Genomic DNA, 72,089 nt, shown 5'->3' on the forward strand with positions numbered 1-72,089 from the left:
TAAATTGTATATATCTGTACGTGGGCCCGAGGCCTTATTACCGAATAAACTGATTGATTGAATTGATTGAATCAGAATTTCTGATCGGATTGGCAAAGTCAAAACAAGGTAACTTGGCCCAGAAGTTTAACTTAAGCTTCAGGTATATCGATTATCTGATATCGTTCAATAACAAATAGCTAATTCCCTTCCACTGATTTACCAACCTGAACTAGAAATAAAGGATATGCTCACATTTTCGCTAAAACCTGGTATCATTGATAGTGATTCATAAACACATGCTCTGATATAGTCGATATCTATTGGATATGGAAAGGGTTTTGTCGCTTTATTTATAGAGGTAAACGCAATTAATATTTTTCATCCTATAATTCAGTACTTTTAGTGTGTGCATTCGGGAACCAATTAAAGTTTTATTGACAAAGGCCATCAACAGAGTGTGGAAACTATAGTCATGCACCGGCTCAATATGTTAGCTTGTTGATATAGCAAAGGATATCGATGTGCTGAGCCTGATAATATGTCTTGGCTTCTGCCACATTCTCATGTTTAACTCAAGTGTGCATATTTATAAGGAAAATCATTAGAGTTGTCCTATCGTGGAGGAAGGATGTTCCTACTGAATACGGTCTTACTTCTCGCCCATGCAACATTCGTATCAGGTCAGTACATGAAAGGACATATTTTACCAAATACCATTTTTTGTGAAAGCGTATACGTTTTCGTTTTCTTAATAATAACATATTCTTCAGCGGCATATCATTTTATATTATGATTTCTTACTGGGACAAGACCTCTCTATGTTCTATGTAAATATGTGTTTGGTAAAGGTTGATTTGTGTTATGGAAATTCATATCACCATATTTTACTTGAACGGATCTTTGATCTATATGTCTATTGCCGTTATGTCATAGTACTATGTCCTTATGAGACATGTCCCCTTTACGTCAGATGTCCATTTCCACTTGGGAAATCCATTAGCGTTGTGTTTTATGATTAGATGTTAACACGATTTACTCGAACGGGACCTTTTTTGTGAGATGCCCATTGATGTTATAGTATTATATTGTACTGGGTCAAGACCCCTCCATGTCATATGAGAGGACGAAAATTCATTAGTACTACGTTATGTTACCATATTTAACTCGGACAAATTTCTCTGATCTTATTTGTCCATTCAGGAAAAAACACAAGTATTATGTTACAGGAGACCCGTGAAGATCCGGGGTAGAATAGATCCTCGGCAACCCATGCTTGCCGTAAAGGCGACTATGCTTGTCGTAAAAGGCGACTAACGGGATCAGGTGGTCAGGCTCGCTGACTTGGTTGATGCATGCCATCAATCCCATTTGCGTGGATCGATGTTCATGATATTAATCACTGGATTGTCTGGTCCAAACTCGATTATTTACAGACCGCCGTCATATAGCTGGAATATTGCTGAGTGCGGCGTTAAACAACAAACCAACCAACCAATATCAAGGAAGGGCACTTTGTGTCATATGCTTGTTTCATAGTGATAATATTAAATAGAGACAGCTTTATCTGGGAGAAAGTCCCGCCGTGACGCAGTCCTTTGGCGTTGACCGCGAATCTGGAATTCGAGCACACGATCATAGGTTTTGGGCACACCTTAGGGACAGCTCTGTACAACGAATTGCAGCGCCACTGATGTAATGTTATTTTCAATATTTTACTGGGACGAGTCCTCCTCATGTTATATGCCTATGTTCGGTTGGGAAATCAATTGGTGAGACGTTATATTACCCTACTGTACACAGATAGATGTCGTTGCATAACATATCCATGTCACGTGTTTCATTTCAATTCCATACACGATGTATTTGAGTGACCGTGAGTTAAAATTTTACATTATCGCGATGAGAACAAGGTAATTATTATTAAATACCCGTCGATGAAGGACAGTAAAACAGTAAGGTAAAAATCACAGTTCAGATGTAAAACAAACCAGGTTTAAATTGAAACAAATAATGAATCAGTTGAATAGGTAATATAAATTAGAACCAGGCTATAAACCACTAGCATCCAAAGCTAGACCACCTTACCGGGGACCATGGGGACTTACTGTGCTTTTGCTTCCTGCATGATTTATGCAATCACTCTGGTCGCCAGTGGTTGTTTGTAATGCAAACCAATATTTTTAAAAAACAAAAAAACAAGAAAATAAAACCCTAGTCAAAATTATACACTTCAATATGGATGGACTCACGTGCCACTGTTGGGGGACAATACAATTACACTACTTTAACTCCCTGTTAGGCACCGCCTTTAATATTAATGTCTGTTGATGATAGTATTACACTATTCTAAAATAATTCAAAATTTATCCAATAATTCAATGTTTCTTAAAAGGCAAGAATTAAACGAACATTGACATTAGTAAAAATAGCCTTTAATTAAGTTGAATGATACAATGTATCCCTCGCGAAAGAAAGGTCTTCACAGTCAAGTAGGATGTGCTTGACTGAAACAAGGGAAATAGAATGAAGGATCTTCGCCCTTCAATATATATTCGTGTGTAAAAAGTGTATGGCCAATGCGATATCGTCTGAAAATGACTTCGTCATGTCTACAATAACAACCTAAGTAGGTGTAACCTAATTTGGGCTTAAATTCATGAAGTTTATTTGTACCCCTGGATCATGAAACTAACTTAAGACCATATTTTGTCTTGAATCGGGGATCACGAAGCTCAATCTATGAGAACATCTTAAGTGGATTAAGACAAAATTTGTTGCAAGAAACATGGCGGAGGCTATTCGGCTCCTGCGTCGCCTCGGCGCTAAAAAGGAAATAATACCAATTCAGCGGACGCTTCGAGACTGCTTCAATTCTGTTGATATGAACAACGACGAAGAGCTCTTTGAAAGATTTCGTCGGCCTACGATTTTTTTTATCGTTGGTCTAACCGGTGATGAACTGGCATAGATTCTACCCCACTCAGCGTTCCCACAGTCTACCACCTATTATTCAAGTTTTGATATTCCTTCAGTTTGTTGCCACTGAGGCTTTTCACCTTTAAATTGCTCAGTCGTTTTGTGTCAGCCATATTGGATAGGGTTCACAAAATCACGTAAATTTCAAAATCAGCTGCGATACCTACATCCTTGAATTCCTCATACACTTTAGAATCAAATTCCAAATGGTCTTTGTCGCCAATACAAATTGTCTAGATGTAATGAAGCAAAATAAATGAGGTGTGAAAACGAAGGCTGAAAAAACTGCACTTGTTGGAAATGTAAACAAAGCCATTCGTCTAACCGTTTAACACATTGGCTCAGCATTTTCAGAATATACACGGGAAGAGAATCGTAGGAAGAATTAGGGAATTTAAAATATAAACATTGCAATGATTGGATATTTTCAACAGAACTTGTCGAAGTTCCCGTCCTGTGTGACCCCATGGCTGACGCAAAATCACGCACAACGACAACAGTATTTGTCGGAATTTCTGACTATTTCCGTTGGTTTCATTGAAAAATATAACAACAAATAACAGAACACAGATTGTCAGAATGTTTCTGAATACTTACATGTCACATTTATGTATATACAAACCCTGAATCAACGAAAGTCCCCTCGTAAAATCCCGCGCACTTTGACAGTCAACACGCCGTTTTGTAAAATTCGGTCACCGGTAGTGATGTCAAACTTCAACATATTTGTTGTACATATTTGGTAATTTCTGTGAGGTGAAGGTCCTTGAATGAAGTTCATATAAATAGTGTCCATGAATAGCCGTTTCATTTTATTAACTAAAACTGACGATTTAACTTAATCAAAATAGATATTATTTTTCATTAAATTATATGCACACATTCGATTCCTAGAAGAATTGGCTTGGTCATGGAATTCTTTTATGCCGTTTGATATACAGAACAGTGATATCCTAGGATTCGCCAGGTGCGCGTTAGTCACAAACAATTTACGAATTATTCCTCTCGTTTTGCATTATATTATCAATGGGTTCGTCCTTTTTTTAATATTGTGACCACAGGATATTAAACTGTTAACTTTATTTCTTCAAGAATTGTAAAAAGTTTAAAAATATAAGATGACAAGATGATGAGAAATAATTACATAATAATAGAACAAATACATACGCTTGTCCATTTAAGATACACTGTAAACTATCGAATTGTTTATCTATTCAAGATATTGTTTACAGTGTAAACGCAGTTTTTTTATTTTGAGTCGAAAACGCGTCAAATTCCGTTTTACACTCTTTTTCCATACAATGATCGAAAATTAGGGGAGATGTGTATGAATCAAAATACCAGTGTCGTCTTTCTCCGACATTGTCAAATACATAAAAGCAGCCATGACGTCAAATAGAATGGTGTCATTTTTAAGAAATGCATTACATTTGATTACATTACATTAGTGCTCCATTAATTATGGTGCAACATTAGTCAAATTACACTTGCACAATCAGGAGAATATTGGAATCTAAGGACTAATTTATGGGTTAGAAGATCCATCAATTTCGCTAATAATTATCTTTTATGAGTACAATTTCGTCATTTCTAATGGGTCTTTTATGCCTAATCGTATACAGTTTCAATATAGATATTTGTGTTAGAATAGTTTGGTTCCTCGTGAACAAATCACCACGAAAATGTATTGTCCTTACCCACAGCTAGTTCTCACCAAGAGACCTTAGTTACAATAAATTAGTGCTAAACATAACAGAGTAATGCCCCCTTTTCTTTGGACGCGTGTAACCTCTCAGTCGCCTTTTGACGCCTTTTGACGTTTTCGTCATTTACGGCAGGCTATTTTTTGCATTCAATTTATGTCGTTATACACACGCATATAACTCCATTTGATATGTAGTTATGTCTTTCAAATATTTAGCGGTATTTTGTTCTCTCACAGTTTCGGTAAAACTGCTAAATAAAAAAAATCGTCGCCCAGTACTTTTATCGGTGTTCGCTAACACGAGGAGAATTTTCCTGTTTTTCAACGCAGAATAAATTCTCGGACAAAATTTAGCAGTGTCTTTTTTTCAAACTGGTTTAATATTTACAGTCAGATTTACACCATCAGATAGGAAATTTAATATTCTACATCTCTGCGTAATTTTATATTTTTGAGCGCAATTCTCGCACAACCTTCACTTTTCCGATCTTATAATTAGGTATATGTACGTCAGAAAAAAAACCCTCGGCATCCAATGATTACCGTAGTACGGTTTAACGTGCGCCCGTCCCTATGGCGACGACGCCGCCTCCGTGGTCTTGTGGTAGAGCGTCCGCCCGGAGAGCGGAAGGTCCGGGGTTCGATCCCCGGCCGCGTCATACCAAAAGACGTTAAAAGATGGTACTTGTTGTTACCCTGTCTGGCGCTCGACATTAAGGGGCTAAAACAAGGACTGGTCGGCTCGGAGTCAGTATACTGTGTCTGAGTGGGGTATTCATGTTAAACTGCGGCATGGTATCTCAGTGAGCTAGCACTATAAATCGGCATCAGTCCGGACTAGTACAAGCAGCCACAGACACACACGTGCATGCACGTCGCTATATAAGTGCAATAATCTTGGACGCGACGTTAAACCCAATTTCACCTCACCTCACCTCACCCTATGGCGACGGTCTTAGACTTAGACTTAGCTAAGATTTTCAAGATCCAGTCTTAGACCGAATCTTAGCCAAGCAAAATCTTAAAAACTTAAGACAAAATTCGCGCTTAGCAAAATTTGAACTAAGACCACTTTCAAGATCCCGGGGCCAAGTGTCCTATCTTTTCTGCACCAAACCTTGCACATATTCCCCCATGCATGGTTTAAAAGCACTGTAGGGAATTGAAATGTAAGAGACATGATTCGACTTGGTAACCAACAATGAACGATGTAGTATAGGCCTGTGGCCAGAGTAATGTGTAATTCTAAAATATCAAGACTTTGTGGATGATTTGAGCGGACATTTTAAGTGCCTGTAGACATGATAAAGAATTAGAGAAAATGATGAAGTTTTTACATGCATTTTGTTTCTGAATATATCCCAAGGCTAAGTAAGGATAAGATATATGGATTAACAACTTATTTATATCAATTAGAAGCGACGTTTCGGTGTACGTTCTAACATCGTTATCAAGCAACTGATGGAACCGTAAACTAATTTTGAGCGTATCAGTGATCTGAACAAATGGAGAAGGGTTGTCTGATCCCCGCCCCACTTAGAGTTGGATACGATCGCGACTTTCAGCAAGTCTAGTGCTTTCAGGCACTTTCCCTTGAGATACTTTCAGGTGACAGTATAAAATAAGCTCTAAGAACTTGGCCTCCTCAACTACGTTGATGGGAGTCCCAAATATAAGTAGTTATGGGACCTTGTGCTGACTATAGTTTCTGGTGTTTACTAGAAGTGTATACGATTAGTTTTAGTTTTAGAAAACTTGAAGCCGAAAACAAGCGACCATTTGTGGATTTTTCTGAGACACAATTGTAGTTGTTTTTCAATGGTGTGCATGTTTTTACTTTCATACTTATATTACCATATGATGACCGATTGTGGTAAATTCCCATCTGTGTTAACTTATATCACCAAGCGAATGTATATTGTATTTTCATGTCCGGCAGCGTTCGTGAGTGCGTTCGTGTGTGCGTGCGTGCGTGCGTGCGTGCGTGCGTGCGTGCGTGCGTGTCAAAACCAGTGTCGATTGTACGATCATGAGAAATTGGTTAGGAATCTATTGATGATAGCAGATGTCCGCGAAAAGGTCAGTGTATCCTGCCCCGTCGATGGCACCGGTCACAAACACATGCACATTCAAGTGAATTGTGTAGCCGAGAATACACGAGAACGTATGGTAGAAATCAAAATAGGGAATTGTCACTGGTGAGTCAAAGTTTGAAATGTCCTCCACATGTCTACCGTAAAACATTGTGAAAGCTTTACGGAGGCCTGGAATGTTGTAACCTGGATCAAACAACTTCTGAGAAAGAGTTATATGACGCTCTTTGAAATCTTGGTAGAAAGAGCATGCTCGCTTGTACCTCCAACTTTGTGAAATGTAGACGCCAAGTCATGGTGGTGGAGGAATATTGCTTGACATAAAGGGAAATTGACTATTGGAAAGTTGAAGTTATCCCTTTTGTCATTCAGTCTTGTGGAGAGGTTTTCGTTACTCTGAATCTTTATGTACAGATCTAAGTATGATACAGATGAGGCGGTCTCACTGGTCTCCTTTATTTCTGGTTTAGGTATGTAAATCAGTGGAAGGGAATTGGCTGTCTGATGGTTATTGAACGATATCAGAACATCAGTATACCCGTAGCTTAAGTTAAACTTTGACTTTGCAAATCCGGGCAGAAATTCCGATTCATATGCACAAAGAAGCAGATCAGCAAGAACGGGATCACAACTGGTGGCCATGTGAATGCTTACTTCTACCGTAAGTGTCTTATAATGACAAATTGACCTAAACCTCTGAAGATAAATATGTAACCATTTCTGTATCATGTTTTGTGACAAAAAAATATGTATCATGGAATGAAGTTTTTTCTTGAGTTTGTCTTGTGGAATAGTGGTGTACAATGTTGAACAATCAAGAACTGAACTTGGTTCTTTACTGAGATTGTACAAAGTCAAGCAAATTTTTGAGACTCCACATATGGTATTGATTCCACTTCCCCCAAATATTTTCTGTGGATATAAACAAAGTCCTTCTTTCATTGTATTTAGGATTATGGTAAATGTTTGAGACAGGGATGTGTTGGAACCAGGAATATAACTTCTTTTTGTACGGATTTTTATGGAGCTTTGGCATGTAGTACAAAAGAGGAATGATTTGGAGTCAAGTCAAAAGTTCATAATACTGATTCCTGGTTTTGGCAAATTTCTTCCTCAGGTCACGTACTAGCTTCATATTGGGCATTGTATGATACGTCAAGCAATTAATGTAGCAATTTATGTAGTGATAATGGTTCAAGACCCTTGAAGATCCGGGGTATAATAGGTCTTCAGCAAACCATGCTTGCTGTAACAGGCGACTACGCTTGTCGTAAGAGACGACTAACGGAACCGAGTGGTCAGACTCTCTGACTTTGTTGACGCATGTCATCGTATCGCAACTGCGTGGGACCCGTGAAGATCCGGGGAAGACAAGGTCTTCCGTTAAAGGCGACTATGCTTGTCGTGAAAGGCGACTAAGGGGATCGGGTGGTCAGGCTCGCTGCCTTGGTTGATACATGTCATCGATCCCAATTGCGTGGATGGATGCTAATCATGTCAATCTCTGGACTGTCTGGTCAAGACTCGATTATTTACAGACCGCCGTCATATAGCCGGAATATTGCTGAGTGCGGCGTTAAACAACAAACCAACCAACCAATATCAAGGAAGGGCACTTTGTGTCATATGTGCATGCTTGTTTCATAGTGATAATATTAAATAGAGACAGCTTTATCTGGGAGAAAGTCCCGCCGTGACGCAGTCCTTTGGCGTTGACCGCGAATCTGGAATTCGAGCACACGATCATAGGTTTTGGGCACACCTTAGGGACAGCTCTGTACAGCGAATTGCAGCGCCGCTGATGTCAATCTCTGGACTGTCTGGTCAAGACTCGATTATTTACAAACCGCCGTCATATAGCTGGAATATTGCTGTGTGAGGCGTTAAACAATAAACAAACAAACAATGGAAATCGGATCACGCGTCACTGTCTCTGACTCACGTGCAGACACATACTACTGTTGGAGACCGTTGCGTTTGGACAAAGCTCACAACGCGATTGTTTCATTAGTTGTTTGGATGGATTAATACAGGTGTCGGTTCTAAGTATGTCATGAGTATGTCATGAGTCAGGGCGTGTCAAGAAACCTAAATTTAAGGTAAATGATATATTTTACATTGGAAGATATTTCCTTTTCAATTTTAGGGGCGCGAGTTCCACACACGGCCGCGCCCTCAATTCGTGCCGTTTTGAAGATATACCTCGATTGATCTTTGTAGCCAATTAGTGATAAATAACCACGGTATTTTATCACCCATAGACACTCATCTCACAACAACAAGTAACTGCATTAGATAATTAATGCATAGTAACACGTAAGCAAGTAACACGGATTCACAGAGGCTATGACATGTCGCTTCATGTTTGTAACGCTGTTGCAAGGTTATTGTGATTTAGAGATAAAATACTAAACAACCGAACCAATCTGTGTTTTGCAATCACTTGTAATCCATGCGCCCAAGATGAGGGTCATCTTGATTATTTTCGTCCCTATTGTCGGTCACAGGTTGGGATTCGCTTGTACTTCTTCCGAAATTAATTTACTAATTCATCTTCTGTGAAACATTCACATTCCTCGAAACCTATTGTCACTGGCATATCGCAAGTTGTGATCATGATAACGCAAAATTTAATGAAGTAAGGACAATCGATGCTTCGTCATTATATACACAGATCGGCGAATATTTTGTCTTCTGGAACAATTTGTTTCGTAAAAATCCTTTTTGATGCTTAATACAACATACGAACCATTACTCAGGCATGCCCTCAATTCAAAACCCCAAATCAATAAAGACATTTTTTCTCGTCCTCCTTTGTTGTTGCTTCAGTCAATAATGTTCTTGTGATCATCCTTATCAAAGTAAAAACATTAATTGATTAAAAAAATAATACTTTCTTAATTGCCTGATGTTGAATTTTTTAAATCCACAATGTGTAACGAGCAAATACGTTCGCTTGAGTAAGTAAGTGCATGAGTATCTTACGCCGCATAGGTAGTATTTCTCCATATATGTTTTTTTTTCTTCAACGCCACTGTCCGTAACAGACAGTAATATCCCAGTTATGCTGGCCATATGATGACGGCCTGTTGATAATCTAGTCTGTTCTAGACAAAACAGTGACTGATATCACAATATTAAACCACAATACTGAAGAATAATCAGTCTCGATTATATGACGAGAGACTTCATCAGGTGGAAAGGGCAAAACAGGGGTGACCACCAAACGATGACTCAAGGTGTCCGCGAAAAGGGCAATCCTGTCCCACCCCAACGACAGCATGCGCCATCAGCACAACCTGCACACAGAAGTAAGTGCCCGCCCGTCATCCGTTAAGAGTGAGTGAGTGAGTGAGTGAGTTGGGTTTAACGCCGCTTTTAACAATATTCCAGTTTTATCGCGGCGTGTCAGCTTAATGTGGGAGGAAAGCCCGAAGTGATGCAGGTCTCAGACGTTTACCACTTCGGTGAAACCCACGAGCACGGGTATGGTGCTGACAAACCTAGAACCATAATCGGGGCGAACCGGGATTCGAACCCACAATCTTAGGTTTCTGGCGTGCCCAAGGGACGCAACACTGCACAGCGAATCGCGGCGCCTTCGACGACTGGGCCACCCGTGCCCCCCGTCCGTTAAGAAGACATAAACTACAATTCGTCCTAGCCTGTTTTGGGTTATATTTTCAAGAACAAGTATTTGCTATTCCAAAGTTGACTCAAAACATAATTTGTACGACAATGAAGAGAAATCACAGACGAAATTGAGTCCCATCAATGTGTTCTATCTGGAACAAATACAAACAAATACTTCGTGAATAAATTTAAAGGTAAGAAGAAATAAATCACTATTCGTCCTAGCCTGTTGTGGGTTATGTTTTAAGTACAAGTATTTGCTTTTAAAAAATTGACACATCACGTAATTATAATTTGAGCGACAATGAAGAGAAATCACACAAAAATCATCCTATAATTGAGTCCCATCAGTGTGTGCAATCTGCAACAAATACAAGTCTTACTGACACAGGCCGTCAACAGATACAGAGTATCAGTACTTGCAGTCATGCATATGTTCAATACGTTATGTTGTTGACGTACAACAAAGTGTATTGATCTTACTGTGCTTACTTTAAATGAAAATCATTAAAATTGTCCTGTCGTGGAGTTTTTTACTTATATCTTGTGAGTACATGTAAAGGGGCACATTCTAGGCATATTGTATTCAATCTAATACCGTTATTTAAATATATTTTGTTTGAAATCTGTAATAAGGCCATTTTATCATGTACGCGTCTCCTCAGGTAAATTTCATTTAAAGGGCCACATTCTAGACAAATTTTATTTCAACCAAATACCAAATCCCTTTTAAAAGCGTATAAACTTTCGTTATTTTATTAATAAATCTTCAAAAGAATCTGAGGGGCGGTCGGGTAGCCTGGTGGTTAAAGCGTTCTTTCGTTACGCCGAAGACCCGGGTTCGATTCCCGACATGGGTATAACGTGTTAAGCCCATTTCTGGTGTCCCCCGCCGTGATATTGCTGGCATATTGCTAAAAGCGGCGTAAAACCGCTCTCACTCACTCACTCACTCAAAATATTCTGCAGTGGCATATTTTGTATTACTATTTCTTCTTGGGACAATACCTCTATGTTTTATGTTCTTGTGAGTTTGCGAAAGGTTATATGACCATATTGTACTGGAACGGATCCTTTTCTTATCTATTTGTCCACTTCTGTTATGCTACACTACTACATCGTTCTGAGACATGTACATGTCCCCTTTACGTGTGATGTCCATTTCCAGTAGGGAAATCCTTCAGCGTTGTTTTATATAATGATGTTAACACATTTTATTTGAACAAGATCCTTTTGTGTGAGATGCCCATTATTACTGTTATGTTATGGTGTCATATCGTACTGGGTCAAGACTGGAATACTGATAAAAGCGGCGTTAAACCAAACTCACTCACTCTATTTCATAGCATGAAGACGTCCGTGGCATTTAAATGACATTCTCAAATCGAGACTGTTGGGTCTCATAAAGGTTAACGTATATGCCAATGTCCAGCAAGTAGGTTCCAGTTCAAGTTCATGTCTACATACGTCCTTGTGGGTTAGGTTATATTTCTCATATTTCTCTAGGCTCCCATGGGATATAGCTTACAATCGCACGACTAGCAGGGAGGCTAACATGACAGCCAAGTCACATTCCTATGTCTAGCAGACAAGGAAGTTATCTTTAAACTTTTTTTTTTGACGCCTCAACCTGACCGGGATTCGAACCCACAATCTTAGGTTTCTGGCGTGCCCAAGGGACGCAACACTGCACAGCGAATCGCGGCGCCTTCGACGACTGGGCCACCAGTGCCCCCCGTCCGTTAAGAAGACATAAACTACAATTCGTCCTAGCCTGTTTTGGGTTATATTTTCAAGAACAAGTATTTGCTATTCCAAAGTTGACTCAAAACATAATCTGTACGACAATGAAGAGAAATCACAGACGAAATTGAGTCCCATCAATGTGTTCTATCTGGAACAAATACAAACAAATACTTCGTGAATAAATTTAAAGGTAAGAAGAAATAAATCATTATTCGTCCTAGCCTGTTGTGGATTATGTTTTAAGTACAAGTATTTGCTTTTAAAAAATTGACACATCACGTTATAAAATTTGAGCGACAATGAAGAGAAATCACACAAAAATCATCCTATAATTGAGTCCCATCAGTGTGTGCAATCTGCAACAAATACAAGTCTTACTGACACAGGCCGTCAACAGATACAGAGTATCAATACTTGCAGTCATGCATATGTTCAATACGTTATGTTGTTGACGTACAACAAAGTGTATCGATCTTACTGTGCTTACTTTAAATGAAAATCATTAAAATTGTCCTGTCGTGGAGTTTTTAACTTATATGTTGTGAGTACATGTAAAGGGGCACATTCTAGGCATATTGTATTCAATCTAATACCGTTATTTTAATATATTTTGTTTGAAATCTGTAATAAGGCCATTTTATCATGTACGCGTCTCCTCAGGTAAATTTCATTTAAAGGGCCACATTCTAGACAAATTTTATTTCAACCAAATACCAAATTCCTTTTAAAAGCGTGAAAACTTTCGTTATTTTAATAATAAATCTTCAAAAGAATCTGAGGGGCGGTCGGGTAGCCTTGTGGTTAAAGCGTTCTTTCGTTACGCCGAAGACCCGGGTTCGATTCCCGACATGGGTATAACGTGTTAAGCCCATTTCTGGTGTCCCCCGCCGTGATATTGCTGGCATATTGCTAAAAGCGGCGTAAAACCGCTCTCACTCACTCACTCACTCAAAATATTCTGCAGTGGCATATTTTGTATTACTATTTCTTCTTGGGACAATACCTCTATGTTTTATGTTCTTGTGAGTTTGCGAAAGGTAATATGACCATATTGTACTGGAACGGATCCTTTTCTTATCTATTTGTCCACTTCTGTTATGCTACACTACTACATCGTTCTGAGACATGTACATGTCCCCTTTACGTGTGATGTCCATTTCCAGTAGGGAAATCCTTCAGCGTTGTTTTATATAATGATGTTAACACATTTTATTTGAACAAGATCCTTTTGTGTGAGATGCCCATTATTACTGTTATGTTATGGTGTCATATCGTACTGGGTCAAGACTGGAATACTGATAAAAGCGGCGTTAAACCAAACTCACTCACTCTATTTCACTATCAAGACGTCCGTGGCATTTAAATGACATTCTCAAATCGAGACTGTTGGGTCTCATAAAGGTTAACGTATATGCCAATGTCCAGCAAGTAGGTTCCAGTTCAAGTTCATGTCTACATACGTCCTTGTGGGTTAGGTTATATTTCTCATATTTCTCTAGGCTCCCATGGGATATAGCTTACAATCGCACGACTAGCAGGGAGGCTAACATGACAGCCAAGTCACATTCCTATGTCTAGCAGACAAGGAAGTTATCTTTAAACTTTTTTTTTGACGCCTCAACCGGCAAGACATGTAACAGAATCACTGCTTGAAGATATGCCATTTGTTTCCAACACAACATATTGTTTTCAGGACATCCACCATGTCCAGCAGTCCCTCATTTATGTTTCTTCTCTTGAATCTGTCAGGTATCCACAATCGAGCCTTAGGCAAACCCACTAAATCTTCAAACTTCACCAATAACAAAGGCAAAGCAGTAGATGGCAACAGAGAAGCAGCCTTTTCAGGGAACTCGTGCTGGGAGAGTCAAACCGGGGACATGCAGCCCTACTGGATGGTTGACCTACAAAGCTTCTTCTTACTGGACTACATTACCATAACCAACAGAGGGGATTGTTGTGGTAAGGACACATTACCCTATACGGGCCTATGTGGCAAATATACTAGACTAGAAATATCAGCCACTTCCTTGAGATTCACACGTTGTATCCATGTGGGGAATCGAAACGAGGGCCGTCGGTATGGCACTTTCATAAATGGACTTTCATGGACTGTTTCATTAGTTTTGTCAAATGACTTGTCTATGTTATCTCAAAGCATAAAAAAGATCATACTTAAGTCACTCAAAAACATAGTTATATTAGACAATAGCATAATGCCGTGGAACAACCTTGTATGAACCACTAGCTCTATGAAAACAGCGTACGCCCAGACTAGTACATTTACACATGTGCATAATATACGTGAAATAATTTTGATCGCTTTTGTAAGCCCTCTTTCAACTCACCAGTTGTGCTCAGAATTCCTCTGCATCTTCCAGGTGACCGAATGCATGACCTAAAGATTGAGGTCTTCGCGGATGACCCCGTACTGGAACCATCGACCCCATCACACCTTTGTGCGATGTATGATGGGCCAATGCCTGGTGGTGCAACAGAAAATATCTCATGTTCTTGTGCTGCCCAAGGGCGTTATATCAGAATCCGGGGTCTGGACAGACGGGACGAAACGGATCTACTAACACTGTGTGAAGTTGAAGTGTTTGAGAGAACACCTACAGGGTGTAAGTATTTCACTTTAATCTATAAATAAAAGCCAGGAAACCATTTCAATATTCATAAGAAATGTCTAGGAAAAGCAGAATCCATTGTACGATTCCGACTGTATCGTAAGTTTATGAATCACTATCAAATGGCCATAACAGGTGTCCGCGAAAGGATTACACAAGCAACAAAACCCATTGCATAACCATAATGGGCGGTCGGGTAGCCTAGTGGTTAAAGCGTTCGCTCGTCACGCTTAAGACCCGGGTTCGACTTCCGACATGGGTACAATGTGTGAAGCCCATATGCATCTGGTGTCCCCCGCCGTGATATTGCTGGAATATTTCTAAAAGCGGCGTAAAACAATACTCACTCACCATAACCATAAGAATTCTCTGGCAGAGTCCACTGTACGATTCCGAGTTTACTATTAATAAGCATATGTTTATGAGTCACTATTAACTTGTGATGACAATGTGGGTTCGCGAAAGACAAGTGTTCACCTGAACACACGCTGGGACATAGCGTACAGGTCAAAATAGGGAATGGTATCAGTCCTCATTTTGGTAACTGAAGGGTCAAATTTGGAAATGCGCTCCACATGTGAAACTTTTGGATGGCTTTACTAAGCCCCTGAACGCTGTAACCCTGATCAAACAACTTTTCATCAAGAGTTGAATGACGTTCTTTGCAATGTTTGTAATTATGTTCGATCGTACCTCAAAAGTTGTGAAATGTAAACACCAAAGGCTGGAGCTTTGCAAATGTTCCTTGATATAAATATATGGTCGGAATCGAACAATTGATTCTGTTTTTTAGATTTCTTATGGTTATGGGAAGGGTTTATTTCATTTAGAAACCGATCTCCTACACCCTTGTCTTTTTGATTGAAAATTGTGAAGTTTACTGGTGCATATGTTGGCTGAATCTGTACCACATGCATGTGGTTCTTGTGTATTGTTCTCAGTTTGGAGGCATTGTTATCCTTCAAGCATGAAGAATCATATATACTCAAAGGCAATAGGTTAACATACCAAAAAAGAGAATCGTTCAAAGTAATACACTGCCATGGATTTTTTATCACGTATTAATAACAATGTCTAACGATACAGTAACAAGCAAATGTCTACACGAGGCGCGCTCCTGACATGTGCAATGTCACACAAGGCATGTTCACGTATTCAGTAGCGAGTGTGTCCATCTTGTGCCATGATGAAAACCCGACATGCCTAACTGAGGTCACTTAACGTCGAAGATAACCTGGAGTTCTTACAATGTTGTTTGTGAATTTGGATGACGTTACAAACGTCGTTCCTTTTCATTCCAGCCATTTAAACGGTCAGGGGATGTTGCAGACCAGGGTAACACATTAACATTTTTCTGTATAAGATACTGTTGCAAAATTCTACCAACGTCTTGTCTGGCATTATTGTGCTGCCATAGATGCAAAATGCCAAAGGACCCTTTGGCAAAATCTATTCTCGATATCTCGCAGCATTCAAATTCACATCAATCACAATCATTTAGTCCTTCCTGTAGCCGTTATTCCCCAGATCATAACGCCACCATCCCAAGCACACATGGACTGGATATCCCATATTCTATATTTTTGCAAAATAAAACCCAATACCACCGACATTTGGTTGGTTGTGTTTCCTCGAGTTTTTTTCATAAACATATTCCCTGGTTCAAATCTAAAAATTCATATAATGTCTTGAAAGTGAAAAAGATCCAAGAACTGTGTCATTGCGTTTACAGATGCTGGTCATAAGAGGCGAATAATGAGTCTGGTGGTCAGGCTTGGTGATTAAATGAGTGAGTGAGTGAGTGAGTGAGTTTTGGTTTTACGCCGCTTTTAGCAATAATCCAGCAATATCACGGCGGGGGACACCACAAATGGGCTTCACACATTGTACCCATGTCGGGATTCGAACCCGGGTCTTCGGCGTGACGGGCGAACGCTTTAACCACTAAGGCTACCCGACCGCCCCGGTGATTAAATGAAAAATATGTCATCGGATTGTCTTGCTCAGACTCGACTCGACCATTAACGCCGTTAGACGACAAAAAACAAAAAAACAAAATCGTCTACATATTACAAGCTGAGGTTTTAAGAACTAGACTATTGTTATTGTATATGTCAGATTCTAGATTCATTGTCTCTTCCTAAAACTGTCTTCATAGGTTTCAGCACCGACCTTCATCGCATGGTGGGAACAAGGTATGTCGGGGATGTAATCCAAGTTGATGTCGCATCTGCAGCTGATTGCAGCACCCACTGCATCTACAACAGAACCTGCATCGGCTTCAACTACAACTACAACACTCATGGCTGTGAGCTGAGAGTGGGATCCGCCGAAGCATCAAGTGTTATTGGATGGTTTTACTTCTTCAAACGCCCATGTCTGTTAGAATAGGACTGGTTAGATACTAAGCTGCCATACTTCTTGCAAGCTTTTGTTTAACGGATCACCAGATTCATTCAGGCGCCTGTACAACCACATGTACAACCAGACGGATACAGTAAGAGATTTCCCAGCAAAAACTTCGTGAATTACCTTAAAGTTAAGAGGAAATAAACTGCAATTCGTCCCAGACTGTTGTTAATTATAGTTTAAGTACATAAATTTGCTATTCCATATTTAACTCATAATGTAATTGTACGAAATGAAAATAGATCACACAAAAAGTCAAGACAGTCGATTTATTGTTGGAACGACGTCAAAAAATACCCCCTGGAGACCAGGTTGGAATAGGCCAAACATTATTCATATTATTATAAGAAGCGACTAAATTATAACGGAGACGAAATAAACAAAACAAACTTCCATCCTATGCAAGATATAAACAGTGGATGGCGTCATGTTCTTTATTCGAGACAATGCAATGATATAAATCCATGTTGGTTACGCGAACATCGCAGATGATGAAACCAATGTGCAAACAAAAAGGAAATAGATGTTTAAAAGTCAAAAGGCGTGACAGCGTGTGGAAAATCTTTGATTTTCCAGTGAGACTTTCCCGATATACGAGTGTAACTATATAAATTGACCCTGTTCATTCTTTGAAATATTTACATATGTACGCATGTCTGCTTATTTGGTCATTGGCAAAGACAAAACATTCACGTATGCTTACTGTCAAAATATATCGAACATGGTTTGGTAAAGTACCTGTGTGTGGAAAATGCAAATGTCCTACAACTCAACTACTAGTGGGTGGTTCTGGGGCGAATGTGTATCAATAAACTAATGGTATGATAGAGAGAAAAATGACAATCATAAATCCTATAAAAGCAACCAAAATGTGATCCTGGACATTCGTCCCCAGTGACAAACCTAGGTTGTAGAATTGTGTTTCCGATGCAAGAACCCATTGTTTCGAATAAGACTACCATAATATATTGACGACGTTTTAGGATGCCAATCTCGTTTTGGATCGGTAAAATTGACGTAGTACAGACCAAAAGCAACGCTGTAGCCGTATTTCCACTCGAAGCTGTCGGTGAGGGTGTAGGCCATGTAACCACGAACGTCAACGCCGTCGAGTTGTATAGCTGAAATATGTAAAGGTAACCGATTTCTGGTGAGCGTCAAATAGACGTTGTCGGTGATGTCGCAAAAGAGCTGCACAAAGTTTCAATTCTTCGCCATGCCAGAATCCGATTTCAAGATTGGCCTCAATTTAAGATGATGACCCTTGTTGTGTCAGCATCTTAACTGTGTCCGTGGGTTTGATCAGTATAGTAAACTCTGCCTTACTTGAAGCTTGCGCGCAGTGATATTATTTGAATAGTGCTCAAAGCGGCATGAATCGAAGCCTACATTCTCATATAGCACCGGACCATGCTATAGTCGTATTATATTATATAATGTACAAATGGATCTTGCATTAAACGTTTTGTATATACGGTACGAATATATTTCAGTGTGCAGACGTTAAGTAGAAACCACACGACAGGAGTGAGAGAGTGAGTTTTGTGTGACAATACTGAGGACAGGGTTTCAATATATCACGGCGCCTCAGGTTAATCAGCTTATTGTGGGAGGAAAGACCGCAGTGATACAGGTTTTAGACATATAATTACCACTTGGGTGATACCCATGAGAACGGGTATGATGCTGACAGACCAAGAATCATAATCAGGACGAATCAGGAATTAGAACCATGATCATAGGAATGTTACCCTGCACGTCAGCAAAACAACTGGATAACTTGACACTTTCCTTTGTCTTGTCTTGACACTTGTCTTCTTTCTTTACATTGTATGAGGTTCACTATTTAGTGTTAAATTATTAAACCAAGTCACCTTAATCATTCGCTTTGTGACATAGTCCCTTTGTTTCCCGCAAAAGAGATATTACATCTTTCGTGGGAAACTTCTGATGAATGGCAGGTTATTATATTTATTTAAGTATCTACCAAAGCGAAATGATTTGTTCAGCCCTCAAACGGTCAATGAAGATGGAATCTTTGGTATTCAAAGATAGCATTCGAGTCCATTCAAGGTATTCCGCTACCTTCACAGTTTAGCAATGAAGGAGTAGTGATATTACATTACTTAACTGTAAACTGTGTAACGCCAAATCCCTACGCATATTGTTCGTGCAAGTCAACGGCCTTCTTTGAATACAGGTTATTCTGTGATAAGCAGAAATTGTTTGCGTGTCCATAAGGACTTAAATAACTTGGCCAGAATTCTTTTCACAATTTCGGGAATGTACAAGCACGCGTATGGTATAATTAGTCATTCGGACAACTGTCCCATAACAAGTACTGGAGTCACAGCTACCTTTCAGTACTTCATTGGTGTGGGACTTCATGTACTCCACTCTATCCGTGTCATCAGTTGTACCTGGCTTGTCTGATACGCCGTTACCGGTAACATAGACGGGGATGTTACCATACCGCTGTTTGACCCTTCTCAGTACCATCCTGATTCCCTTGGGGTACATGTGAAGCCGTGGACAGTTAGTACTGAAAAGTGAATATATAGTTGTAGTTGTATCCACATGTTATCCTCTTTGTCATGAAGGGGCGGTGGGATAGCCTAGTGGATACAGTGTCACGACGAATGCCACGGTTTGTTTCCCACATGATGCAGTGATTAAATCTCATTTCTGGTATCTCCCCGTGATATTGCCCGAGAATTGCTTCAGTCGGCGTAATACCATACCTACTGTGTCGCTTACTGTGTCACATATAGCTATGTTTGTAAAAAATAAAAAGTAGACAAAAATCATGTGCTAAACATCATCTTCTATTCATTTAATACCTTCAGAAATGTGTACATTATTTTCTTGAATCATCTGGATATTCAGATGTAATACGAAAAATGACTGGGTTGTTGAAAATTATTTAAAAGTAAATCATGTGAAACGATTTTCATAAAACGTAAAACTAAAGCTTCACCTTGCCATTGATGTGTTTACCGACACCGTGACGGCTCTGTCGTCAGTGATGGAGGGTGGGGCGGTGTCGTCGTTGTGACGTCGATCCTCCACTATGTTGGTGGTGTAGTAGCTGATGCCGAGGAAGTCAGCCGAACCTGATATAATGAACAAACAATTACATGTATGTAAAATTCAAAACGTCAACGCCAGATGAAAGATTCGTCTCGATTATCTGCCGAAACAGATTCGATTCGGCGTAAAAGGCAAAATAGAGGTGAAATAATACCTTCTTCTTCGGCATAACTTTATGACTTGGTTCATTAAAGCCAACAGACCATAGCAACATTATATATACTCAGAAGGTCAATAAAATAACGACAGAATATTTAAATAACAGCATTTGTATTCAGTGAAATATGGTGTACATGGCTAATGTTTTTGTGGGCCAGTGACAACAAAATGCGATAACAGTCGCCACCAAATATGCCAAGTAGTGTACAAATCAACCGCGCCACAACATATTTACACCTTGGCTCTGCATCCTTTCTCAGAGTTACAGCTACAGCTTTACCAATGAAGATCCGGGGTAGAATAGGTCTTCAGCAACCCATGCTTGCCGTCACAGGCGAATATGCTTGTCACAAGAGACGACTTACGGGATCGGGTGGTCAGACTTGGTTGATGCATGTCACCGCATCCCAACTGCATGGATCGATGCTCATGATGTCAATGATGTCATGATTGTCTGCTCCAGACTCGATTATTTACAGACCGCCGTCATAAAGCTGGAATATTGCTGAGTGCGGCGTTAAACAACAAACACACAAATACAGCTGCAGCTCAGAAGCTCTTGGCGTCACTTAGAAGCTTGTGGTAGTGCAGTCCACAAAGGCTCATGTGCTTCTGATATTACCCATCCAGACATCGTCTCCAACAGTGGCGAGCTTCCAATGCTGCTGGTTTGACAGGCTGGTACAAAGCAGCTGGTGTAGGGGAAATGGAATCATTTGTTTTAACTTTCATAGTGAATAATTCTTTGCGTGCCTCATGCACTCCTGAACAGATACTGGTCCGATCATACTTGAGAGCCCAAAACGCTTAATGACTGGCACCATGTTCCTCACATCCTGTTCGGTCGGTACATGTACATCACCAATGCAACTAAAACTCGGTCTTTTATTGATGTGGTGTCATTCTACACTTATGGTTTGGTTTCGTCCACGTTATTTACCGACGCCATATTGCTTGACAAACAAATGCGCACAAACAAATACGCATTAGAATGATATTTCATTCCTCAATATGTATTATATTTCCCACAAACAAGGCAAGTTCGAATGTCAAAACTTTCTGATATTCTAGCAATTTGCAATGCTGACTGATATGCTGAGTGGAGATGACGTTACCAATGGGAATTTGAGGTCAACCGTTGCTTCTGACGTTATCAGAACATAGCTTAGAGGCCAATTTTAACATAAAACAAAAATCTGTCCAAACCTAACAAATATACCGTTCAGGATTAGATATTTAAAACCGATTTAATAGGAATTTTGGGGGGGTATTTGATGTAAAAAAATTATCTACTGAGGTTGTTGTCTTAATCATATGTACTTAAACACAAGGCTTTCTTTGACACATTTCCAAGGACATTTGTCTGAAACATTCGCTTCTAGAGTTGGTCAATATGTAGTTATGTGAACTTACCTGTATATCAAACATCATATAAATCAACACAGGTCGAATGGAAGACCCCTATCTGGTATCCAGTATGACAAACATGTTCATACAATGTGTAACTGTGTCCACTAACAAGGTATTGGATGACTGGCTTCTTGTCCAATAATGCCCCTCGGTATAACCACATGGCATCATTAATAAGATTCATGTTGTGTGATCGAAAGTCTGCCTTGCGTTTGCTTGTTAACTTTGTATACACAAAAGCGTCATTAATAAACTATGTCTGCATTTTCAGTTAACTGTAATTACCAACATCACGAAACACTAACTTTTTCCTCGACATATAACGTGTCTAGCAGGGAGGTATTATTAAACATGAGGCAAAACTATTTAAAGAGATATTTTATGGAACCAATTACTTTAAGAAATTCCATCAAATGCCTACAGCTAGTGTTAATGTTAGTCAATTATAGCTGGAGAAGATATATTTCCCTGCAGAAACTCATTACGCTAATGGAACCAGAATTGGAGTCGTAGGTTTGCATTTCTTGGATATATTATTCAAATTATCAAAGAAAAAATTAAAAAATCACCGAATGACATGTTTGTCTTCGTGTTTTGTTTAGCCGAGAGTACATAATATTTATTGATGAAATGTATTGTGTTACGTTGTATTCTCAAGTTGATTAAAGGGACATTTTTTATAAATACGTTTTCGACTGTTGTACTTGATATTGACCGGCAGCCATTAGTGGTAAAGGGACCGGATATTGTTTCAAATTGTTTACGGAAACTCCAATTCAAAAGAAAATTTTATTGAAAGGTAGGCGCCTGTTAAATACGCATGTGTTTAATATCCTGGAACATTTTGTAATATGTATTCACAATATTAGAAATTCATTTTACCACATTTTTAAAACGTTGAATTTTTAAATTCAAAGATATGTATTTTGACATATTAAACACTTGTGCATTACTTTTGTCAAGTCATTATACTACCTTAACATGTTCCCTTTTTAACATTTTGTGTACTTTGGAAAGCAGACTCTTCAACATTTAACTGTTTTCTTTTACACCACTTCAACACTTTTTAAGTTAGATATAATTTATTTCATCAATCACTTTGAAAGATATACATGTACCTAATTCAAGAAAATAAGACCTTCAACTAGCGTCTGGTGGCCATCTTGAAATTGGCTGTCATATTGGACTTTTCTGATTGGCACATATCCAAAAATGGTGATAACCCCAACATCTAATATAATGCCAAGTTTCATACTTTTTAACACAAAGTGCACAGTTTGTGCACGGAGTGTCATCTTATTAATGTGCAAAGCTCAAAGTGACATAGGTCTTAGTGAGTGAGTGAGTATGGTTTTACGCCGCTTTTCGCAATATTCAAGCAATATCACGACGGGGGGACACCAGAAATGGGCTTCACACATTGTACCCATGTGGGGAATCGAACCCGGGTCTTCAGCGTGAAGGGCGAACGCTTTAACCACTAGGCTACCCAACCGCCCCTACAGTAAGGAAGATGCTTTAGAAATCGCGTATGAATACAATGTTTGAGTGAATCGTTCATTTTATCACATAGTGCCATATGATTTGCAGCCATGTTTCAGGGACACATTGGAAAGCCTATCTAAGCATATCGGGAACGTTTGTCAACAGTATACCGAGAAAGAAGACATCGCATTGATGTATGGAGCATGAAAGCTGCTCCTCATTTGCATATTTATCGGATCATGATACCAAGTTTATCGGTTGGTTTATTATATCGACAATACAAGCCTTTATATGATTAAATATAGTCTGGACCAGGCAAACCTGTAACGGAATCAGTCAAGTCACACAGCCTTTCTAACCGATCCATTTAGGTTGACTCTCATGGTTTGTTTGTTTGTTTGCTTGTTGTTTAACGCCGCACTCAGCACTATTCCAGCTACATGACGGCGGTCTGTAAATAACCGAGCCTGGACCAGACAATCCAGTGACTGACATCATGAGCATCGATCCAGGCAATTGGGACACGATCACATGCATGGTGGACAGCGAGCCTGACCACCCGATCCCGCTAGTTGCCTCTTACGACAAGCAACGTCGCCTGTCACGGCAAGCATGGGTTGCTGAAGATCACGGGTATGACTCTCATGACAACGTAGAATACTGGGAACCAGGTCTGCTGCAGAAGGGGCTTGACCGGGTTGGATTTTGTTTCCGGAGCACAACTTGAAAACCGTGAAAGACATTTCATCCAAACATGATACATTCATTTAGTAAGCAAGGGCTGAAGTGATGCCTTTAGCTATTTAGGAAGTTTTCAAAATTTGATTTTTCCTCTGTTTCCGTTTAAAAAAAATTAGATTTAGCTGAAACTGAGGTAGGTGTCGTTTCTCGTGTTGTGAAAGCCAATTGAGTTTGTGAATACCGTACACCCCGCTAATGACTTAAAGGAATTGGGTGCGTTTCTGTTCTTTATATGGACCACATCTCTCAGATTTATATACGTGTTCGTATGTTGCTTACGCAGATCTTTGATTCATGTATTGTAGTGACTGTCCCCTCGCCATCTCTGGCCACGTTCTTCTCCTTTTCTGTAAGCACAATGATATGGGACTGGTTACCATTCTGTTCCTTTCCATATGTACCATACCCACTCTGCACATGGGAGACACACGCTGTCCCGTGAAGATTCCGGGTAAGAATTGGTCTTCAGCAACCTATGCTTGACGTAAGAGGCGACTAGCGGGATCGGGTGAGGCGTTAAACAACAAACAAACAACATAGGAGTCCCTCACCTCTGATCATGTTCCTCTCTACGTCTGTAAACACCGGGAGACGGGATTGGTTAAGATTCTGTTCTCTGCTTCTGAGAGACACCTCTCTCCTCATGACATCCGGGTACTCTCCGTCCAGGAGCACTGGGTCAACGAACCAATCAAAGTCGAAGGCAAACTTCCGGTCTTGAGCGGCCCAATCACCAGGGACTCTTTCCGACTTTGGCAGAGCCCAAGAAGAATACACTGCAAGTCCCACTCTTCCTGGAAATGTCATATACGCTAAAACGCCAATAAAGTACCTTACTCTACGAAATTGTACGTGTAATCAAAGGTATTTTAATGTTCATTAATATATGTTTATAGACATTCGAAACGGTATTCGTTCTAAAGGTTTTTAACTTCTACAAAGTCTCATTGTTCATAAGGGGCGGTCGGGTAGCCTAGTGGTTAAAGCGTTAAAGACCCGGGTTCGATTCCCGACATGGGTACAATGTGTGAAGCCCATTTCTGGTGTCCCCCGCCGTGATATTGCTGGAATATTGCTAAAAGCGTCGTAAAACCATACTCACTCACTCATTCACTCACTCATTGCACATAAATACTCAAAATATACTCAACAACAAAGTTCCTGTGACACCAATATTTTAGAGTATTTTTCAAACAGGTAAAGTTTGGTTTTCAATATTGTAGTACATGTATGGAATCAAGTCAGAAAAGCATGCATTCCATGCAAAAGTTGACTTTTATGCAAGCCCCATGCATTTCACTACCCAAGAATGGATATAAAAACATGTGCGTTGACGGGATTCCACATGCATTGTTTAGCATCGTGCTGACAACAACCACTCAGAAAAACAACAAAATTATGCAATTATTCAAAATTACGAAATGCCACACCTGTCCGAAAATGAGCGTCTGCGAGCCATTGATATGCTTGAAGCAGGATCGAGTCAACGGGATGTTGCAAGACAATTTTACGTCCACAGAAACACCATTTGGTGTTTATGGCAACGTTGGCAACAGACGAATGCAGTCAGAGACCATCCTCGGAGTGGCAGGCCAGGCGTAACCAGTAATCGACAAGACAACTAGATTCGAACAACACACCTACGAAATCGATTCCAGCCAGAAACAGTGACTGCAAGAAGCATCCCTGGCCTTCGACGAATATCTTCACAAACCGTACGTCGCCAACTCAGATGTGCAGGGATTGTCGCCAGAAGACCCGCCAGACGTCCCACTTTGACAGGAAACCACCGCCAAGAACGTCTAGAGTGGTGCAGACAGCGTCCACGGTGGACGGCCATGCAGTGGGGACAAGTTCTATTCACTGACGAGTCTCGTTTTCACCTCAGCCACAGCGATGGAGGGATTCGAGTGTACCGACGTCGAGGTGAACGTTACGTCAATCATTGTGTCATGGAAGAAGGTCTGTTCGGGGGCGGCAGCGTTATGGTATGTGGCGGGATTACGGCAAGACAGAGGACCCGTTTGATAGTGGTAAAGGGAAATCTCAATGAACAGCGCTACCGCGACGATATCATCGGCCCTGTTGTTCTCCCGTTTTTGCGTCGTCATGGCTCAGACATTACCTTTCAACATGACAACGTCCGGCCTCATATTGCTCGACTTGTTCAGGATTCTCTTCAACAAAACAACGTGAATGTCATTCCCTGGCCGGTTCGCTCCCCTGGTCTCTCACCAATCGAGCACATATGGGATGAGATGGATCGGCGTCAACCACGTGTTCCATTGACACTCCAGGAACTTCGAAACATGCTCCACCAGATATGGACAGATATCCCATGGGACTTTGTGCGACGCATGGTCCATTCCCTGAGACGAAGATGTGTTGCTTGCATCGCAACCAGAGGTGGACACACAGGCTATTGATTTGTAAATTGACATTTTGGCATGTTCATTTTTTTTTTTTATGAAATCACGCATTTTCTGAAGTCAGTATGGCAAATTAAACCATTGGAACACTTACAGTCTTTTATCTGTTCAAACCGAAATTGTTTCAGATTTGGTAAAAAACATAACTTTGTATTAAATCTTATTCAATGTCACAGGAACCTTTGTTATTCAGTACGTATATAAACCCAGTAGAAACAAAACTGTTTGGCATAAAGGACACAATGCATCAGACGTTACTGTTGTTCACATTTCAAGCCTAGAAGAGGATGTTTCACCAATCATATCATCAATCCACTAACAGCGGAAACTTTGGTAAGATAAGATAACACCTTTTTATCACGAATGAAATGTGGGTTACATCAGCACAAGGTCTCAGCTTATAGATAACGACTCATCATGTCAACCGACAACATCCATGTTATTAAATGCTTAATCAAATCTCTTTGTCAAGTGCTAAAGATTAGTAGAAAAACATATATCCCTTAACATAAAGTGCATTTACTCCAGCCGTTTATTCAGTGTGTAGATCAAATTATTTTTTTTCCATCTCGATTGTGCAATGGCCCTAGGGACAACATATTTTTTGTATTTAAAACGCTGAGCCTGAAAAACACTTTGCAACAATGTAATTTTTGTGGCAGGCAATTTCATGTTTTTCTTCAACAGTCTGAAGCATAATTATCTTTTTTCTAGAATGTTGATCGGTGACAGTATATTTTTGTCGGTACAATCCCAGGGCTCCCCGGAATATCAAATGGTCGTTCCTTTTCTGTCTGTCTATCTGTCAGATGACTTGTAAGTACCGTTTTGGATCTTCTTAAAATCCTCTTGATAAATCCTGTACGCTGCAGCATGTGCTTTGATCATGGTGTGGGCGGCACGATACCCTTGACCTCTGACCCTTGGGACATGCTGTCCTAACTCGTATCCATACAGTGCTAGAGTATTCGGTTCATTTTGGGTTATCCACGTTTTGACCTGCAATATACAACCACAATAAATATATATGATAAATCTGTCATCACAACAACACCCCTTTGAAAAACAGGAGGCATAAGGCGATCAGCATCCGTTTTCTGTTTCCGGAGCAGAACTCCAAAACCGTTAAAGGTTTCTTGTTGAAACTTTTTAGATCAGCCTTGTAGTGAATGCTGCCTTTTGATGATTTGGGGAATTTTTTTCATGACGACAGGTTGGATTTTACTGAAAATGGGGGTAGTGCTCGTTTCCGGAGCAGAACTCGAAAACTGTTGAATATTACTTGATGGAATTTGCAATACAGCTCACTTAAGCGGTGAACTGGTGCCTTTTGATGGTTTGAGATTTTGAAACATTCTAAACAATATTATTTTTTTCTTCACTGAACTTAATGTATTCGATGGCAATGAACCAAAAGAGGGATATAAGTAGCCAAACGCCAGATTTCCGAATTGCACCAGTCCGGGGGATATGTCATACCCTGATGACTCTTGTCCACCTTGTGTCCCCCCCCCAAAAAAACAACAACAAAAAAACAACACTCTAATCATTGTGTAGAGATATTCTGTAATCAATTATCTGTAAATAAAAAGACTTTGCTTTTGACAATTCTTACGTCTGAAAATGTAATACATTACTCTAGTATGACAAAAATACAAAACAAATTAATAGTTACAGGTGAAATACTCTCCAAAGATTAAATATACAAGGACATATGTTTCCGTATCGACATCCTTGTTACCTTATCTCCGAAGTTCTGAAAGCATATTCTGGAGTAGTTCCCGAAGGCTTCCACGATGTTGTTATCCAGCCAACCGTTTGTAATGGCAGCTGGGGTGTCCCACTGGTGAAGGGACACGATTGGTTCAATCTCAGCATCAGCCAGAGCCAAGAGCAGCTCGTTGTAATAATTGATGCCATCTTGGTTGACTTCTTCCGACTTTCCTTTCGGTAAGATTCGGGACCACGAGAGTGAAAAGTGATACGTCTTTACCTCATAATAAAATGAAAATGGTATTTTAGCATTTTGAACACGGTGTGAGTAATAAGTGGAATTAGACAAAGAGTGAATGTCTCAAATGAGGTTCCCTGTGCAGTACCTAATGTATGTATATCTGTTACAGTCAATGTGTAAAATGACTGTCATTATCTCTCAGGCAACTGACAGAACGCAAAAATATTTCAGTCACTTTATAATTATTTTGCCATGTATTCTATTATGACAACGATTTCCAAACATGTTTATGCTCTGTTTCATCGCCAAATGATAGGAAAATGTATATTTGAAAAAACAATTTGGCTTCCCAGTATAATTAGTCTATTTCGATGTTTTTAAGCCAATTTGGATATGCAGGGATTGCTCAGATAAACTAATGTCCAAAAATAACGATACCAACTATTTTTAATTTATTTTGAGTTATAAGTGATTTACTTTATATGAAAACATATTTAAACATACCCCACGTACCAAGCCAACTGTGATCGGTGGGAAAAAGCGGGAAATTTTGACAATTTGTGTAAAAAACGATGTCATGTGCCGTAGCACGTAATACACGTGCAGATCTATTGTTAAAACTGTTGACCCGACACGTTAGGAACACAACACCAACACAGACGTCTGCATGTTAAAATATGATTAAAATGAATTTTTGTACACATGATGTTAAATGATTACTCTAATGAAGTATACCAATATGAATTTTCTGTATGGTTTTGTTTTTCTTCCATAACTTTTCGAACACTTGGTATCGTTTCTTTTGGACATGAGTTTATATTTCTAAAAACATTCATTCAGCGTCTTCAGGCGTTGAACTCAATTTGTAAGGGATTTTTTAACTAGAATTATACCAACAACTTAATTCTGTGTTAGAACCGGAAATGTATCTGCTACACATGAAAATCTCATTTTCAGATGAGGTCTGAAGAAAGACAGATATTGATCTTATACATTAAACACAAGCAATGTGGAAAGTTAAAAGCTATTTGTGTTTACTTGTCCGTTATATAAGAACAACAGGAATACAAGGAGTAAAAGATCATCTTTGTTTAAATAGTACCATTCTTTATAGGTGTAAAGGTCAAGTTGAAGTTTGGAAATTGGGGCATGACTATATGTTAGCTTCATGTTAAGGAAAGACTGGATAGAAATAATGTTAGAAGAAATTGAGCATTAATTATTTGCATCCCTATTGTACATACATATAGAATGTGGATGTTGGTACTGTTTTTATTTAATATATTATCTTTGCGTTGTATTCGGACTAGTACATGATAGAGGTGTTATGTGTGTATTGATCTGCATGTATTATATTATTTATTGGATTGGTTGGTTTGGTTTGTTGTTTAACGCCACACTCAGCAATATTCCAGCTATATGACGGCGGTCTCTAAATAATCGAATCTGGACCAGACAATCCAGTGATCCATGATCATCGATCCACGCAATTGGGATCGATGACATGCATCAACCAAGTCAGCGAGCCTGACCACCCGATCCCGTTAGTCGCCTTTTACGGCAAGCATAGTCGTCTTTTACGGCAAGCATGGGTTGCTGAAGACCTATTCTAACCCGGAATCTTCACGGGTCTTATTTATTGGAACACTGTTTCGATCAGTACTTGATTAGTTATGTAATAACACAATACATGTGAACGGACAGGATGGTCTACATTCTGAAAACAAATTGATTGATTGAAACGATCCTAGCCATCAGGTTACAATAACATAATCAGCAAGGTCACAAACTATGTACGCAACCATCTGATTACGTATCCAACATGCATTTTGTATTAGGAACTTCTTCTGACCTGTTCTGATCAAGCATTGATGTTGTTAATTGAATGAATGAATATGCCTCCTGAATTGCATAATTCAGTCAGTGTTTGAATAGTAGAAAACAGTTATACATGTTGTCAACATCGAGTTGTTTTCTGAAATCTTACCCCAATATCTTTGAGAGCTGCAACAACATCGATATACTGTTTCGAGGGCATGAAACCTCTGTCAGCTGTCTGTTTCAAGTTGGCCCATGTAAAAACGTCCCAGGTATTGAACCCCTTTCCTATAAACAATACCATGTGTGTGTTTGTTTGGGGTAAGATGGTACGCAATCATCCAAGTTATCGAGCCTTACCACTATTCTATTTGGTCGCCTATTACGACAACCATGACAGTACTTGGGTTTTATTCTAGCGCGAGTCCAAACGGAGTTTGTCTATATTCTGAACAGTGTTTTTTTTTGCAATGTTACATCTCGAGTGTTAATGGCGTTGACGATACGACCAGCATGGGTTGCTGAAAACAAATACCTTCACATGGGACAGGAAGGAGCAGCTGAAGATCCAACCCGGATCCCCACGGGGTGAGAATGTACATACCAAGTCACCTGTCACAACTATTCGTTCATACGAATATCTCAAAATCAAAATGTTTCACTAAGATCACCAGGATCGGGTGGTCAGGCTCGCTGGCTTCGTTGGTGCATGTCATCGTTTCCCAATTGCGTGGATCGATGCTCATGATGTCAATCACTTGATTGTCTGGTCCAGACTCGATTATTAACAGACCGCCTTTAGATAGCTGGCATATTGCTGAGTGTGGCGTTAAACAACAAACACACATACGAAAAACACTAAGAACACTGGCGTTCGTATTAACGGGTTTTTTCCCATAGTCACTTGATACCTGTATTACAATCAAAAGGCAAATCTGTTTTCACATCCCTGTTTTCAGTTGCATAAAGGGTATTATGTTGTATAAAAACCGAGGGAATAGCGTGTCACCAAGTGATATTAGCCTTTCATAAAGTGCATTTCACAGGTGTATGACAACGATGATTGTACTATGCGAGAACAAGGTAATTGATTTCATTAAGTGCATTTCACGGGTGTATGACAACGATGATTGTACTATGCGAGAACCAGGTAATTAAATTCATTAAGTGCATTTCACAGGTGTATAACAAAGATGATTGTACTATGCGAGAACCAGGTAACTGATTTCATTAAGTGCATGTCACGTCACTACGTTAAAGGCTCTTCCTGATGTATGTGTTTACCTTTTGTGTCCAACAGCTCTTCTATCTGGTAAGCGGAAGTAGAAGACCCCCACGCAAAGTCTTCTGGGAATACTCCAGGAAACATTTCATTCTCAAAAGGTAGAGGTTGTCTATTGGGATCTGTCAAGGCGCCTCGTTTGAAGCCATTATCGTGGAAGACCTTTCAGATAGAAAACATCTTCGCTGTAATTATTTTACAGATATAATGAAGCCAAAAGCAAATAATATGATTGGTGAGCAGATGGACTTCACACATTGTACATATAATATCTAACTTGGGCATGCGCACCAACGCTATCTGAGTGAGTGGGTGACTTTTCATTTCTTAATTATGATTATACTGTTATCATGGCGCTCTGTAAACAGTTGAATCTGTACAAATCAAGTCCTCTTGGCTTTGGTTTTGTCCGTACAAAATCCGGTTTTGTCATTAAGACTGTTATTGACAAGTTTGACCAGGTCGTTTTGAAAGGGTATTTTATACATACGTGTCGCAGGAAAGCTGCAGAGGATCTCGGGGTCCTCGTCCTGTTGGTGCTATTAAAGTCGACATGATGAACTCCAAACTTTTCATGGTATCCACCTTCCCACTCAAAGTTATCCATTAACGACCACGCGGTATAGCTTCTTACATTCACTTCGTCAAAATCAATAGCTGGAGACAGAAAATGAGAGGACGAGTTATTACAATGGGTCTCTTTGGACTCCTGGAAGTGTGATGTCTCGATGTTTGTATAAATATTATCAGGCAAGTTGACACCCATCATTTTTCTTTTGAAGTTCTGAAGTTTGAACAATGGCAAAAAAGAGCGAAAAATGATGATTCGTCCAAGTTTAAGTGCAAATCTGACAATATGTACTCGTATAACACAGATGTATGTACAATCTTTATCTGCGTAGGAAAGTTAGTTTGGGTCGAAGTCTTGCACAGGTTAAAATATTTAACACAGTTCCCCAAAGCCACTAATATCAGTCATTTTGACATCTAACGAATATATGCATTTAGTATTGTGAAGACGAAAGACGAAAGTGTTGAAATGACCAATGTCTGGTTCTGCTTCTAATTTAAACACCTGAAAATCTTCCATGACATGAAAGTTTTTTTTAATTTTCATGAGACAAAACAAATGCAAATAGTGTAGACGTGTACAGCTTTCTTTGGCTCAGTGCAACATGGCCGTTATTTTACTCACTAAGTGAGTGCGTATGATTTTACGCCACTTTTAGCAACATCCCAGCTTTGTCATGGCGGTGGACAGCAGAGACGGGCTTCATACATTGTATCCTTGAGGGGGATCGAACCTGAACATTCTGCGTGATGAATGATTGGTTGGTTGGTTTGTTGTTTAACGCCGCACTCAGCAATATTTCAGCTATAGGACAGCGGTCTGTAATAATCGAGTCTGGCGCAGACAAGTGATTGATAACATGAGCATCGATCTACGCAATTGGGATCGATGACATGCATCCACCAAGCCACCGAGCCTGACCACCCGATCCCGTTAGTCGCCTTTTACAAGCGTAGTCGCCTTTTACGGCAAGCATGGGTTGCTGAAGACCTATTCTACCCCGGATCATCACTGGTCGCGTGATGAGTTACCGCTTTAATCACAAGGCTACCCTAACCACCCTTACCCACCTTTCAGAACTTCATTTATGTAAGATCGAAAGAAGTCAACCCTGTGTTGATCATCCAGAGTACCATTGTTGTCAGACAGGCCGTTCTCGTTCAAATAGATGGGGATGTTGCCGTAGTTGCTCTTTACCCAGTTGAGATTCTTCCTCATCCCCCAGGGAACAATTATTAACCAAGGGGAACCACTCCTGCCGTGAGTAAGTGAGTGAGTGAGTGAGTGAATATGCTTTTAGGCCGCTTTTAGCAATATTCCCGCAATATCACGGCGGGAGACACCAGAAATGGGCTTTATGAACATTGAGTGTATCGTTCGCAACATCACCAAGAAGGGTTTCATCGAAAATGTAATTGAACCTTGATAGGCAGCGGAGTTGCCTGGTGGTAAAAGAGTTGGCTCGTCGCGCCGAATCGAAGTCTCGTGTTCGATTCTCCACATCGGTACGATTTGTGAAGCCCATTTATGGTGTCCCCGCCGTGGTATTTCTGGAATGTTACTACAGGCAGGGTAAAACTTAGCTCACTCGAGCCCTGATCTTCAGCGTGACGATCCAATGTTCGAACATACCGAGATTCTGAATGATATGAACACATGGAACATCATCCCAGTCGAGTTGTAAATGTCCATAATGTGACCGCTGTATTAATCCAGTGTAGAATACCTCAGTATTATTATGATACAGCCCCTGGCCCTATTCGCGAACACAGCTTCGTGTGATGTGATTGGACGGCTATATTTTGCGTCAGACTCAATCCGAAGCTGTGTCGCGAATTTGTTACTAGAATACTTTTTACGAAATCAAACCTGTTTATTTTTTAGAATAGTTTAACTTTATACTTTGCATGTATACACGACTATGATTAATCACCAACTACAGCTAGACGGAACCAACGGTTGGTTGGTTGGTTGGTTTGTTGTTTAACGCCGCACTCAGCAATATTTCAGCTATATGACGGCGGTCTGTAAATAATCGAGTCTGGACCAGACAATCCAGTGATTAATATATCATGCGCATTGATCCACGCAATATTGGATCGATGACATGCATCAACCAAGTCAGAGAGCCTGACCACCCGATCCCGTTAGTCGTCTCTTACGACAAGCAGAATCGCCTCTTACGGCAACCATGGGTTCCTGATGACCTATTCTACCCCGGATCTTCACGGTTTGGTTTGGTTTGGTTTGTTGTTTAACGCCGCATTCAGCAATACTACAGCTATATGACGGTGGTCTGTCGTGAATTGGTCCACGGTTTTAATTAAAATAGGCTTATAATGTTATAGAAAGCCCTGGATAATCGAGCATTATCGACATTAAGTTGGTCTAATTTCAACTTTTGTTAACAGACATATACTTCATGGACAACTTAGGTTTGGGTTTGGGTTTTTGGTTTTACGCCGCACTCAGCAATATTCCAGCTATATGACGGCGGTCTGTAAATAATCGAGTCTGGACCAGACAATCCAGTGATTAATATCATGAGCATCGATCCACGCAATTGGGATCGATGACATGTATCAACAAAGTGAGCGAGCCTGACCACCCGATCCTGTTAGTCGCCTTTTACGACAAACATAGTCTCCTTTTACGGCAAGCATGGGTTGCTGAAGACCTATTCTACCCCGGATCTTCACGGTTTGGTTTGGTTTGGTTTGTTGTTTAACGCCGCACTCAGCAATATTACAGCTATATGACGGCTGTCTGTCGTGAATTGGTCCACGGTTTTAATTATAATAGGCTTATAATGTTATAGAAAGCCCTGGATAATTGAGCATGATCGACATTAAGTTGGTCTAATTTCAACTTTTGTTAACAGACATATACTTCATGGACAACTTAGGCATTTGTGAAAATAAATACTGAAACGTATGTCCATTTGGACAATCAAGTTTGTAGCTATTTTACACATTTTATCATTTATATAATATCGAAAAGTTCACTCACGTTGGCCATGTGGGATCAAGTTGGCGCTTGATGCCTAGATCTGGGGTGAAATCTTGACTGCCCTTGTCAGTCCTATATTGGGACGTCAGGTGGCCCATGTACACGTACCGGGTTGTGTAGTGGTTCAAGCCGAAGAAATCATATGTCCCTTAAATAAACGCACCACCAGTATATTTCTGTGTAAACACAAATTTATACCAGTAAATCCTACCCCTTGAAGCAAGTGACACAGTGCCGTCTGAGATAGATATCTTTTGTACATATACACAAAATTGACAAATAGATGAAATATATCAATTCCACATGTTTTTTAACGGGTGCGGGTCAAGAAAATACCGGATGTGGAATAACATGACAATGAGGAACGGCCTTATTGACTTGAAGTTATTATTCAGTAAGTGTTAGGTAACAAAATGGCCGCACAGTCATATAATAAATAAAAACATTATACAAATCTAAATAACAATATACCATACAAATAAATCAACAAGGGATTGCTTCAACCAAGGTGACAATATGGCGGAAAAATGGGGTGTGATGGACTTGGTATACTTTACATTCCCTGCGCCGATCTCAAACAACTGCAGTGACCTAAGCATCAATGGAAGACTCTACCAAAATCTTCACCTATCTTCAGGGCCCCGATACAGCTATTCGCCAATGCTAGTGTTTCCCCAACCAAGATCATCATATATAGTGACATGTCTACAAATACCATCCCCCAAGAAGTACAATGATGACATCTGTGTTTGTTTGTTTGTTGTTTCACACCGCACTCGGCAATATTCCAGCTATATGACGGTGGTCTTAAATAATTGAGTTTGAGCCAAACAATCAAGTGATTGACAAAACATTATGTGATGGTCTAGAACAGACATTATGATAACACAGACAGGCTTTGGTCTATGAGTACAGCAAGGAAACACATCTTTAGTTGGAGGGTTCTCAAGTTACACCTGGATTTGTTTGTTTGTTGTTTAACGCCGCACTCAGCAATATTCCAGCTATATGACGTCGGTCTGTAAATAATCGTGTCTGGACCAGACAATCCAGTGATTGACATCATGAGCATCGATCCACGCAATTGGGATATGATGACATGCATGAACCAAGTCAGCGAGCCTGACCACCCGATCCCGTTAGTCGCAAGATACAGGCTTTAATATACTGACGTTTCTCTGGTTCGATAGTAAGGCATTCCACGTAAACCTACCTTTAACTCTATTGCTTTGTGCCTCTGTGAATGCGGGTAGTTCGGATACATTGCGTCCCTCTATCTGACAGGTGGCGGCTATCCTTGTTTTCATCACCTCTGGGTAGTCCCCGTTCACATAAACAGGATTTGCGAACCATCCCAGGAACATCTGAACAGCAGTCTCTGACGCCTCGATGTCGGAGGAATTCGTAGGGTCCAGGGGCTCTGGCCAGTCCAAGTTGCAGGAGATGCTTATTTCACCTGGCAGGGGATGATTGAGTAATTTGAACTTTGAGTTTATCTGTGTTTGGTTACTGACGCCGCACTCAATACTATTCAAACCTGGACCCGACAAACCAGTGATCGATATTACGAATCTAAGCTAGAAACCAGTGGCTGCCAGCATGACCAACGATCCACGCCGCTGGGTACAATGCCACTCAATCAACCAACTCACATGATGGCCACACGGTCAAACGTCGAGTTGCCAGTTACGACAATCATACAAAATAGGAGAACTTTGGTTATCCCGTCAGGTCCATGGGGTGGGGTGGATCACAAAGAAGATCCGGATAAGAACAGTTCTTCAGCAAACCATGCTTGGCGTGAAAGGCCACTAACTGGATCGGGTGGTGCAAACGCTTGGTGCAAGTTACTCTAAAACGTTTTAGTGTGACAGGGCCGTTAATAACGTAATGCCCTATTTTAGCAGATGTGCGTCTGTTTTAATGGGATTGAATCTGGGCATGTGTCTTGAACAGGGGTCACATCCAGCAATATTTCAGCTGTACGACGGCTAGCCAATCTACGCAATTGGGTCACGATGACATGCATCAAGCAAGTCAGGAAGCCTGACCACCCGATCCCGTTAGTCGCCTCTTTCGACAAGCATGGGTTGCCGAAGGCCAATTTTAACCCGCATCTTCACGGGTCGGCCATCTAAAAGATCGAGTCTGGGTCTGCCAAAGTCTCTCTCTAGTATTGAAATAAATAGATATATAAATTCCATTCAAGTCTTATGGTATGGTCAGTCTAAAATCCATCAGTATCGATAAGAGATCCTTTAGGCTCCTTTCGGGGGCACGGCTGTCCCAGTCGTCTGAGGCGCCGCGATTCGCTGTGCAGAGTTGCGTACCTTGGGCACGCCAGAAACCTATAATTGTGGGTTCGAATCCCGGTTCGACCCGATTATGTTTCTAGGTTTGTCAGCACCATACCCGTGCTCGTGGGTTTCACCGAAGTGGTAAACGTCTGAGATCTGCATCACTTCGCGCTTTCCTCCCACATTAAGCTGACACGCCGCGATATAACTGGAATACTGTTAAAAGCGGCGTTAAACCCAACTCACTCACCCTAGGCTCCTTGATGTTTCATATTATCAGACAATTTCTCGATATATACACCTTCAAATATTTTCCCTTCGGAGACTAAATGTTTGTCTTCATCTGGCAAACCAGTGGTTGCAAGCATGGCCTTCGATCCACCCAAGCTTTGTTACTGAGTATATCTTTTGTTTTGCAATTCCACCGAGTCAAATACATACATAACATTTTTACCGTTCTGAGTCTCCCTGTAGGAGTTATTATACAGATGGTAGGCCTCGGCATGGGCCAACAGGACGTTGTGGCCCCCACTGTAGGGCACCACCCATTCGCTGGTATGCCCAGGTGCATTCTGTCCCGTCTCAAGACCCTTTACAAGGAATATCCAAGGTTCATTGAACGTCAGCCAAAGTTTCACCTATGAAGACAACTTGAAGCAGTTACTATTTTATGTACCGAAACACATTTAATATTGAGTAGGGAATCCGATATATTGTCGAAGTCATAATATACACCCAATTGCTTCTACAGCCACATGTCCTCATGTTTATTATATCAATGGTTGGGAAAAATCTATGCTTGAGTAACGATTTATTTGTATTTCCATAATTTCTATTGACATGTGGTTTTCATAGTAAATATAAGACACAAAAGAAATCGTTATCACGTTTTACAAATACATATACTTTGTTTATATGCACAAAATATTATTGACTTTGTCGATTAAAATCTATTCTATTAAGCTATTTTCCTCACGTAAGTTTGTATTTGTGTTGTACCTTTCTTCAAGCATATATTTGTGCCTTGTCTTCTTATAGAAGCAAAGTTAGCTCACCTTATTTCCATATTCCCTGAAGCACACATCAGCGTAGTCCGTGAAGTGCCCTATAATGGACGCATTAGTCCACCCTCCTTTATCCTGGAGAGCCTTTGGAAGGTCCCAGTGGTACAAGGTGGCCATTGGTTCAATACCCGCAGCACGGAGAGCGTCGAGGAGTCGATGGTAGTACTGGATACCGGCTTGATTTATAGATGCTTTGGTGCCATCTGGGAATATTCGTGACCACGCGATGGAAAAACGGTAGAGGTCGACCTAAAAGATCATAATATTATGAATAAGATATATAGAATACTGAACGAGCTCCTGTGTAATACCAATTTTTTGAAACGAGTGAATAGTTGTGGTATCTGACGAGCGAAAGCGAGTCAGATACCACAACTATTCACAGGTTTCATAAAATTGGTTTTACACGGTAGCGAGTTTAGTATTTTATTTATTACTTGCCATTGAAAATGTTTTTAGAATTATACTGTCGAGTGTGAATAGGCTGACACCTACACGATCCACGGCATAATACAATTGAGTTTAACAGAATAATACTTCAAACACGTCAAAAGTTGAAACGTATGAGTTTAATACCATACAATTGTCTACCTTTAGAATTCAGGCGTCCGTTCCACAAAATTATCGTAGCGTTAAGGTTATTCCAACTCACATACTTAAACTTAGACCAACGACTGTCGTTGCGCTACAGCACGATCGCCTTGTGGAACGGGGCCTTGCACCTCAAAGTTTACAATCACGTCACAATACCCGATGACGTAATTTGTGGAATTTTGTTGCAAGATCCTTCGGCGAAACAATGCCATGTGACGTCAGCCTAGCAACAAGGTTGCTGGGGTCATCGGGTGTGCTTAAGCTCCTCTCAGTGATCTATCATCTCCACACGCAATGTCATTGAATAAGCCAAGGGATGTTGAGAGCTTTCAATATTTTTCGTGAAACGTGTTCCGAGAGTACATAAGCACGCGTTTTGGTATTACACAATGTGTAATACAGCTGTATGTTTATTAAACGGGTGATCTCTTCACGAGGAAGTAATAAAAAGATGTATCTTTAAAAGAGTGTTATTATACTTATTATTGTGTTTCAGTCTAGGTAAATTAAACTGTCTACATCTGATAATGTGTACTAATGCAAAGTCGCTATATGGCTGAAATAATGCCGTTAACTGTTAACTCACTCACTCACTCACTCACTCACTCACTCACTCACCCAATGCAAATATTATACACACAATACGTCAACGCCAGAGAATAACCAGTTTCAATTATCCGTCGAAACAGATTCCATTGGTCGTAAAACGCCAAATAGTGATGAAAATTATAGTGATGAATGGATCCCTGTAAATCATTGATGACACCAGGTGTTCGCGTAAAAAACTGAGATGTTCTGTCCTACCGGTAACACCCATTACTTACACTATTTGCATGAAAAGGTAAGTGATTGTTGCATACCGCTGAAGACCAATTCTAACCCCGATCTTCAAGACATTGAACTTACAGTTATCACTAGTTTTCGTCGTCATTGTCTGGAAATGAACACCAAACATATTACGTGTACATTTACCCCGGACCTACTTAATTTTTTTCCATTGTCTAAGGTTGGCTATAGAAGTTCCGCTGCCCATACGCATCATTTACATACTGTTTGTATTCAGTCAATATTTTTGTAGGTATCAGTCAAAAGTAACTCCCATGTCAACAAGGTCATTACTAAAATCACGTTTACCTTAGAAAATTATGTATGTCTCGGATGGGTATTGAAACAAACCAAACATTTTACCATAACTTCTGTATAAAGTACAAATTTTCTTATTTTCAACATTTCTTAAGAAAAATGGGGAAATATATACCATCAACGTCAGAGAATATCACTCTCGGTTATCTTGGAACACATTGCAAAAAGGAAAAAGGCCGAACAGTGATGAAAATTATAGTACTGCAAGGATCCCTGTAAATCAGTGATGTTACCAGGTGTTCGTTGAAAGGGAAAGCATGACCTACTCTACCGGTAGCACCCGCCCATCAGTGTTTGTGTGCTGCCTAACACCGCGGAGCAGTACTCCCGCCACGAAGAAACCCTGAACACACCTGAATTCGTAAGGTTTCCAAACAACTAGTCACGTGTGGCGTTAACGTTTTATATTATTTTAGAATGTGATAAAAAGGAATCGTTGTGTGCATTTGTTTACTTCCCGTTCATCTACTATGGAACAGGAAACCATCCCAAAACGTTCTTACCCCAAGGTTTTTAAGAAGTCTGACGTCCTCGGTGTATTTGTGGTAGCTGTCACAGGTCACGCTGCCAGTATCGTTATGAATACCTTCGAAGTTGTCCCATATACTTTCTCCTCGTCCTGACATTATACAAAGATATTTTAAAGGGTTAGCAGTAAGCTTTTAAACACGTACTACTGAATTAGGGGCAATACCTAGAGGGTAAATCCATACAAACATTGACTTAAACAGATAACTATATTGACAGTGATATTGTTGGTCTCAAAATGGAAGACATGATTGTTCTGCTCTGTTGTCTTGTCTTGTTGTTTATGAAAGTCTTGTAAAGGTTAAGTTACAAATAGCTGTACATATACTCATTGACATGGAGAAGCGCAATGTTAAGAAAACGTTGTTTACATGAACGTCAAATTATCCTGTGTCGTCGGGGGTGTATTGGATATTGGGTAGCATACTGGCCAAAACGTTTCGCAAACCCAGGCGCTATTTCCATAGATAAAATGTAGAAAACCCATTCCTCATTGACAAATATTACTAAAGTAGGCGGAAACCAATACTCACATACTCAAGCGCACTCAATCAAATCATTTTAGGTTCTGTTCCGAGGGATCGATTTTTAGATATCGTGGTGGAAGGGTGGGGTCATGTTTTAATAAAATAATGTTCACCTGGGAAAAATATAATTGTTTCAAAGAAGAAACTGTTTGTTTAAAATATTCTGTCTCCAACTTTTATTATATTATTATGTATATTAAATGGTCGATGGGATGTTCAAAGAGGGATGATCCATTGTGTTCAAAGAGGGACAAGTCTTACCATCCTCCGTGACAGCGCCTTCAATTTGAAAGGAGGAGGAGGCAATACTCCACAGAAAGTCCTTGGGGAAGGTTCCATAATGAAACTCCCCCTCCCCCTGCACGGCAGATCCCCTACCCCCGGGCCACGAGTACCCGCGCTTGTACCCATTGTCCTGAATCAGCCCAGCGTACCACATGTCCGAGGTTTTTGAGATGCGTGGATCAGAGAAGTTGAAGTTCACTCGGCCGACCTTGTCCATCAAGGACCATGCTGTGAAACCTTTAACACTGCAGTCGTCCAAGGTTACAGCTGTAACGTGAATGGGATAAAATTATATTGTGCTGTCTTAGATCATTTAGAATGCATGAGGTTTACTCACGATACGTTTACGTCATCGTCAGAACTTCAAGTGTGTCCATTTTCAACCAATGTAATTGAAATGCGTGTTTTTGAATATAAAAGCAGCAAAACCATTTCCATATTACAAGGTAGACACAATTTTATGGATAACAACTTCTTTAATACTGTAAAAAGCGACGTTTCGGTATATACCTGGACAACGTCCAAATGCTCTTTAACAACCTCCATGATTTCACTAAAAGAAAACTAACAGAAGCAGTCCACATTCACCGCCACAAGCCATCCATCAACAGGGATCAAGGCTATTTCATTCCATTCGCCTACTATGAACTCATCAAGCAATAATCACTTATCCTTTTAATCGGCTTCATGTCCCATTGGCTTCCTATGTATTGTGACCATCGTGTTGTGACAGTATTAGCCCTTTGTTGTCAACACCTACCTATGTTATCCCACTCATGTATGCAATTGTTGTTACTGTTAATCCTCTACTGTTAATCCTCCAACTACTATATATATTCTGTACTATGTCCCTTATTCAGTCTTGCTTCACAACGGTATAAGGATTTATACCGCAACGTCGCTTTTTACAGTATTAAAGAAGTTGTTATCAATAAGATTTGTGTTCCTTGTCATCCATCAACTTCTAAGTAATGCCTATCAAACAATCCTTTCCATATTCATGAGAAACATGCTATAAGCACCATCCATTGTACCATTCCGACTTTTCCATAAGCATGTGTATATGAATCACTAATAGTGAAGAAGCCAGATGTTCATGAAAAGGTGAACGTTATACCCTACCCCATTGATGGCACCCGTAAAAAACACATGCAAAGTTAAGTCAAACGTTCGCCGGTAAAATAAACACGTGAATATGTTGTACAAGTCACAAAATGCCCTTCACATGTCTTCCATGAAACGTTCACCAAGGCCTTAAATGTTGTAATCTTGATCAAACAACTTTTGAGTAGGAGACGTTGAAATCTAAAACGAACATGCTCGATTGTACGTTAAAATTTGTGAAATATAGACACCAAAGGGTGGAGCTGCTGGAATATTGGGAAAGATGAATATTGAAAAATTGAAATCATATTGTGGAGATTGTTTAGTTCCTCTGAAGCTTTATGAACTATGAAACAGATGAGGTGGTTTCACAGATGGGTACATCAGTGGAAGCGAATTCGCTATTTGATTCTTGTTGAACGATATCAGATCATCGATATGCCTGAAGCTTAAGTTACAATTCTTAGCTGCATATTTTATGCCCATGGGGATGCCTACTTCTGGCCAAAATGTCTTATCCTAAAATGTTACAAAGATATTATCAATGAGGAAGTCCAGCATTTCACATATAGTATTCTCAGTAAACTTCAGATGACATTTGCTTTCGTTTTTGATAAATTGACTTGAACCGCTGAAGACGGATATCTATGGTCACCTTATCTCTGGTCACAACGTTTAGTGACAAATGTTCTATGGATCAATGAATGAAGTTGTTCCTTAAGTTTATCGTGTGTACAAGGTGAAAAGTAAATGTTTTGACGGGGATTTGGTGATACATTTGCTGAACCCAGCAATATCTCTCTCTTTGTACGGATGTTTATGGAGCTTTGGAATCCAGTACAAGAGACGCCAACTCACTCACATTTATAAACTGTTTAGAGCAGCGGTGTAAAATTTCAGCTATTTCTAGAAAGTTTAATGCAGGAGAAAAAGCCCGCTTAAATGACGCTGGTCGTAAATGATTATCACTTTGATGGGGATATGAATAAACACAATTCTTGTTTTTGTATATATATATACAAAAACAAGAATTGTGTTTATTCATATCTCCAACACATATTATCACATATATATATAAACAAGAACTGCGTAACCCGCGACATGCAACGTTGATGGTGCATTAGGATCAGTCCATTATCCACAAATACAAGAACAAATGCTCAATCTAAGCACTTTGCATTAACCATGTGAGTGTCCTCTCACAGGCAATGAACTCCGTGTAGATATATATACAAAAACAAAAAATGTGTTTATTCATATCCCCAACACATATTATCATATATATATATATATATAAACAAGAACTGCGTAACCCGCGACATGCAACGTTGATGGTGCATTAGGATCAGTCCATTATCCACAAATACAAGAACAAATGCTCAATCTAAGCACTTTGCATTAACCATGTGAGTGTCCTCTCACAGGCAATGAACTCCGTGTAGATATATATACAAAAACAAAAATTGTGCATATATATATACATGATAATATGTGTTGGGGATATGAATAAACAAAAACAAGAATTATGTAACAAAGGAACAAATGCCAGAGGCGATGTTCTGGATTGGGTGGCCAGGCTTAGTAACTTGGTTGATTGCATGGCATCATCGTACAGACTGCAGTGATACAACTGGAATACGGCTGAATACTGCGGTGTTAAACAACAAACAAACAAAACAAAAAAGGGCTTTATAAGGTGTATATGTGCACTCTGGGTGAACGACCGATTTAACTAGTAGGCGCCGATGGGATCCAACACAAAATTGGTTGACCAGTTTTGTCATAGGCCGAGATATGAGGGTCGATAGGTGTAAACTGGTTGATTATGTCTGGGATTGATCGTGCCTGAAATATTTACAAGCTGTCTTGATATAACTTGTGACTGCAAAATTATCACCAACTCACTCATCCACTAGACCTTACATGTGCTACGTTCACCTTTCAGTACTTCATTGATGAAAATACGATAAAATTGAACTTCGTGATCATCATGGAGCGTCACGTTGTGATCTGATAAGCCACTTCCTGTGATATAAATGTCCACGTTGTTATACTTGTCCTTGATCCAGTTCAGCATTTTCCTTATTCCCCAGGGCGTCACCTTCAGCCAGTCGGATCCAGATCTGATAAACACAAGGCTGCTGTTTAAAATATCCAGAAGGAAATGGGGTTCTCTGTCAAAAGATTTGCATTGCCATATGTGGTAGCTAATAGTATTTGTATTATCACATTGAACTGTTATTAGACAAAAGAATCCAAATGCGTAATCAGTTTAAAGCATGTTTTCGGATCTTCAGGAATTTACATAACTTTAGGTATATCGATGATCTGATGTTGTTCAAAAACCATCAAACAGCCTATTGCCTTCCACTGGTTTACCTTCTGATTTAACCACCTGAACTTGAAAAACAGGAGACCAGTCAGGCCGCCTCATCTGTTTCATATTTAAAGCTATGCATAAAGATTCAGAGTGACAAAACACTCTCCAAAAGACAGTTTGCCAAGAGGGATGACTTCAACCTTCCAATAGTCAACTTTCCCTTCATGACGGGCAATAATCTAGCAGCTCCAGCCTTTGGTGTTAACATTTCACAACTTTTGAGATACAATCAAGCATGCTCTTGCTAGAAAGATTTCAAAGAGCGTCATACGACTCTTGCTCAGATATGTTTGATCAAGGTTACAACATTGAAGGCCTCACTGAAGCTTTCAGAAATTTTTATGGTGGACATGTGGAGGACATTTCCAAATTCGACGCATCAGTGACATAAATTATGTCCGATGCAATTCCTTATTTTGACTTGTACAAATGTTATCCATGTGTTTTTCAGGTTAACAATTGACTTGTCTTTGCATGTGTTTGTATAGTGTGCCGCCGATTGGGCAGGATAGATTATTTCTGAGGGGTTCTTTGACGAAGAACTTGATATCATACGCGCATTTTCATTTTTGACATAACATTCATCGATAGGGGGACAAATCTTCTTGCGGGTTACGGAAAGAGGCCAGTGGTAACGAATGGGATATCATACTGTAATCACAATTCAATAACTTTCTCGCCGAAAGAGGTTGTCACGCTTGTGTATTTTGGGATGTAAATTCCTGTATTAGAAATACAATGTATATTCCTAATACAATATGTTTACAATTCCAAAACAGAATCGCGTGATAACCTCTATTTGCAAAGCATATCATGCCTGCAACAGATGGTGAAATGTAATATGGCAATGTATAAAAAAGCACCAACCTGAACCAGGCTGGGTTATTGTAAGTTCTGATGCCCCCATCCTTGTCATAGGTAGGTAGATCGCTTACATTTCTCACCAGGCTTTCACAATAGAGGGTAAGTCCGAGGAAATTATGTGTACCTGCAATAATAACTTAACAAAGTTTAACACCCACCATTTTGCATTAACTTCAATCATGGTATGGTATGGTTTATATATTTTTTCTATAATTTTGTAAAATGGACCATATGTGCGTCAGTTTTACTTGCACAAAATACACTGTCTCAGAATCTACTGTAACAACAATAGCGTGACGTGATCGTCATCGTTTCTTACTCCTCTTCTGAGACAAATGTGGGTGCATAACATTGATAATGCCAAATAGATATATTAATCAAACATCTTTTGCACCGACTGAGATTAACATATTAACTTATCGCTGAATTCTGAATTCAACAGTCAGGCGGCCTATTCACGAAGCTGTCTTAGCTGATTCACGGCTACGATAGTTTAAGACAGCTTCAAGCTTATGGCAGTCGTACTTTTTTTCGTAAGTCGCTAATATTTGTCTTAGCCAAGACAGCTTCTTGAATAGCCCGCCATGTATATATCTCAGAACTGGATCTGTTTCTCAACCTTTTATTCGTTTCTTTTCCGAGTCAGAAAATGGAGGTAACCTGTCCTCGGACCAACCCGACTCCTTGTTTTTCTGAGCTATCTTTTCCTTCATCACAGGAGGGAAGTCCCCGTCCACATATATAGGATGGCCGAACATCCCGCCATAGAACTCTAGTGACCTTTCCGCGGCGTCTACATCTGTGGTGTCCAGAGGGTCCCTGGGTTCGCTCCAGCCGTAGTTGATGGTTATTCCGATCTTTCCTAGTACACAGAGTTAAAATATGTACCCCCATCATAACTTTTCGCTGCATTTATCTGATCGGGACCATTGGTTCATTCCAGCCGTAGTTGATGGTTATTCCGATCTTTCCAAGTACACAGAGTTAAAATATTTACCCCCATCATTACTTCTCAATGCATTTATCTGATCGGGTCCATTGTTTCAGTCATCGATCCCAATTGCGTGGATCGATGTTCATGATGTCAATCACTGTATTGTTGGGTCCAGACTCGATTATTTACAGACCGCCGTCATATAGCTGGAATATTGCTGAGTGCGGCGTAAAACAACAAACCAACCATTGGTTCAATCTAGCTGTAGTTGGTGACTAATCATAGTCTTGCATAATGCAAAGTATAAAGTTAAAATATTCTAAAAAATTAACAGGTTTGATTTGTAAAGTATTCTAGTAAGTGTATTGATAAAACGAGTATATTAGAATAGACGCTGACAAGTGTAAAACAGTTCCTTAATATTAATCGGCTTACTGATCACACATGAGTCTTAGCCTATGCCGCTTCGTTCATTACCTTCGATAACGTCAAAGAGTTCTACTGGGGGCACGTCAGAAACATATGATTGTTGGTTAGAAACCCAGTTCGCCCTGATTATGTTTCTAGGTTTGTCAGCACCTTACCCGTGCTCGTGGGTTTCACCGAAATGGTAAACATCTGAGACCTGCATCACTTCGGGCTTTCCTCCCACATTAAGCTGACGCGCCGTGATATAACTGGAATAATGTTAACCTAGAAAAATTATCGGGTCGAACCGGGATTCGAACCCACAATCATAGGTTTCTGGCGCCTTAGACGACTGGGCCACCCGTGCCCCCTGATCAGCAAGAAGTAATGACATCAACTGTTTACAAAATCAGGGAATGAGTTAATTATTGTTGTGTTGTTGTGCAACATTCGAGCTACGTCACAGAACCGGAACCACGTTTAACAGCATGAGCAGCAAGCCACATCGTCAGGGCATAAGGAAACCCGAATCAAGCAGGTAACACGTTGAATTCACCCGCCTCCATTAGTTAAGTACATCGCGGGTTTTCGGGTAAGAATACAGGCCCACAGCAACCTATGCTTGTCGTAATAGCTGAATAAATTGATCAGGTAATTAGGCTCGGTGAATTGGCTGACTGCATCGTATCCCAATTGCGTGTATCGATGCTCATGATGTCACTAAATAGATTTTCTGTTCCACACTCGATGTTTGAGAAACTGGCGTCATGAAGTTGAAAAATTGCGGCGTTAATCAACAAATAAACAATACAAACATGAGGAAATATAAACAATCGGCATATATGTAAATAATACGGATATACCTGTAAAATTATGCTTCAGTTATATTTTTCAAGTAAAACGTGACATAACTTTTTGACAGTGGCATGAATGCATTAAGTTCAATAAAGACTCGCCATCTTGTTTTGATCTGTATGTGTCATTATAAAGGTGGAACGCTTCAGCATGGGCTAAGACAAGGTTCCGTGCTGCGACATATTGACTCCCTGTCAGATTCCATGTTTGAGGTGAAGCTTGTCCCACACCATAGCCGTTGACTGCGGAGATAGAAGGCTGATGGAAGGTGATCCACAGTGGCACCTGATGGCAGAACACAAAGAACACATGGTCAGTATAACGTAAAAGGAATATCTCGACTCACATTAACTTCTTTGAGAGGGGAGGGGGGCATGGGGAGGGGGGATAGTTTTGCACAGTAGGCTTATTTCAACCATCTTTTGGAGTGCTTGATAACGGTGTTAGAACCTAAACGTCGTCTCTAATTGTAATGACGGAGTTGTTCATTCATATATCTTGTCCTTTTTTCCAGAGACATTGTTATGGCTACACTCACCTTTTTTCGTCTTTTACGACCAAATGAATGTGTTTCAGGAGATAAACGAGACTTATTTCTGGCGTTGGCGTTTTATATTTACAGTATACATATTCGACGTGATAAGCGCCCCGCTCTGATAAGCGCCAACGGCGATATTTGCTAATATATTTGCTAGTGAACTATCCCAATTACTATCCTATCACCCAATCTTCTGATTGATCAATATACACAAGACTTATTTATTCGCGTATAATACGAACTCGTGTGTTTTAGGCACCCTCAATTATGAGCAATTAAATTCTGGAAAAATATATCTGTCGTATATAAACATTTCAGGCTGTCAGCATAAACCACGAAATTTATCTTCCAATTCCGTATTTTTCACTAAAATAATATTCTAATAAGAGCCCCCTGTTTCTAATTTTGAGAGCACCCTGGGCGCTTATTACGTCGAATACAGTAATTGAAAAAATCATTACATTCATAAGTAGAACTTATTAACCCATTGTAATTTCAAATCGTAAATATCTGGAATAAAATTGAATTACGGGAGCCTTTGAGTATTTACGATACGGAAACACGCGAGAGTAATAATCCCGTTATGAGTTTAAGACATACTTCCAATAACTAAAGTAACTTTAGAAACCGCGTAGGAATAGAATGATGGGGTAAACAGGTCCATTTAGTTCTACTGCCATTTGACATGCAGCCATATTTGTTTACACTGACACATCGGGGAATCTTTGCGAATTCTATGCTATATTGTCAGAGCAAGTGGACATTGCATCTGTATAGAGGTTCCTGAAAGTACGCATAATTATCAGATCGTGATACCAAGTATATCGAATTGGTTTATTGAATCGCTATCACGTTCATAAAACACTGATTATATCAAGCTATAAATAATATCGTATGGCTTTTTTTTATTGTAATCATTGTTTTCAGTATTATAGTTTACTTAGAAAATGAGGTTCATAAAAATGTATCACTTGCATGATTCCCAAACTCCTGGAAACATAAGTCAGCGTAGTCGGTAAACCAATGGACAATGTCTTCATTCAGCCAGCCTCCCAGGTCTTCAAGCGCTTGTGGCAGGTCCCAGTGGTAGAGGGTCACCATGGGTTTGATGTCGTTCTTGAGCAGTTCAGCGATGAAGTTGTGGTAATAATCGATGCCTTCTTGGTTCCTCCCTCCAGAGAGTGTGCCATTGGGAAGAACTCGGGACCAGGCGATGGAGAAACGGTAGTGAGATACCTTCAATGTGAAATCGTCATCAGTTAATACAATTACTTATATATCTTATCATTTTAAGATAGACGTGACTTCTTTGCCCTTGAATGACGGATGATTCCCTTAAATAAACCATAAACCATGAGATATTGAAACGATAGACGGAAACCTAGAGGAAGGTTTATGTATCTCTCTAGAATCTTTGGAGACATTTGGTACTTTTTGGGAGATGCTTCAAACATGTGCCTGTACAGACTGTAAGTTGATTTGTCATAATATTATCCCCCTTGCATTTTGCCACTCTTAATTGCTTTGTTCTTTACAGACGAAATGACGTCGAAACATTCAGGGTATTTTGGAGTGTGTGAGTTGCAATGGGGGGAACGCACGAACTGGTCTCTTCGGTTCAACGCAAAAGCATGGTGACAAACCCTGGATCCGAATAAGGGCACATTTGCCGTTTTCTAACCTATCAATCAAGCAAGCAAGCAATAAAACTGACTATGATTGACTATGATGTATTGACTATGATGGCCACAGGCCCATATACAAACATAAGTACAACGTATAGTTATATACACGCACAACAATCAGAAATTATATAAGATCAAACATGCCCTCCCTGTGATTTAACCAATGTTGTAAATACATACACATTTGGATATTTACAATATGGCATTGGAATAAACGTATTTACAGTATCTTTGAGAGCAGTTCATAAAAGCAAGAAAGGATATTCGCCTTGGTTTCCTGATTGGCATAAAGGATAATTTCTCAAGGATACATCTATATGTTGCTTCGTTATGTTTCAACTTCAACCGTCCCGCTCTAAATTTAACTACTTCCTGTATTACAGTGATATAGCACTCAGGCTCTAACAGACTCTAAAACTCCACATACAAATTATATCTCGAGCTACTGTCAAGAGTAGATTATAAATTTTAAAAGAATTTATAAGATTTAAAGAATTGATAAAACGTATTAATGGCACATTCTCGAAACATTTCAAGGAAATATACTCTTTAAAAAAAAAATGAGGATTTTCGGAAACAACTTAAAATTTCCAAATTTGTAAGAGATATTGGTTTGTAGTGATAACTGTATGATAATACTAAAGGAATTGGGAACACAATACAACGGATAGTGAAATATGACAGCAGATGTTCTGACCGCCAACGATCTTCAAGGAACATGTGGGTAAGATGGGAACTTTGAAAGTTGACTTTTTGGATCAGTAGTGGGTGATGCCGTCACGATTTGTCAAACATTCATTCACTCGACGAGGCATACTGCGTATGAGTCTGCCCCACTCCCCACTCCTCTTGCAGCGACAGCCCAGGTCAGCCAACGTGGTCGGCGGCCTGTGACGTTGACACATACGTCCGCATATCATGCCCCAGACGTGTTTAATGGGGAGAAGGGCTTGGTTCAATGCTGGCCATGTCCTGCTGGAGGTGAGCATTGATGATTCGTTTACGGTGAGCACGGGCGTTGTCGTCCTGAAAGACAAAACGTTGACCCACACGCGTTGCAAACGGGACAACAAAGGTTGTCATAACCAGCGACGATTACCCTAGTTGCGTCGTTGTGTACTCCATTGACGTCTGTTGGCGATAAGATGATCGTCTGAGACCGCCTGTGTGGTCTGGCGGTAGAGCGTCCTCCCGTCAGACCAAAAGACGGTAAAAGATGGTACTTGTTGTTACCCAGCTTGGCGCTCGGCTTTAAGGGGTAAAAACAAGGACTGGACGGCCCGGAGTCAATATACTGTGTCTGAGTGGGGTATCCATGTTAAACTGCGTCATAGTATCTCAGTGGGCTAGCACTATTAAATCGGCATTAGTCCGGTCTAATACAAGCAGCCACACACACACATACATGCATGCACGTCGCGACGTAAACCCATTTCACCTCACCTCACCTCTAATCGGCTGACCCGTAACTCAAGTTTACATCAATTTGATACGCCATTTGAGCTCGATCAATCGATCCCGTACTCTTGTCGTTGACTTGGTGGATCGTCCTAAATTTGGGTTGGTTGATACCTGTTCCATAGTCTGCTTATCACAGATTTTGGAACATTGAACGTATTGGCCACTGCACGCTGGCTTCGTCCAGTTTCCAGCAAGCCAAAAGCCCGTAGACGCCCCGCGCGTTGCAGTCGCCGCATCGCTAGTTCACATATAAACAATGAATGAAATCAAGTAAATCACAACTGTATGATAAGCAGAATCAATAAGATTGACAGAAATAATGGTTCACAAAGATTAATGGACCTGTCTAATAAAAGCGACAAAACCCTTTCTATATTCATCAGAAATATATGCCAAAAGCAGTGTTCAGAGTACGATTCAGGCTATTGTTTATGAATCACTATCAAATAGTGATGACACCAGGTGTTCGCGAAATGGTGAGGGTATCCTGCGCCATCAGTGGCACCTGTTACAAACATGTAGGCACCATGGGGTGGAGCTTAAAGAATAATGCTGGACAGAAAAGGAAAGTGGACTTTTGGAAGTCATCCCTCTTGTCTGAAATGACACCCTGGCGCTACTGCATGAGCCACGTGCAAACAAAATGATGTGTTTTGATGTTAGGATTTACAGGCATAAACGTTTTTGCATAGGATGTTTGTCTTCAACACTTATCTTTGTTCTAATACTTGGTATTACCATTTACATTTCATGATCCCCTACTTTTTTTTAAGAGTATATTTATGATTACCAACTGTCCGTTATAATCATGCTATTCCAAAACCATATGAAAACATGAAACACTTTTTTTCGGATGGATATTCTTTATATCCGACTTATCTAAAAAACATTAACAGATAAGCTTTCTTTGGAAGATGTGCCTCGTGCATCGAAAAAGATGTTAACCAATATGTAATGCTTCTCGCGGTGACATTAAAGTAAAAGGAAAATCGACCACATTCACCATATCATATAGCATTTGGTGATTGTGGTCCAACATTAAGAATTGTTTTTCAAGGAAATAAATGCACATTGTCTATACAATCAATTCCCTTAGCACCCCATACCTCCGCAGAATATAGTAATATGGATTGTATTTGGCTGTCAAATAGTTTGACGAACACTCTGGGGCATGTGTACACCAACTTCCTCATATTTACATGCAATACAATTAGTGCTATTTTGACACGTGAAGTCAATTCCATTACTGCTTTATTCATGACTAGCTTTACATTGAGAAACATTGAGATAGTTGCCCTGGTAAATCCATTTTTCTTCGCCAGATAAGATAACAGTTTTCTGAATAAAACAATTTTGGATCGATCAAAGTTCATTTAGTTGACACTGTACGACCACTAGTTGTCTGATACTAAGACATTGTCAGCGAAAAGAACAATAATATGAAAGCATATGAAAATATGTATGATATCTGGAAGTAGTTGCACACCGTGAAACCGAGTACTTTATGAAAAAGGAGAATAATATTGGGCTTAGCATACATCCCTGCTTAAGACCAAATCGACGGTTAGTGAGTCAATTAGGTAATAATCTTACACAGGCGTTAACTATAAATAGCCTTTAACATTTTTTCCATTCAGCCTGTTTGATGATAATAATTTCCACAGTTTATAACGATTTACATAGCCAAATGCCTTTCTCAACTAATAAAACCAACATATAACCACTTTTTCTTTTATTTAAACATTTTTCAATTAAAGCATACAGCGTGTAAATGCTATCAACAGTAGAATGACCTTGACGAAAACCTGCTTGACACTTCGATAGCTTGGCCATGACATTCTCCCATTTACTACTTGTTTCATTAAAGATACATGGAACCATGTTTAATCTTTCTTATGTAATGGGACAATACAATTGTGTAATGGGACAATACAATTGTGTAATGCGACAATAATTGCTCCAGCCAACGCGTCTGAAAAAAATGCTATTATTAAATAGTTTTTTTAAAAAGAAGGATTAAAACAGGCATCATTATCCTATTCGCTTTTGATCATTTCAACAAGAAAATTATCGATTCCCGGTGATTTATGACGAAGTGATCAATTGTTCAACAATAGGGGATTCAAGTATTTCCTTATCAACATCCCTATTTATCGTCCAAACTGGTGAGACCAAGCGATATCTACGTTGTAGGTACCGCTTTCATAAATTACTGATTTATTTTCTCGTATTTCGATTTAAGAGTGATATTGGATGTCAAATAAAATCTCACCCTCGTGTTTTTTTATATCAAATATATCACCACTCGTTGATAAAAGTGGAAAAACTCAACTCATGTTGATATATTTGATATCAAAAGACACTCGGGTGAGATTTTCTCTCTCTCTACACTACCATTCAGCACATGCAGGTTGAAGGTGTAACCATATTATTAATAGTGTTCGACCAAACCTGATCACATCGTCGACCAAATCCTCGCAAGTTAAGGACAGGAACAGTAGGAAAACCTACAATCAGTGGATCCTGACGTGACCAAGGCAAGCACTGCGAATTGTGGTGCCTTTTACCACTGGGTAACGTGTTCATTGTATAGTATGAGCAGAATACAAACATACAAACATACAAACATAATCTCTCATTAATAACACATCATGGATCTCTAGCCTGCCACTGACGATAGTATATCCGTAAGGGTTTAACCCTGCTTTTATCCTATAAAAGCGTTTATCTAAATCTGAGGCAGACATTTGGCTCCAAGTCCACAACAAATGTCCCAAACTGGAATTAATAATTTCCCCATTCATATTAATGCAATTAAAACTAAAATTATGGCTTTGTGGAGGTAACTTGATTTCACTGATACCAGAACAAGTGAAGAAGAAGAGCCATTATATGATTGTAATAGATGTATGTCCTGGATAATTCTAAATGTAAGAATATGTGAACAGTTAAAAATCAACTTTGCACAAAATAATGATGATTTCAGAATTCCACAGCGAAAGGGGACTGAAATCCTAGCTTAATCCCTGATATTTCTAGACACACGCTCGTGTCAACGTTCGAATGTGCCTCAGACATTGTAGCCATGTCGAGAACCGCTGGACGACTTAACGACTTAATTATAACGTAGAAAAAATGCTGATCCAGAGGGCTGCTGGACAAGTGGTTTGAACCAACGATATATTGAGTGAGTGAGTTGGGTTTAACACCGCTTTTAACAGTATTCCAGTTATATCGCGGCGTGTCAGCTTAATGTGGGAAGAAAGCCCGAAGGGATGCAGGTCTCAGACGTTTACCACTTTGGTGAAACCCACGAGCACGGGTATGGTGCTGACAAACCTAGAAACATAATCGGGGCGAACCGGGATTCGAACCCACAATCATAGGTTTCTGGCATGCCCTAGGTACGCAACTGTGCACAGCGAATCGCGGCGCCTTAGACGACTGGGCCACCCGTGCCCCTAACGATATATTGATAAATTGCAGGTTGTTTCGTAAACAATGATCAAATAAGAGTAAACCAAGCTGCTACCCCGTGTCTGTTGATGATACTATTACTCTGACCGTATAAGACATTGCATCTCTAAAGCTTCCTTCACTATCATATTATTGTTGACAACTTTCAAATTTCATTTAACCATATACAGTAAACTACGGTTATAACGAACTCGAAGGGACTACTAGTTTTAGTTCGTTATAACCGTAATTCGTTATAAGCATATATACAGCGTAACTACAGCACATAGTCGGGACTAAAAAGTTAGTTCGTTATATCCGTTAGTTCGTTATAAGCGTGTTCGTTATAAGCGTACTTAACTGTACTCGTATATCATGGAAATGAACTCCACACTTTATCAGTTTTGTGAAGGAAAGAGACTGAAGTTAAATCTTTATCTTTACCTCCATTTCTTTGAGCATGTTGATAACTCCGCTGTCCTGGCTGTAGATGTCCGCTGCAACGTAGCCCGTGTCTCCTTGGTCTGTTTTGCCGGATGGGTGAGAGAATGCATCCCACTCATTGGGGTTGCGATCTGTATAAAATAATACATCAAATATTCAATGCTGAAATCATTACTACATGCCACAGATTTGTATACAAGTTTGTTTACGATAAAAGAAGCTTCGTGTTACCAAAGAAATACACTTTTGTAATATGTATTGTAATATTTGAAGTCAGGATGTTTAGCAAGCGTTATTCGGAATGCCCATGTATGGTTGCATCATTGCCACAACTTCCTGTGAGAACCGGATATGACGAACTGGAGGTAAAGTTACCTGACAATTCGTGATAACAAGGGTCAGAGGACCTAGTTAGTGTCAGCTCAGATATATTAAGATTTTATGGAAGGGAGCGAGTGAATGCAGACCGCATATCTGACAGTAATGTGTTCAGACCCAGGCAAACCAGTTGCTAGAACTATGAAAAACGAATCACTCTGTTGGGGCATGAATCATCAGCGCACGTTGAAGTGCATTCGGCTGAGTCAAAGAGCCTGGCTACCCGATCCCATGCGTCAACTAGCAACGGGGTGCCTGTCTCTTTAAAAGTAATTTAATTAGAAGTGGACACGAAAATGGCATAACGACAATGATTGATGATATATTGTATATGCAGTTGCTATATCTTGTATTTGCTGATGAGCATTTTGACATTATCAGTGAGTGAGTTAAAATTTAACGTCGCATCGACATTATTTCAGCCATATAGCGACCAAGTTAATATTGAAATTATCAGGCATCAGTCAATATTTGATGATGCGCAACGATGTAAACTTACCCCTATCCTGCCAAGCTTCTGCCGATGTTCCTGCTCCCCAAACAAAGTTTTCAGGAAATTGTCCGAAATAAAAACCATTGTCCTCGGTTTTTAAAACACACAACGACAGACAGGAGCTCCAGATGAGAAGAGACAAGCATAACATATTTGAGGCATGTAAGAAAGTCACTTTACAAGATCCGTTTTTCTCCCTCTTGATAATCGCAAAAAGATACGCTCAAAATGGCCAATCTCCTGGCGTACATTACAACTAATTCAATCCAACTGCAAGTCCACCGTGATATGCCCGACAGTATGAACATCGTTCAGGTCGCTTGAACATGAATAGAGGTGTCCATGAATGACTGGTTTATGAGGTCACCAAGTACGGCTGTATTGTAAATCAATATATACTCTTCAAAAAAAAGTAAACGCAAAGCCAGATTTGTGTGTGTCAGGAAAATAAATTTATATGAGCAACGTACAAGGTATTGAGCCAAATTGAGAGAACACTTGGTGATTGTAGTCACCTCAGTTATCGGTACATAGTAAAAGTCCAAGGTGAAGGTCAGCTACCATCAATAATGAGTATGTCCCCCGTTGGAATCGATAGCGGCCTGACATCCCCTGTCCATGGAAGAGGCGAGTATGCGAATCACATCCTGGGGTATGGTAGTCCACTCGGCCTGCAACGCAAGAGCTAACTGCTGCAAAGTCTGGGGTTGTGGTTGACGTCGGCGGAGCCGTCTATCCAATTCATCCTACGAGTGCTCTATCGGGTTCAAATCGGGGATCTGGAAGGCCAGGGGAGAACATCAACGTTGCTGTTAAACAGGCCCTTGTGATCCGTGCTGTATGCGGTCGAGCGTTGTCCTGTTGGAATACACCGTTGCCGTTGGCTGCAATTGGGAGGAGGTGTGGTAGGAGAATTTCGTTGATGTATCGTTGAGCCGTAAGATTGCCCTGGATATGGACCAAACCTGTCCTACCATGATGAAAGATAGCTGCCCACATCATAACGCTACCCCCACCAAACCTTTCCACTTCCTGTACGCAGTCTCTCGACGTCTGTAGACGCGTGCTCTTCCATCCCCTCGAAGGAGGAGAAATCTTGATTCATCGCTGAACTAGACATCTCTCCATCGCAGTTGAGGCCATACCCTGTGTTGACGACATCAATGCAGTCGTTGTTGACGATGTTGTCGACTCAATATGTCGCGTCGAACAGGACGTCTTGCTCGTAGACCTGCTGGTCGTAAACGGTTTCGTACGGTCTGGTCGGAGATTCTGCGCAGTCCGGGAATTTGGGATGCGGTTGAGGTGGCTGTGGTCTTCCTTTCACGTAGGTGGCGGAGTCGGATGTAGCGATCTTGGGCGGGGGTGGTTACTCTTTGTCGTCCCGACCCTGGCCGATCACGTGTAGACCCATGCTTTTGAAACCGATCCCATAGCCTTGTGATGGTGCTGGGTGCTGCATTGAAAACCCTTGCTGCAGCTGATCAAGGGTTCCCCTGCCTGCGAGCGGCCGGTGACGTTGTTTTCTTTGCACTTCTGTTTATCTTTGCATGTTGTTGAACTGTCTTTGTTCGACTGACGCAGAAGCCAGGCAATCACAAACCCTGCACTTTAATACAGTTCATAGTGCTTCTGCACGTGCAGCACGTGCGGCTCCATGGTCGTTTTGTAAATGCACTGGGTCCGTTTTTTCCGATTCGTACGTGTTTCCCGACTAATGGTTGACATGTCCTTGGTGTGATCATTTTGATCCGGAAAATTTGTCATTTTGCACCGCTAATTTTGCTTTTATGGCCAGCATTATCCGTATTGCGTTTCTTGTTTTGAAGAGTGTATAATGCATCTTCTGAAAAATACCACAGTTGGTTAATATACATGTATAGATGTTTAATTAACTACGTGCTTGTCATTGCAATTATTGATATTGTTAATATAAGGTTATTATTACAATAAATTATATGTAAACAATACACGTTGATGAAGGTTATATTTTCATTTCAGCTTTGAACAATTTGTTTGTATTTCTTTTTTCAAATATCGCTCAAGCGAAAATATGGGTAATGTATCATTAATAAATGAATAAATATTGTTTTACGCAGCATCAGCACTTTCAGTTTTTTGCAATGAGGTATCATCAAGGAAGCTGTGGCAATACCATCAGGTATGCATACGGAATTTGACTAAACCGGACTTGCACATTCTTTCAATCTCTGGTTTGCCTTATCAGACTCGACTATTTACAGGCGTCTTGATGTAAGTTGATATTTCTGGCCGCGGAATTAAACGACATTCATTTAATTTACTCACTCTTACTGAATGTTGATGTTCGTTCAGTCTTTCCTGGAGTTACAAATACACGTGGGCAGTATTGTGATCGTCTATAATAAAGCAAACATATTCTAAAAAGGCATTTATTTCTTTTGGTTTGGTTTGTTGTTTTACGCCACACTCCACGCCAGCAATGCGTGCTATATGACGGCGGTCTGTAAATAATCCAGTCTGGACCAGACAATTCAGTGATTTACATCATGAACATCGATCCACGCAATTGGGATCGATGACATGCATCAACCAAGTCAGCGAGCCTGACCACCCGATCCCGTTAGTCGCCTTTTACGACAAGCATAGTCATCTTTTACGGCAAGCATGGGTTGCTGAAGGCCTATTCTACCCCGGATTTTCACGGGTCACATTCAGTTATTATACTGTTCTATGTTTTTTCTATAAATTGTATTCCATGATAAAATAATGAGGATGTTGAAACTACAGTATTAAATCCAGTATTAAAAGCAGATTCAATATGATAGGAAATATAATATAATATGCCAGAGAAAAGAATCTCATTCAATATTGTTAATGACACATCCAGGCTCTATTATAAGTACTTATAATGAATTATTGCTTGGTCGCCTCCATATGGTGCTTATTACTACGTGTTTAATTGAGGGTTGTGGGGATAGTCATTAAAAATGTGTCCTTTGTGTGTTGATACGTCCGTGTGATAAGTTTATAAATACAAAAGTGGTAGAACTTTTTCCTTTATCAAAAGAAATCAGAGCCCATGGTAAGATTCTGACTGCAACATAAGTATGTGGCAATTAATCATCATCAAAACGTGATAGGTGTTTGACGTTTGCCAATATCCTGCCCCACAAATACATGCAAAGACAAGTCAAGTGTTCACCTAAAGAAATACGGGAACAAATGTTAAAAAGGGGAATTGCTATTGCTATTACATCATAATTGTCACTGGATGCGTAGGGGCGGTCGGGTAGCCTAGTGGTTAAAGCGTTCGCTCGTCACGCCGAAGACCCGGGTTCGATTCCCGACATGGGTACAATGTGTGAAGCCCATTTCTGGTGTCTCCCGCCGTGATATTGCTGGAATATTGCTAAAAGCGGCGTAAAACCATACTCACTCACTCACTCACTCACTGGATGCGTCAAATTTGGAAATTACCTCCACCTACGATAAACGTTTTGAAAGCTTTTTTCAGTGATCCGTGCACATAATTTTCACCACCGAGACAATAAAACTGACCCCTTACCTTGATGCAAAACGAACTTATTTCCTAAACGTTTTTCTTTTCTTATGAGCAGTGGAATATGTGCATTCATACACATCAGACGTTATTCAAAATCAACATATCGTTTTTAGGGTCATCAAAATCAGTTTATGGTGTCACTGGAGTTTTTGCAAATTTACGGATGCAACCGCTACGGCAGGACATGCTTACTCTTTTCGCGAACTCCTGGTGTCTTCACTGACTTTCAGTAATCCATTCATATTGGTTTATCGCTGTTTTGCCTTTTACGCCCAATGGAATCTGTTTAACCTGGCGATCGACGCTAGTTGTTCTTTGGCGTTGACGTGTTGTATTTGCATAGGAATTCATTTTAAAAGTATTATTCGTGCTGTGAATACATCAGAATATTACATTAATAATCTTTACAAGGTTAGAATTTTAAGGTGTAACAATATTTTGAAGCATTTATGTGATATACGTAATCGATTCCACCTACCAAAAGAGATAATTACGTTTATCATATAATGGGTAGGTTTCTCGGCAGGATAAAGCCAACGGATAAAAACGATATCCGTTGGGGTCATATGCGGATAGAGATGCAAATATCAAAGGTCAAGTAGGGACTACTTTCACTGTTTATAAACAAACATGGCGTCGCCCTTGTCATTCGGCGATCGAGTCAGAATTAACCATCGGGAATCTGGATAAACTACAGGGATAATTGCTATCATTATCAAAGGAACAGTCTAATATACTGAAAGTCGTGTCTAACTGTGACGTATCTAAGGCATTTTATAAGTTTTGTCAACTTTGGAGATATAAATTTCGAAACAATTTGGCGAGGGCACGAGGCCTAGCCAAGCGGGATCAGTAGCCACATCTGTGCTTGTAGACCCCTGCGGCTTGAAACCTCCTCCACAAATTAAAATAGTTGGATTTGGCGGAAATATGTTTGAATTGTTACCTTGTTTCGTTTTGTCGCTGTGTGTACATCTGACTACACTTCTTATTGTAATGACAGGACAGACCGACTGTCAACAACGTCTGACCGTGGCCGTGACGTCTCATAGACTAGGGTTAGAGTAGCTTCCCTTTGACAAAGGGCAGTTACTCTAGCGGATTGACCGATGGATTGCCGCGAAAGGCAATTAAAAACAATTGTTGTTTTGCGTATATGTTGCTTCGCCACTGTATAAGAAACAGATTTCAGTTGGAACTATATTGGCTACTGTCACTGTCCGACAGACACATCACTTACCCTGTGACGTAATAAATATTAATGCGCGCATTCCAGGAAAACTCGCAATGTTTCTTCAATGTTTGTGAGAGAGGGAAAGCGATTTTGAAGCACAGAATTAAAGAATGACATTATATGATAAAGAGGTTATCACGCTTGTGTGTTTGGGGATGGTAAATATCTCGTATTAGGAATAAACACTATGTATTTAGCTCGCCAAGGCTCGCTAAATACAATGTTTATTCCTAATGCAGGATATTTACCATCCCCAAACACACAAGCGTGATAACCTCTATCTATCATCCAAAACTGGCTCCCACAGGAGATATCGCTTGGATTAGATCAAGCGATATCTACAGTGTAGATATCGCTGCAATGAAATTACACCACAATGCTTTGCAGACCATTTTGACGTCACTGGTTACCATGACGTCACAATCAAATGACATCACTAATGGCTCTGCTACTGAAGCTGTTAGCAGTACTTTTTACACTGAAGACACTGCTAATTACTGTCTACAAATTGAAAAAATTGGAAGAATGATGTTGGATGATAAATAAAATCTCACCCTCGTGTCTTTTGATATCAAATATATCTACACTCGTTGATAAAAGTGGCAAAAATCCTCGGCAAGCCTCGGAATTTTTCCACTTTTATCAACTCGTGTTGATATATTTGATATCAAAAGACACGAGAGGGTGAGATTCTCTCTTTAAACAAATACATCCCCCCTCTTACGGTCGTTTGTATTTCGTTTTGGCCATTAACAATCGCATTTCTCCAAGTGTGTGTTGTAAAGAAGATGTTGTTTTCTGTACAATAGTCCAGTACAGGAATGCGATTTGTATGTGAAATTGTTAGAAGCGGTCGGAAAATAATATGTAATAGCACGGAGGGTACCGTAATATACAAATAATATTGGTGATAAGCTATCAGGTGGTCGTGTTGGGGTGCTCTTAATGATATATATATATTTAGGTGAGTGTCACATCACTGAAACTCCAGCTTCTTAGATACCAATCTATTTCTTCTCGGCGGGCTGGGTGAAGGGGAACTGTGATTCTGTTAGATATATTTTTTTCTTAAAATCTGTTCAAGACAAACAGTTTGGTTTTTTTCGCATTTTGTTCACAGTTCAGTTTACGGGACATACTGCGATCAATTTGTATAATCAATTTCCTCATACTCATTCCTCACCTACTACGCTACAGGTTTGTTTTATTGATCTGAATTTAAGTAAAAGCTAAAGTAAAAGTAAATTTCACTATCACTAGCTTATATGCATCCTGTCCTGGTATGTTTTTCAGGATGTTTTACTTGACCCCAGGTATAAACATATACAAGTAAAGACACCGAAGACATGTCTGTTGTTCGTTGTTCAAGCAATATACCAGCTACACCATGGCGACCTGTACATAATCGAGTCTGGACCAGACAAATCATTTTGTTGATATTATTAGTAACAATTAACGCAGCCGGATATGGTGACACAGAGTCTGCCCGCCCGATCCCCAAATCCTCGCCTCTTTCGATGTGTTTGCGATTCTGGGGACCTAAACCTTGGATAATTCACTTTCAATTGCAATGCATACATGTACTGAAAAAATATTTGATTCTATATGTTTTTATTTCACATTACATAGAACACCTTTATCATTGATCACCTATGAATTCCACCTGTATGTGTAGCATGGTGATTTGCTGCTTTATTTGAGTTTGTGGTTGGGCGTTTTCTGTGTACGTCCGTCTGGAACATAAACCATGAGTACAGATTTGAGAATGGTCGTCTCAGAAACAGGCTGGGAAACCTGAAATATTGGCATTGAAGCAACACAGTGGGACACGTGGGTGTATTCCGATCACATTGTGAAAAACAAGCATCATTCCAAGAGGGTGTAAACTTAGTAAGATATGTGCCACTACAACAGGACTTTAGCTTGCATCATTACTACTTTTCATCACGGTGATTTTGTGTGGAGACTACAAATTGTTTAAGCTGCATCTTCAAAACCAGATATTCTTTCAATGTAAACCATACATATAAACTTAAATATGGTTTTGAGAGCATCTTAGGACAAGGAATTTTGGGAGGCAAACAATTTCCTTTTTCCAACAGTCTAAAGCACACTTCTTTTCTTTCGATAAAACCCCTATTTCGCACATTATTATCCCCCACAAGTCTTCTCACTGAAATTACATGAATGAAAGTTTGCATGCTTATCTAAGAGATAATTGTCAATACTGAGTTCGAAAATTGGTGCCGTAAATTATTTCTTTACACAGCCACGAATCGGGGCGGGGGATACAGGAACTATTCAAGTTTGAGAAGGGAAAGTTTCTTCACTGATATTAAAGGTCATGGGTTCGAAAGTTGGTGTCTTAAATATATTGTGTACAGCGTTAAGTCCCTTACTCCGTGCTTTTCAACTTCGGGCATAGTGTATAAAAGTTACATAAATGAAAGTTTGCATACTTGTCAAAACTAAGTTCGAAAATTGGTGCCGAAAATTATTTTTCTACGGAGTTATTGCCCTTGAGCCATGTCAATTTACATAGTGCATATTATCTGCCGTGGGGGACAAGGTTTCTCAGAAACTTCTGAAATTACATCAAAGAAACTTTGCAAGCTTATCTAAGAGATACTTATCAAGACTGCGTTCGAATTGGTTACTTCCCTCGCTACCTCGTTTTATATTTTGAGCATACACAGTTAATATTCACTACTATGTAAACAAACACAATTCTACTGCCACATGGCGGAGGATAATGATGACGCTGTTTCGACTTCGACACCTGTCATCTGTTATTTATGTGCCATTTGTGCCATAACTAAAATCTCTATTGACTGAAAAATACTGAGTGAGTGAGTAAGTATGGTTTTACGGCGCGTTTTTTAGCAATATTCCAGCAATATCACGACGGGGGACACAAGAAATGGGCTTACACATTGTCCCCATGTGGGGAATCGAACCCAGGTCTTCGGGGTGACGAGCGAACACTTTAACCACTAGACTACCCCACCGCCCCTCAAAAATACTGCCACGGGAACATAACTGAAGAGTTGTTGTAAGGAAACAAGTGCAAGTCGATCCTACTACAATAAACTCTTGGTGATTTAGATTTATCTCATCCTTACAAATACAAAAATGGACCCAATTGAGCATGAGGAGGACTTTGCTTAAATGCCTTTGCTATATTGGTCACACTTGACTATATAGATGTTTATCAGTAGTCAGTGAACATCATGGACAATGCGTCAAGAAAAATGTTCGACTTGATATAATTAGGACATTGAGACCTAACCACAGACAACCGTTTCTAAGAAATTGTTGTTCCTGTGGACAATGTTCACCAGATATAACTGTCTGGGGACATTGTAAATTAGGATGTCCGGGACAGTGATTTTGGGTGTACATTCATATACATGAAAAATTAACCCTCTCCTTAGGTTCCCGTACATATAAATGTATTATAAACATTATTTCCGAATATCTATAAATACATATTTTGCAATTATTGTATACTTGTTAGGTTTCATCTAAATGTATGACGTTCACCACATGGCCTTTATCAAATTGGCTGCAGAAGGTTTGACGAAACATTTTTGCACAGAAGCATGTTTCAAATGTTTGTTCTCCTAAGCAAAATCATTTAAGTGTTATGATCGAATCATGTAAGCTATAGTTTGCAGTTAAAATCAACATTTTGTTGAACAACCTTTAGCGTCAGAAGATTTGACAATATATACGAAACACTGTCCATAATCATAAGAATTCCAATGAGTCCGTTGTACCATTCTGAATATATCATAATATTATAATAAAGCTTTGTTCTTGAATCACTATCAAAAAGGGAACGTATCCTTCCCCACCAGTGGCACCCATCACAAACACTTGCAATGGCAAGTCAATTGTTCACCTGAAAAAAACATTGGAACGCTATGTGTAAGTCAAAAGAGGGACTTGAATCATTAGTCAAACATATTTCAGTCAGCGATGCCTCAAATTTGGAAATATCCTTCCCACATGTCTACTTTAAATCATTTTGAAAGCTTTACTGAGGCGTTGTAACCCAGATCAAACAACTTTTGAGCAAGAGTCGCATGACGCTCTGTGAAATCTTGGTAGAAAGTGCATGCTCGATTGCATCTCAAAAGTTGTGAAATAGAGACACGAAAGGCTGGATCTGCTGGAATAGTGCTCGACATAAAGGGAAAGTTAAATCCCTATTGTCATACAGTCTTGAGGATAGTGTGTTTTGTCACTTTATTCATAATTCTAAATTTGAAACAGATGATGCGGTTTGATGAACCTGGAGTTGAAGTAAAACTACTTGACTACATTACCTACATTTGATTTTGCCAATCCGAGCCGAAATTACGATTCATATGCATAATGACACAGATCAGCAAGAAGGGGAGCACAACTGGTGCCCACTTCTTGCCTAAATGTCTTACCCCCATATTTTACATACATGTAATCAATGTGGAAGGACAGCATTTCGCATATTGGTTTTCTCAGTACACTTCAGACTTTGTTTTCACTTTTAACATATTTACCTGAACCTCTGAAGAGAGATAGGTGCCTAAGTATTGTCACCACGTTTAATTTTGTAACAAAAATAACCATTAAAGAATCTATGAGCGAAGCATTTTTTGTCTGGTTATTGTCGAATGTCGCTCCTTCCAGGAATCTGTACAGAAACTGAAATAGAGGGAACAGATATATTATATATTAATGAGAGATTTATCAAATCCCAAAGATGATGAATGGAACTAATAATACAAGAAGACAAAGTCATCGATGTCCGATAAAAAAATATAATGTCCTGATACCGCAGGCCCTATAATTATGTCAGTGCACCGACAAATGTCCAGAATTTGTCACTGTCTTTAAACACGCTTTTCTCTGTTCTTGAATCCAGAAAAGTACTGGAACCTGACAGGAATGCATTGGTTTCAGATAGATATCCATCTGCAGTAGGCCAAACTGTAAGATGCGAGTTATGTTGTATATAGATTCAGCCAGCTTTCTGGAAACTGTCACATCACTTGACTTCTCGACATCAGTCACTCACTCACACAGTGATTATGTATCAATTCATGCATTGCTCTGTTTGATGCATGGCACTGGCATTCTTTATAACAGTATGTTGTGAGGTTGTCCAGGATGTTGAAGGGTATCAAGACGACCTTGTATTACTGAGTTGTCTCCCCCGGACTGCAAAAGAGTAAAAAGCAATTATTTAAATGATTGACAGAAGTTCTATGTTGTAAAGGAAACAATCAATGTTACTTTTTCAGTATTTATTTGTGTCTAGTAAATGTCCTGTAAATGCTATGATGGAATAAATATCATCTTTGATCCAGCAAGAAACGTTCTTAAATAACGAAAGGCAAACAAATAAATCCAGATGTCAAACCTTGTTCTGTTACGTAAATCCTCACGACATGAATCTCGCCTAAAGGAGTAACAAATTTGGGAAGCTTTCGTTTGTCCTCAAAGTGGAAAGATCTAATGTGATGACAGAACCAGGCTCTTTTTTTAGATTGCAAAAATTCAAGCAAATCCTTTTGTATAAATAGTTTCTGTGAATATAACCAAAGTCCTTGTACCATTGTATTAAGGAATATGGTCAATATCTCTTCCATCACAGACCAGAGATGTGGATAAATATTCACATCATCTAATGTGTCTGTAGTGGAAGAGGATGGAGGTGATTTCTTGCCAAGACAATCCCATCACAGTTTGCTCCACAGCAGGTTTTCAACATTCTTACTGAGGAAAATGGTAGCATTGCTCGCAGAGAAGATCGCGACATCAGTCAGAGTTCTGATGTAAACAAGCAATTGAATATGTCATAACATCTGTACCAGAAACAAGTCAAATTACTTATGCCACAGAGGCAAGATTGTGTGTTTTAATACCTCGCTTAGACTGTCATGGGTTGCAAAACATCAGTGCCAAGTACAAGTACAATTACCTATGCCACAGATGGGGATGACTACTTCTTGCTTAAATACCATATTCTCAAATCTCACATAGATATCATCTAAGAGGAAGTCCAGCATTTCCTCTATTGCTTCCTATGTAAACGTATTGGATCAATGAATGAACTTTGTCATGTGAAGTAGTTGTATACAAATTGGAACAATTTAATGTGATGACAGAATAGGAACCTGGCTCTTTTCTAAGATTGCAAAAAATCAAGCAAATCCTTTGGTATAAATATTTTCTGAGAATATAACGAAAGTCCTTGTACCATTGTATTAAGGAATATGGTCAATATCTGAGACGGATTTTGTGGTGCATATGCTTGACCCTGCAAATTATCTTTGGAGGGGAGAAAAGTTTTACTTATGGCTTAAACATCAGTCATATGTCCATAGACTGTCAAGAAAATCAAAACAGCAGCAGTGCTCCCTTGAGGATCAAAACATATGCACCATACAAACGTCATGTTACTTATGTCACAAAATAAAGTTTGTGCCGACTATTTTATGCCCCGTGAATGGTCTTGAATACCAAGACATATGTTCAATAAAGAAAGGCAACAGAGCTAATACCAACACAAAAACGAGAAATATATATATTTATATGCATGTTTTGTTAATGTTGGCTGCCACTTAAGAAGTCCAGTATATGGCAGACAAACATTATATATATATGACATGGAATGTTTACTATAATGGTAAAATTTTAATAGACATTTACTGTTAATACTCCTTTTACCTTTTTATCTTGTTCGAAATAAGTGGAATAAATGCAAACTGTTGTTACCACTGGAAGCTGTGGTGTGGGTCACCTTGGTTGAATGTAACAATCCAGAGAGGGTGACGATACAGTAAACATAACAAGAAAATGCAGTGGAATAAATGACACATTACAATGTGTTGTGACAAGCTGACAATCATATATTCTTAAAGTGATATATATAAAACAACTTTCAAATAATTCAGAGCAGTTACAATTACTACAATTACATATTCCAGAATACCTTGCTGGGCTCCTATTAAGCATGACAAACTACTTTAGAGACACCTATTCGAATGTAAAGAAGGTACTTTCTGTATCATTATACATATACCACTGACTGTCAAGAATATAAAAAAACGTCTGCACCAAATAGAAGTAGAATTACTTATGACACACATATGAGTGTTATTATCTCCCTTGGATTGTCGGGAATAGTGAAACGTCTGTACCAAAAGCAAGTAGAATTACTTATGCCACACGTGTAAGTGTTATTATCTCCCTTGGACTGTCGGGAATAGTGAAACGTCTGTATCAAATACAAGTAGAATTACGTATGACACACCTGTACGTTGAATTACCTCCCTTGGTCTGTCAGGTAAAGCAAACCATCTGTTCAATTATCAGTTAGAAACAAATACCCGAATAATTTGCCACTGACTGAACGATGTTGCAGCAAACACATGTTCTCTTGGATTCATATTGTTTTAAGAAACCGGTTTTTGCTGTTATAAAATTGATAAGATTAGGTAAAAGATATCAAACTTATAAAGCTATTATTTGTAGTCCTTGCATGTTAGTGTTAGGTACTATCTAAAATGTCCTGTCTAAGACAGACATAAGATACATGCAGTAGAAATAATGGTGAATTGACATATATTACTTACTTTTAAACCCTTCTTTCAATCTTTACCTGCTCAATTTGTTTTTCTGTATCATTAGATCTATACTCTTAACTGTCAAGAATAACAAAACATATGTAGCAAATTCACGATATGAACTATATACAATAGGAAGAATGGTGAAATAACATATATTACCTATGTTTAAACCCGCCTTTTCAATCCTTACCAGATCATCTTGCTCGAATGAAGTTGAATCCAAGATCGCTCCAGGTGCAATTGACAGCTGTGGAGTGATGTCTCCTGTGTCCAATGCATCAAGCTAGCATTACCTTCCATCATGATGTACTAAAATATAGTTGAATATATGAATTATTGCATAGTGTGAATAAGATTTCTTATGATTATGAAAATGGTTTTGTCTCTTCTCAATATCGTGAAAGGGTTCAATCGTGTACTTAGCCAGTGCTGGATAAACCACCTTGCATAATTCAGAGAAATTACAACCACAAATATTGCCAGATTGATATGACAAGAAATGTGTATCAGCCATTAGAAATGAAACAGGAGATTCAAGACATTCAGACTAGAAAACCTCCCGCAGCTTGTAGTCTTACCACTGAAGCATAATACCAATTTCAAATAGATGAAATATTTACAATAACATATTTGCCTGTTTGTTTCTTGCAAAAATGGTCTTTGTCTTTGTGACGATAGTTGTTCCTCTTCCATCACAGACCAGAGATGTGGATACATGTTCACAACATCTACTGTGTCTGTAATGGAGGAGGATGAAGGTGGATTTTTGCCAAGACAATCACCATCACAGTTTGCTCCACAGCAGGTTTTCAACATCCTACTGAGGAAAATGGTAGCATTGCTCGCAAAGAAGATCGCGACATCAGTCAGAGTTCTGATGTAAACAAGCGATTGAATATGTCATAACATCTGTACCAGAAACAAGTCAAATTACTTATGCCACAGAGGCAAGATTGTGTGTTTTAATACCTCGCTTAGACTGTCATGGGTTGCAAAACATCAGTGCCAAGTACAAGTACAATTACCTATGCCACAGATGGGGATGACTACTTCTTGCTTAAATACCATATTCTCAAATCTCACATAGATATCATCTAAGAGGAAGTCCAGCATTTCCTCTATTGCTTCCTACGTAAACGTATTGGATCAATGAATGAACTTTGTCATGTGAAGTAGTTGTATACAAATTGGAACAATTTAATGTGATGACAGAATGGAACCTGGCTCTTTTCTAAGATTGCAAAAAATCAAGCAAATCCTTTGGTATAAATATTTTCTGAGAATATAACGAAAGTCCTTGTACCATTGTATTAAGGAATATGGTCAATATCTGAGACGGATTTTGTGGTGCATATGCTTGACCCTGCAAATTATCTTTGGAGGGGAGAAAAGTTTTACTTATGGCTTAAACATCAGTCATATGTCCATAGACTGTCAAGAAAATCAAAACAGCAGCAGTGCTCCCTTGAGGATCAAAACATATGCACCATACAAACGTCATGTTACTTATGTCACAAAATAAAGTTTGTGCCGACTATTTTATGCCCCGTGAATGGTCTTGAATACCAAGACATATGTTTAATAAAGAAAAGCAACAGAGCTAATACCAACACAAAAACGAGAAATATATATATTTATATGCATGTTTTGTTAATGTTGGCTGCCACTTAAGAAGTCCAGTATATGGCAGACAAACATTATATATATGACATGGAATGTTTACTATAATGGTAAAATTTTAATAGACATTTACTGTTAATACTCCTTTTACCTTTTTATCTTGTTCGAAATAAGTGGAATAAATGCAAACTGTTGTTACCACTGGAAGCTGTGGTGTGGGTCACCTTGGTTGAATGTAACAATCCAGAGAGGGTGACGATACAGTAAACATAACAAGAAAATGCAGTGGAATAAATGACACATTACAATGTGTTGTGACAAGCTAACAATCATATATTCTTAAAGTGATATATATAAAACAACTTTCAAATAATTCAGAGCAGTTACAATTACAACAATTACATATTCCAGAATACCTTGCTGGGCTCCTATTAAGCATGACAAACTACTTTAGAGACACCTATTCGAATGTAAAGAAGGTACTTTCTGTATCATTATACATATACCACTGACTGTCAAGAATATAAAAAAACGTCTGTACCAAATAGAAGTAGAATTACTTATGACACACATATGAGTGTTATTATCTCCCTTGGATTGTCGGGAATAGTGAAACGTCTGTACCAAAAGCAAGTAGAATTACTTATGACACACGTGTAAGTGTTATTATCTCCCTTGGACTGTCGGGAATAGTGAAACGTCTGTATCAAATACAAGTAGAATTACGTATGACACACCTGTACGTTGAATTACCTCCCTAGGTCTGTCAGGTAAAGCAAACCATCTGTTCAATTATCAGTTAGAAACAAATACCCGAATAATTTGCCACTGACTGAACGATGTTGCAGCAAACACATGTTCTCTTGGATTCATATTGTTTTAAGAAACCGGTTTTTGCTGTTATAAAATTGATAAGATTAGGTAAAAGATATCAAACTTATAAAGCTATTATTTGTAGTCCTTGCATGTTAGTGTTAGGTACTATCTAAAATGTCCTGTCTAAGACAGACATAAGATACATGCAGTAGAAATAATGGTGAATTGACATATATTACTTACTTTTAAACCCTTCTTTCAATCTTTACCTGCTCAATTTGTTTTTCTGTATCATTAGATCTATACTCTTAACTGTCAAGAATAACAAAACATATGTAGCAAATTCACGATATGAACTATATACAATAGGAAGAATGGTGAAATAACATATATTACCTATGTTTAAACCCGCCTTTTCAATCCTTACCAGATCATCTTGCTCGAATGAAGTTGAATCCAAGATCGCTCCAGGTGCAATTGACAGCTGTGGAGTGATATCTCCTGTGTCCAATGCATCAAGCTAGCATTACCTTCCATCATGATGTACTAAAATATAGTTGAATATATGAATTATTGCATAGTGTGAATAAGATTTCTTATGATTATGAAAATGGTTTTGTCTCTTCTCAATATCGTGAAAGGGTTCAATCGTGTACTTAGCCAGTGCTGGATAAACCACCTTGCATAATTCAGAGA

The 72,089-nt window shown here is 39.5% G+C and overlaps 2 protein-coding genes across 3 annotated transcripts; one reads left to right on the forward strand and one right to left on the reverse strand.

The window, feature by feature from the left end:
- Positions 1-473: 473 nt before the first annotated feature.
- On the forward strand, positions 474-17,334 carry LOC124113794 (fucolectin-like). Of its 2 annotated transcripts, none has more exons than XM_046474313.2 (4): positions 474-662; positions 13,885-14,097; positions 14,517-14,759; positions 16,924-17,334. In XM_046474313.2, exons 1-4 carry the CDS (start codon positions 611-613, stop codon positions 17,154-17,156), a joined length of 741 nt encoding a protein of 246 aa, XP_046330269.1. In that variant the 5' UTR covers positions 474-610; the 3' UTR covers positions 17,157-17,334. The 2 variants fall into 2 exon arrangements, with proteins under 2 accessions (XP_046330269.1, XP_046330268.1); XM_046474312.2 differs by lacking the exon at positions 474-662 and adding an exon at positions 9,811-10,067.
- A 58-nt stretch (positions 17,335-17,392) lies between these two features.
- On the reverse strand, positions 17,393-57,665 carry LOC124113779 (lactase-phlorizin hydrolase-like). The gene is made up of 22 exons (XM_048381361.1): positions 57,582-57,665; positions 57,168-57,231; positions 55,690-55,820; positions 49,619-49,879; positions 48,336-48,390; positions 46,585-46,770; positions 45,912-46,032; positions 44,588-44,787; positions 41,537-41,827; positions 40,724-40,839; positions 38,475-38,732; positions 37,874-38,057; positions 36,336-36,578; positions 35,123-35,270; positions 33,184-33,368; positions 32,033-32,199; positions 28,230-28,481; positions 27,313-27,487; positions 24,611-24,853; positions 20,152-20,287; positions 19,532-19,716; positions 17,393-18,295 (listed from the first exon to the last, which is right to left on the reverse strand). The coding sequence occupies exons 1-22, from the start codon at positions 57,663-57,665 to the stop codon at positions 18,078-18,080; spliced, it is 3,903 nt and encodes a 1,300-aa protein (XP_048237318.1). The 3' UTR covers positions 17,393-18,077.
- Between the last annotated feature and the right edge of the window lie 14,424 nt (positions 57,666-72,089).

Source organism: Haliotis rufescens, unplaced genomic scaffold, assembly GCF_023055435.1.
Source record: "Haliotis rufescens isolate VD_foot unplaced genomic scaffold, xgHalRufe1.0.p SCAF_38, whole genome shotgun sequence".
Classification (NCBI taxonomy): domain Eukaryota; kingdom Metazoa; phylum Mollusca; class Gastropoda; order Lepetellida; family Haliotidae; genus Haliotis; species Haliotis rufescens.

Bases quoted from the DNA above. Each gene is read 5' to 3' on its own strand.
- LOC124113794 (XM_046474312.2), top strand. From the start codon at position 9,932: ATGACGAGAGACTTCATCAGGTGGAAAGGGCAAAACAGGGGTGACCAC. The intron at 10,068-13,884 runs GTAAGTGCCCGC...TGAATCTGTCAG, and splicing joins AGCACAACCTGCACACAGAA to GTATCCACAATCGAGCCTTA. The intron at 14,098-14,516 runs GTAAGGACACAT...TGCATCTTCCAG, and splicing joins CAACAGAGGGGATTGTTGTG to GTGACCGAATGCATGACCTA.
- LOC124113779 (XM_048381361.1), bottom strand. From the start codon at position 57,665: ATGAATCAAGATTTCTCCTCCTTCGAGGGGATGGAAGAGCACGCGTCT. The intron at 57,232-57,581 runs GTTTGGTGGGGG...CTTGCGTTGCAG, and splicing joins TGCGTACAGGAAGTGGAAAG to GCCGAGTGGACTACCATACC. The intron at 49,880-55,689 runs GTAAAGATAAAG...TTCACATTGAAG, and splicing joins ACATGCTCAAAGAAATGGAG to GTATCTCACTACCGTTTCTC.